We start from the raw sequence: 71,321 nt of genomic DNA on the forward strand, positions 1-71,321 counted from the left end.
CTCCAGGAAAGCGGGACTTCTGGGACAACAGTGATCCTAAAATCTGTCACTATACAACCAGTGTTGAGCTTTTTCATTACTAAATACTTTCTCTAGCCAATAGTTTGTTCCGTTTGTCACTGTAAAGCACAATTAAGTTTACATAAATGGACAGTTCTTAATGGTTTTCCCATGAGGTCTTCATGCTTGCTCTTATATTACATTGTAGCAGATATCCATCTATGCCTCCCTGAATGAATTCTCTTTATCTTTTTTGGTAAACTCCCTTAAGCTAAAAATAATTTCCTATGAACTCTGTGCGACTCCGCTATTTGGATGAAGGATTGCTTTGTGCGTTTTATGTGTATGTGTGTGTATATAGTGAAATGATAGTCGGGACTGAGGGTGGAAGCAGTAGGGAAGTTGATATTGTTATCTTTTAAGTAAAGATTTCGGGAGTGTTTACTGGAGCTAATGGTCTATGTCATCACTACTATGCAATGCTGGCATACCACGTCTGAGCCCAATTTTATCTCCACATTTTGACTTCAGAAGACTGAGATCACAGGCTCAAAACAAGGACAGAGACATATATGATAACAGCAAAACCAGGAGAAAATAGACTAACCTCATTCTCAAGCAAGGTGTCTTATTAAAGAGTCAGTTCAACCAAATAACAATAAAGCATATTCCTTTATTTGGTTTTTAACATCTAGATATTTTTGGTTTCATTTATTTTTCAGGTTTTGAGCCTGAAGTTAGTTAGTCAGTTAGTCCGTAAAATTTCTACCACCACCAAAACACACTAGGATTTTGTTTGCAGTGTTTATAGCATTGGACAACTTAAAAATACTTTCTTGTCCACGTCACGCTGGATAAAACACAGGCTTCACTGTGAACAGTTTTCAGAGGAACTATTTCTTTTTCACTGAATACTGATCAATGCGAGGTCTGGATTATCTGTAAAGAGATGCTGCTATTGATTGCTCTTAGATATACACTACGGATCAAAAGTTTTAGAACATAAAATGTTTTCAAGCGTACCATCTTGGTCTTTTTTCCTGAGGTAGTTCTGGCATATCTAGGACTTATGTTTTGGGTCATTATCTTGCTGTAGGATGAACTCCTGACCAACTACGTACATACCAGAGGGTACTGCATGGCGCTCCAGAATGCTGTGGTAGCCGACCCTGGATCTAGAAAAACAGCCCTAGTCCATCATGCTTCCTCCTCCATATTTGACAGTTAATGTCACACACGGAGGAACCAACACTGCAACTCGACCTGTCAAACCTACAACTTGAAATCTTCTCTTCACAATTGAAACTGAGACTTGCTTACTACGACCACTATAGCTGTTGTCCTGTGAGCCACCAAGACGACAAGTCAACAGCTTGCGTAATAGACGCAAGCTGTTGACTCTCAGAAACTTGTCTTCTGACTCTGTTGTGGCATTGGCTCTGCCAGACCTCTTCCTTTCAGAGTTTCCCACACTTTCTGAGTGCTTTTTGATGGTGAAGGAAACTGTCACTGACACCTTGACTGTCTTTGCAATTTCTCTGTAGGAAAGACCTACATTTTTATTTATTTTTTTAACTCTGGCAGTTCACCACTTACCTTTGTACCATTTCAAGCTATTCATTGCTTGAATTTCAATAAAAAACTGGAAAGATTGGGGTGTTCTAAAACTTTTAACCAGTAGTGTACATTCTTAGATGTACATCTGAAAACCATGACACATAAAACCAATTGTAATGTTATGGCAGCAATGGCACTTTTTAAGTGCTTCAATGCAACAAAAGATAATAAATAACCAAAATATGAAAATGGACATGTGTGACTTGGGTGAATCAATCCTTTAACAGTCTGTTGAAGGCCTGCTTTGAGTACCCGCTTACATTTATTGGCAGCTAATATCTGCTCAACTACACAGTTGCCGTTGACTCAAAGTGTGTCCCAATAAATACTATTACTACAGTAGTAGTAGTAGTAGTAGTATATATTAGTGTCAGTCAGATCTGCTGATGTGTCGGGCTGACAGCAGACGTCATAATGAACCTTTCCTCTCTATCCCATTAACAGAGCTACGGAAGAACTAAACACACAATCCGCTCACCTTTTTCACAACCAGCTCTGCTGAAGCGGTTGCTTTTGTCCAGTTAGCTCAACTTATTCTTTCGTAGCCAACACCTCCCTTTCTCCCTCTCCTTCCGTGTCACTGTTGTGACTGATGTCTTTTCCATCCTGCTGCCCTCTCTCAATTAAAAAGGAAAAACTTCCAATCCTTTTGACCTTTACCTTGACTCTGGCTGTTTCCACTAAACACACATGAAAACACACAGCCCTGACACTGCTGCTCCCTCTCCTATTTTAGTCAAATCCCCCTCTGCATCCTCCCTTTCTTCCAGACTTTTAAAGGTATGCCTGGTTTTCTATTCTGATATCGTGACACAGCCTTACGAAAGCAGGAGATTTGCTTATTTAATGGCTTTTGGTGAACAAAATTGCAACTGTAGCTGAGTAATGCTGATATTAGACTGATAGCTATCTTAAAATAGCATTTAATCTAGACTATGTAGTTTAGGACACCAATTAATCAGTGAATGCCATTAATGGATAAATCAACAAAGAATGAAAACTATTTTTTAATATACTTTTATTACAAATTTTGGCAGCCACTTCTTCAGACAAAGCTTAAGTACAACAGCTTGAACATCAAACATTATTTATTATATTATTTCTATGACTTTTTAACAAAACTCATCTTGGTTGCTCCTTGTGTCTCGTAGATGTTTGAGAGACGTCAGCACCTCCTCTGTTGGCCTCTTCCCCAGCTGTTTTCCCCCTCTGCTCCGCACATTCACGCTTCCACTCTCACTCTCCTTATCTCCTACAACTGGAGAAAAATACAAAGAAACATTTTAAAAATGCTCAACTGTATCAAGTGTAGAAATATTAATTGCAATGATTAATTTAGTGAAGTAAACTTTAAGAACATCAGTGATGGACCGTCCTGGCAGCCGAATGATTACTGTACATGCCACATAATTATAATGTCCCTGGCTCGACTTCAGCCAGCGACCCCTAATGCATGTCATACCCATTTCTCTCCCCTTGTTTCTTGTCTGCCTCCTCACTGCCCACCACCCAATAAAAGGCAAAAATGCCAAGAAAAAAAAAAGAACATCAGCGACAGACTTTGGTATTTTAAGTAGCTACAGTTTTCATCCTATTATTCATCTTTACCAAATATGTAGTTGTACTGAGCCAGCTGAGCAGAACGAATCTTCTTATTTAAGGTTGCTCCCTGATCTTCACTCAAATCAACCATGAAGCCGGCTTCACGGAACTGCTGGACCACCTTATGAGAACAGAGAAGTACGTCAATGAAGACTGTATCTGTCATGTGCTTCTTACATTAACAAATGAATAATGACAGCCAGGAAGAAAAATGGTCTGCTGCTGTACCACAAGGAAATCTTTATCATGGACTGACCTGCTTGGCGTATGACTCGCTGTTGCCCCCCACAGGAATAACCATGACTTGCACTGGCGACAACCACAGAGGCCTCATTGAGGGAAAAGAGAGAGAGACTGAAGGTTCAGGTACAGATACAGTTTCATAACAGCCTAATAAAATGTGTCTGACTCTGTATTATCATTATTTTTATTATTATCATTATTATGATTATTATTGTCTTCTCACCATTTCCCCCCAAAGTTTTCAGCCAGTATAGCAAACATTCTTTCCAGCGATCCCAGCACTGCTCTGTGGATCATTACTGGTCTGTGTAACTGCCCATCTTGCCTGAGAGAAAGGTTAAAATGGTTACTCAATATAGTATGGGGGTTGGGTGATATGACAATATATACAGGCAACATTCATGTGTCAATAATCCTAGAGTTTTTAATCTGTATACCGTGGCATCTTTCCTATAATATATGTGGGTTTATTGGGATATTGTGTGCTAATCTATCAGCAAGACTGTGTTGGGAATTCTGTGTTGTATTGTACATTAATGTGAATAAGCATCTTAATCTATTTAATTAGTTGGATTAATCAAAAACTAGTCTGCAATACCAGGCATTCAAAGATCTCTGCCTACTTAAGTCTGGGGATTTCTAAATGTACATTAGCTGCTTGAACGGTGGTGAAAATGGCTGCTAATAAACATACATCCCCTTTCACCTGACCATTAATTATGCCCCCCCCTGCCCCCCCTGCCCCCCCTTCTACTCCATAGTGAACTGCATGTCAATGCCCCAATATGAAGGGCCGTCCAAAAATACTTTTGATCGGTTCTGCAATACAGGATTTGTTTTACCTCTAATTGTTTCCTCCCAGTTTTAACAATGGGAGATCATCCTCAGTCTCTATGAGAGAAGAGTTTAGAGACTAATCAACATTGAAAATGAATGAACAGGACAACACTGTCCGTAGATAAACGAGGGAAATCTTCACTAAAAAGACTAGCTGTGGAAGATATCCACTTTATTTGACCAACTCATATTATGTTCAGATAAACTTGAAATACATTTTTGCTCAAAACAACGACTGTGGATTTTGTCCCATAGTCATTGTAAACACAGAGTGTGTGGAGCAGATCTTTTCATGGTCAGTGTTAACAGGAGGGATGATTACAGTGAGCAAAGCCTCAGTTGCATTTATGGAAAATGTGCTGTCTCATGACACACCAGTGTAACAATATAAAACTCACATATACAGTGATAAATGATTTCATCCTTTTTGGTCACTCCGACTGCATAATGGAGTGTCAGAGACCATGAGGGAAGTAGGGCAGACTGATAACAGGCATAACAAGGTTAAAGGCAGAAACAGAGAGTGTTGGCCTGAACTCATAAATTCAATAAAGGGCTAATCTTTATTGATTAAATTAGACCCCTATGAAGTTAGATTTGTGCAATTTAAACTTGAGCAATTACAGGAGATCATAGACAGCAAGCATGTGGGTTTATCAAACAAACAAGCACATGCTACTCAAGTGCCAACGTGCAGGTTTAAATCAATACAGATGTAAAAAGGACAGAAAGCCAAATCATCATGACCAACTCACCCAATATACTGGAGATCAAATCTGATTGGCAGCTGGAAGTCCAACTGGATTGTGGCACACTGGTGTTGTCTTCCAATGGCATCTTTTATCTGGATATCGATCTGTGATGAAACATGTAGGTGTGTGTTAATATCAGGATTCATTTCTCTATTCAAGCCAAAATATACACGTCTGTATTTAGAGCTCTGACCTCAGAGACGCTGCTGGAGACAAATTACATTTTTGCGAACAGTAATAAAAACGAGTTGCTGAGAGAGGCTCCACTAGCTAACTGTGGCTAACACACCCTAGCTAGATGGTTACGAGGAATGTCTGTTTCATCAAGCGTGTTTGTGTGTCTAACCCCACCCTGTCTTGACCTACCTCAACTCTCTGTGCCTCCACATGAGCTCGCCTGATGTTGACTTCCTCTTGATGTTTCCCTTCTTGCACAAGTAGTGTAAATATGAAATCGCCTCAAAGAAAACCAATGTCATTCTCAAGTTACACTTCTTTCTATTTTCAACTATAACTATAAATATTCTGTGAACAACACAGAACATGCATTTGTGTTTCTGTGGCCTCAGACAATGACAGTGATGACTGTCATAATTTAGTGCTCAAAATGTCTCTGCGAAGCCAGAAGCAAAACAAAGAAACAATCAAATAGAAATCCTAAAATGAGTTGAACATAAAAGTGAGACTGTGATGCCATGCAGGCACTGCCTTTGAAGAAAAGGTGCAACATTTTGGGAAATACGCTGATTCCCAAGATCAACATTGATTATAGTTGACTAAACGTTGCGGCTCTGATGTTGCATAAACTAATTAGAAGTAGCTTTTAGCATGACGGAGAACTCTGCCAGTGAATACAGTAACTAGGGGACCAACAATGTTTTGGCTAATTGCAGCAGATTCTGCAATAAACAATATTTGTACTTGTGTGTAGAAATCAGTTTCCTTCACTGTATGCTGCCCTTCCCACTGACCTTTGGTCCGTAGAACGCTCCGTCTCCTGGGTTCAGCTCCCACCGCTCACCAAACTGCTGCAGACTTCTCTCCAACTGCTGCTCTCACACACACAAACACAGTAAGTAGGCACAGTAAAAAGGGTAAGTACATTAATGCACATTACGATGTGTGTGTGTGTGTGTGTGTGTGTATAAAGGAGCTGTGGGACCTTGGAACCATAATGTTCAATTACACTCAATTGAATCAGCTTAAATTGCTGCTGTGCCTATTTAAAAAGGCATCCATGGGGAGATTTAGAGATATACATCTAACCAGCAGCTCGACACAGAGCAGCCCTCTACTGGAAAGTACCACCCGCATAAATGATTGCTTAAGTGGATATCATTATACTGTGTCATCTTGTTAAAAGACTTTTTACTGTAGCTGTGATTTATAGGACATACACATTTGAACAGCTGGTCCTGTCAAGGACTATGTATGTTTTTGGCCCTTTACTTTACATTCAGCAAAACAAAATATGACTAAAATGTGTGTGTACCTGTTCAGCCATGTCCCACTGTTCAGGCTCTCCGAGGAACGGTGTGGGACGTGTGGACAAGAGGCAGTGGAAGGAAAACCCAAACACTTGATAAACACTCCTCACAAAGTCCAAACAAGCAACAATCTCTTCTTCCGCCTGGAAAGAAAAATGTAAAAAAAGACTAAGACAAGGCCAACAGGAGGACATAATAATGTAAACAATGAGCTCAGAGACTACATTTAGAGCAAAAGTGTAAAGGTTTAAATTCAAACCAAGGTCTTCAAAATCTTCCACTGTATTTACTGTAAAGCTCTGAGTGCTCCAGAGATTAAATTAGTATTTCAATGCTGAAGTAGCGATTCTTATCATGTGACCATGATCTCTGTGACTCGACAGGATGTCAACAGAGAAGCTGGAGGAGCACAATCAGTATCATGGGAACATTCCAGGGAACTATATAGGGGATCGGGATTACACAGACTGTACAGCCACAGAGATGCACATATGGAGGTGTAATGTTTGAACAGGACAAAGACCTTCATTCATTCAGCCAGCGGCCGCCTGGAATGTCTCAGGAGTTATTTGTACAACCCATCTAATCATCGTGATATGGTTCCACATGTGTCCCATTTGCAGTTTCTATACCTTAATAAATAGGTTCATAGATTTTCAAGGGTCCTTAAATAATATTAAGGTACTCAAACAAACACTGACACATCTTGCAGTAATCATTCCTCCTGTTTATATACTGACCATTAAGAGATTCCTTCATAATGCACAGTCAATACAAATGATAGGCGACAAAATCTACAGTCCAAAAGTGTATTTAAAAGTTTATTTGAAGATAATATGTGGCTTCACTCACAAAGAGGTAGCTGAAGCCTTATATCTTCAAATAAATGATTGCTTAAAGGTGCAGTGTGTAGAATTTCAAATATAATATTCCTCAGTGTAAATTAGTTTATAATCTTCTGAAAATAAGAACCTTTGAGTTTTCATTACTTTAGGAGGTGTTATTCAGAGTTATCCACCGTTGGATACCGATGATCAATAAACCTTACACTGGACCTTGAAAACGACAATTGGATTTTGTACCTTATCACTTACATATTAAGCACTTTTATAAGGATCTTCTAATGGTCAGTATGAACAGGAGGAATTACAGTAATGATTACAACGAGAAAAACCTGTTTCAATTTTATATGAGCACCTGACAAGACCTGGAAAGTTGTAAATGTATCCTATGCTGTGGTCTACAAAAGTGAAATTGCTAAAAAAAATTTAAAAAATTAAAAATCTGTATATTTATGTGTTAAGGGTATACCTGCTCAGGTGTGCAGAAGATGTGAGCATCATCTTGGCAGAATCTGCGAACACGAGTGAGACCTCCTAGAGCTCCAGAGAGCTCATTACGATGCAGCGCCCCGAAGTCGGCCCATCGCAGAGGAAGCTCCCGCCACGAACGCGTACGCTGCTCAAACATGAGGCTGAGCACAGGACAGGAGAGTCAGAGCACTGGAGTACAGGAGTGTGTAAATGTGAGTGTGTGTATGCATGTGGTGTGTGCCCACCAGTGTGCGGGACAGTTCATGGGTTTGAGTGCGTAGGTCTGAGAGCCCTTCGATGTCACAGTGAACATGTTCTCGCTGTAGTGTTCCCAGTGGCCTGAGCGCTCCCATAATGCAGTGCTGTACAGAGTCGGGGTCACGACCTCGGTGAAACCTCGCCTTCGGTATTCATTCTGCAAAAGGTCAGTGAGGAAGGAAGTGTGAGACAATGAGTGCAAGACACGGTCAGACTGTCACAACACTGTAATAATTGAAGGCTAACAAAAGCAATATCCTGACAGCTGATATGAACATGAGCATCCCGAGGGTGCAATTAACACAGTTCATTTATTGCATTTACTGTTATGTTAATGTATGGACATGTGTGTTCAGGCCTTCCACCAGAAAGTTGTTAGGCCCGGTGACCAATGCAGGTTTTTTTAGGGGGGGTGGGGGACTGGAAGGCAAGCAAGACATGGGAACTTGGCTTAGGTCTTCAGGAGATTTAACATTTTTACTGACAAATAGTCCATTTTTCACAAGGGGAATTATAATAAGTATCCCAACATGTCCCAAATACTACTACTACTAGGGATAATAATGTAAGTGTTCTGTAAACCTAGAAAAGTATTACTATTTAGGGAGTTCATCTGCATTATGTGGAAAAAAGTTGTATAGAGCCTTTTATTGGTCCAGATGGAGCTGCAAAAAATCTCAAACTGCCTCAGCTCGGCCAAATACTATGAATTTGAAAATGAAAATAATCTGGGGGTGTGGAGCTAGAAAGAAGTGAGGTCACCAGACCTTCGCAGCCTGCTCCTCATCTCTACTTGAGGTCAGCAGCTTGAGGCTAAAGATGCTGCTACTAGCATGACACATCTGAATCTGTGAAGGAACCATAAGTGGTAGAGTTGCATTGTGGGAAATGTAGTTGCTAGGTTTTGACTATATATATAGTTTTGACATATATATATATATATATATATATATATATATATATATATATATATATATATATATATATATATATATATATATATATATATATATATGGTTCTGCTTCATCCAAACTGTCCATCATGAGTTCAACCACGTTATAGGGGAGCAATGCTAAATTGGTGGAAACTCTTTTAAAGTAAAACCTACAGCTGATCAAAATGGTCTTCTATATAGAATGAAGTACACAGCGTATATGTTCACCTTAATAAAGTCAGTGAGGGTGTTGTAGATGTGGGCTCCTTTAGGAAGGAAGAAGCAGCTGCCTGGACTGACGTCATTGAAGAAGAACAGCTCCTGGTCCTGTGAAAGCACAGATAAATGACATTTATGGCCAGGAATCACTTTTTTCACTATTAATTTTTAACTTAATAGTTAAATCTGAATCAACTCTTCTGATATGAATTTCTGTTTTACCGTCCCAATGCGTCTGTGGTCCCTCCTCTGTGCCTCGTCCTGCTCCTTCTCCCACTCCTCCTTATTCTTCTCCCCTGGAAAGGCCACACCTAACAGACGCATCAAACTTGTGGACTCTGTCTGATTGGCCAGGGTCACGGTCGACAGCTGGGATGTGAGAGGGCAGACGAGGACAGTGTGGAGCAGTGGATGTGAAAAGGGAGAGAAGAAATAATGAGTAAATAGAGGGAAAAGAAAGGGAGAGTGAGGGTCAGCCAGAAGAGGAAGGCTGGACCGATGAGGGTGACAGCATGTGTGATGGATGGCAGTGTGTTTGTCAGAGACCAGAACAGGAAACTGGCCTCTGACAAACACAACATCCTGCTGCTGATATTTCCAGATTTGCTGCCATGGAATCCCAGTCTGCCCAGTGACAGCCCAGTATGGAAAACTCCTCCTGTTCGCTGGTTCAATAAAGATGAGGAAAATTCCATATACCCAGCATGTGTCCCACAAGACGGATGGTGACAAATATTTCCAAAATAAACATATTTTTAACGATTAGATGAGTAAACGGTTCATCCAGCATCTTTGACCATCGTCTGCCACATAAATTCTAAATGTCATTTTTCGTTTGCTGCTTTTACTTTAAAATAGGTTCAAAGTATCAAATTATAATAAAATAATAGAATTATAATAGATAAAACAGTGTTTGGCTTTCAGGGCACTACCCATCGATCCACAAGCTGCAATTTAATAAAGTTGCTAATGCAAAAAATTTAAGAAATAATGACATTCAGGAGCAGTTGTGAAATTAAAATTCAAGGACAAGAAAACAGAAACAGGAGACAAATCCACACAGGGGCATGTAGAGGACAGATGATTACACACACACACACACACACACACACACACACACACACACACACACACACACACACACACACACACACACAAACACACACAAAAACACACACACATACCTGCAGCATCCTAAAGACCTTGAGGAGGCCAGTGTGTGGGAGGAGGGGGCCATTACAGACTGCTATGCTGTCTCCACACCTGCATCACACATAAAAGTCTTTTAGTGAGGGTTTACAAGACACTAGCGAGTAAGTCAACATCAGGTGTGGGTACTTATACGTGCCTGTAAACTGAGACAGTGGGGCCGTCATTCATCTGCTCTTCAAGAAGCTGCAGTCTCAGCTTACTGTTCTGTAACAACACCCACAAAACACACAGATCATTCATATTTATGAGTTAAATATAGACAACAGGACAATAAGAAGCAGCCTACCCTTAACACTGGGACAGCAGACTGTATCATTTGTACTCAAATATGAGCCACTCCCACACAGTGAGAATTATCACTGCCAACGGCACATTAGCAGAAGTCAACATTTATGAACGCTGAGTGAAACAAGCTACTGCAGGTACAGTGTGAGTTAATATGGAAGAATGACAGCAGGTCACTCTTATACTATTAATATTATTATATTATTCTGTTAATTCTTAATCTTAATGTGATTTATGATCTATTTTCTTTGGGCTGAAGACATTCACCAAGCCCACTTGAAGACAGGTTAAGAAATAACAAATCAACACCAGAAGGGCAGAATTAGCAAAGTTAAAACATAAAACGCTTATAAACTCCATGAATTATGAATAAAATGTGAATGACCATCCCAAACAGATGGTTTCTGTTATTTTTTTGTTCGTCTTTCTGTGTGCAGGTGTTAGATTTGTTATATTTTAGTTATTGCCATTATGTAAAGTAACAATATGTTGTTAAAAAGATTTAAGTGGGGAAAAAACACTAATCAACTATTCTACATCTTTTAAACAACCAATTTATATAAGTATATATATAAATAGCTTGAAAACAGACCAAGTCAGACACTCTGAGATGTCTGCAGGAGAAGCACAGGTGTCATTAACGACATTTGATAACGACTGCAGTTCATTTTTGTGAGCCAGTTTCAGAGACTTGGTATTGTGCATGCTGGCTCATGCTGGGATACTATAAAAGACAATGAGCCGTTATTAATATTATTAGATACACCTGTGCTTTACTTGCTATGGCAAGTCAAAAGTGTTTTCTATGGAAAAAAATGTGTCATCTCTTTTTCAACACAGACGGAGTGAGTTTCTAACCTGGAAAAGCTCCTGGATCTCTTCTGTATTGAGCTCTAGCCTGGACAGAGGAAGTTTGAGGGCTGCAGCTGCTTTACATCTCTCCTCCACATCACTCATAGACAGGACGCTTTGGGTGAGCACAGATTCAGGTTAAAAAAAAAAAAAAAAAAAAAAAGAAACATCAACAGCTGAAAAATCTATGACAGAGCCAGGTTGTGGAAACACCACCTTAGATAAACAGAAGCTTAGAAACCAAAACCAAATATCATTGAATCATCACTTTTGTAACACTATATCTTAAGTATTTATATATATTGAGCTTTTATAAGCAATAGATAGATAGATAGATAATCTATTGTCATTGCACTTCAAATATAACTTTGTTTAGCATTCCCAATCCCAGCAGCATATATAACAACATACAAACACTTAATACACTACTATACACACTACAATGAGGTTTTAAGCAAATATTATTATATAACTATTATGTGATTTACAACATTGACATTCATTGTTGGCTTACATCTAGTTATGAATTCCCATAACGGGATTAAATAGAGTTTATATCGCTAATAACTCATTATAATGTGTTGTAAACATATAAACATTTATTTATTGTGTGTATAATATAGATAAATGCAAAAAAGGGGACTTTAAGTTTAATTTTAATCATAATTTTTTTTATACTTAAAGTCCGTGTAAAGTAAGAATAAATATGTGTTCTGAGTTTGACATACCACAGAAAAGTGTGTTGTTAACCACCCTGCCAAATTTGAATGACTAAAAAAAAATAAATCGCCAAATATATGAAATTGGGCTTCAAACCCCTCCCCCTACCAAGTGTCACCTGTCAATCAAAGTCACCACCTCTACCAGAAACATGGACGCTATGTCTGAGAGCTTTCTGCCGCTAACTCAGCTGCGAGCTTTCTGCCGCTAACTCAGCTGCTAGCTCGGCGGCTAACTCAGCTAACTGGCTAACTGTAGTAGTAGTAGTGTGCGCTGAATGTATTTATACCTCTACAGCAGCAGGGGCGGGTTTATGCCATGTCTGATTTTCAGACCCGCCCACTAAATCCTAAACACAGAAATCTTGAAACACAGTTTGTGAAGCTTAGCTCCACAATTCAAATCGAAATGGTTAAAATGCTTTTTACACCTTTTTTAGAAATACATAAATGACCTATTTAATGTGTTTAGAAGAAAATGTCTGAATTCACTTTACACGGTGTGTAATGTGTGAATTGACAATGCACTCAGTAATGACGTGGTGACCTCTGTTCCTTTATCAGTGTGTCTCACCTGTTCTCCAGCAGATGGTCACAGTACAGCCCGAGCTCCGACGCTCCTTCTCTACACACCTCGGCACCAAATACGCCTTCCAGCACCGCGCCCAGGACACACGCTCCTGTCCTCCATGCTGTCTGTGACGAAGACAGAGGTACAGAGAAGTTCAGATGAAGAAATCTAGTAGGTGTAGGTGCTGTCATTCTTCATTTGAAAGGATTCTATGTGGGCTGGAAAGATCTATCGATGAAAGCTGGTCTCTAAATGTCATTTGTTATCTATTAGCAACACTGTTGTTATTTAAATATGATATGATAATTATGTTAGAATATTAAGAGCTACCTTTAAAGATAATGTGTAAAAACAAGGTAAAGGCAACATTAAAGAAATGTAATTACCTGTCTTCCCTCAAGTGTGTCAAACCCAAGAAGTTGTAGTTCACAGTCTGTCTCTAAAGCCTGTCCGAGCTCCCACAGCTCTCCATTAACCTTACTAACCAAAGCTCCTTTCACACTGCAACAACACATGCAGTAACAGTTATAACAATGAAGCTACAACAAAAATGATTTTAGAATACATATTTGTATGTATTGTGTATTTACCGGACACTCTGAGCAACAGAGACAGGTGTGGTGACGCCAGCTGTTCCCTTTACTGTTCGGCCATCAGCCAGTTGGATACGGAGAGACTTCTTCTCTGTAGCTTCAGCTCTTTTCTTCTTGTCTTGTTTCTCCCTGAGAGACTCAAAGACTCGCAGCCGCTCCGATAAAGCAGGCGAAACCTGCAGCCCAAGAGAGTGAGAGTTAGAGTGAGTGAGTCAGTGAGTGAGAGAGAGATAGAGAGAGAGAGAAACAAGGAAGCAGTTTAAAATGCATGTGAAGAACATTTCTTAGTTACAATTACTTTGTGCAGTAGAGCTGGGTTATATATTGTGACACTGTAAATATAAACTGTACATATTCCAATAGATCTACCTATTGTAGGGTTGTAATTTTTGTTTTAACAATGTCATTGTCATCTTCCCAGTTTAAACTCTGAAATGTCACCACTCTGCCATATTAACTTTATCCGTTCTTGTTGAGTGCCTTCACAAATAATAAATATCTCAGCCTGTTTTAACATCTTTTCTACATTCATTTTTTCATCATAAACTGTATCCCCAGTCCTGGATTAAAGTGAAGAGTACCTTCATTGATATAAATAGAGTGAATAAAGAAAATCAGCACCTAAACTCAACTAAAAATCTGACCTTCATGAACATGATAAGCTTCAGTTTTTGTTTGAACTGTTGATTAAACTTATTGGTCAATTTGGAGGCTTCAGTTTGTGATGCTGTTGAAGTATCTTGCGTTATATGAAGCAGCATTTATATTTTGTCCTCCCCATTTATATCAGCAATGGTGGACAAAATATTTGAAACATCTCTCAGTGCAACACAGTACAATTCAACAGCATCACAAACTACATGCTCAAAAAAGACCATAAAGCTGTTTAAAACAGATTAAACAAAAACTGAACATTAGTTTTAACTAGGTGTCCGTAATAAACAGGTGTGTATTGATACACCAATATCAACACTGTAATGATACTACATCATATGATTATCAGCAATGTGATAAAGTTTCAAGGTTATCTTTTCCTCAGCTTAATGTCCAGTTTATAGCAAAATGATACCCAAAAATAATACACTATTTTACCTGAATATATAAACTAATGAATGAGTTAACAGATTAAATTCCTCCATATTAGCCTAAAGATACAATATCACTCACTTAATAATATTACCATAGAATAGTAATGTAATGTAGGGATGCAACTAACAATCATATTTACTACCAATTCATCTTTCATTATTTCTTGATCTTGTTTTGTCTATGAAGTATCAGAAAATGGTGAAAAATGTTGATTACTGTTTCATTAAGCCCAAGAGGCAATGTCAAATGTCTTGTTGTCACTACAGATAATCCACAACCCAAACATATTTAATTTTACTGGCATAGAGGACAAAACACTCAAACAGAAATATTCACATTTAGGTAGCTGGAACCAGAGAATTAGAGATCAATTTTCAAGGTCAATCAACTATTCATTGCATCTCTATAAAGTAGTAAAAGTCAGAATATTACATACAGTATTAATGTGATAACTTTTTAGAGTATCATAAACAAACGTGAGAGAGCGAGTGAGCAGTGAGAGGAAGTGGAGGATATGATTGGGACCATTTCATTCATATCAAATACTGTATTTTCTGTAGTACACTCCTTTAAATGTATAGAGTATTCTTCATCCCATACATTATTAAAGCTGCCTGTCCAAAACTCAAGCAAGAATTATCAGAATTATCAATAACAGTACAAATAGCTAACCTATGAGACAATAACACATCTATGCCCCAGCAGCTGCAGCTCTCAACACGTCCCACACTGCAGGCTAATGTTAGTTAGCTGCAAGTCACAGTAAAAACACTCTCGCACCTTGCTGTACTTCCTGTGCACGCCAAGTGTCGACCGACAGATAACCTGCCGGAGCAACTGTGTCACTGCCATCCCAAACACACCCGTCTACACACACGCGCGTTCATTTCCCAACAAACACCCCTCATTCACCGACACTCTCCCCTGCGAGCGGCCATAATGCCGGAAACACGGATTAAGGACAGCGGCGGTGACGTAGTAGCTGAGTAGAACACTGTGACGCTGCGTGCGCGCTCCTGAGCGGATACACCAGAGCGCGCGTCCACAACGCTGCTACACACACGGATAAATGGGGACACATCTGCAGCTATTTCGACGAGGCTGTGGAATAATAATCCGATTCAACACTTGAAGCCATGCACAGTCTGGCATTTCACTGGATTAAAAATATACTGAAATGTTAACGAACAACTCGTGTTCACTTTGGAAGTTACCGACAGGCGAAGCACAACACAAACCCATCCATAATATAAGATCAGCTAAACTGCGTGGTTTTCAACACTGAGCGCCACCGACCTGCTGCAGTAACTAAATGGAGAAAATCAAACTAAATGCAAATAACTCAACCTCGACGAAAACTATTTTAACTGATCAAATATTTGAAAGATTATTTTGTGGAAACTATTTCAACAAAAACGCAATGAAAAAAAGTTAGAACATTTTGAACTTAAAAACTGAGCGCAGGTCGACTATTAAGACATTAGGAGGCCTTTTTAAGTTAATAAACTAATAATACGAAATAAGGGGCGTGATGTTTTGGTTTTCACCATTTCCAGAGGGATTGGCTTAGACTGGCATGTGCAACACCTAAAAATAAAAACTAAAGATTAAGTACCACTGAATGACCACATGGGGGAGCTGTAACATTTCTGTATAATTACTTCTCAATCAAACAGAGAAGAGTTTCCATCACTGAGTTGGTGACATCACTCCAAACTAGCAACATCAGGACCAATTCACTGTGGTTCACTGCGGTGGGATTATCAGCACTTGCTACTGCACCCTTTGTGGGTTTTAAAACATGGGTCTGCGTCCAGTATGTGCTCACACACCATCGTCACATGTCCATGGTGAATATGGTTAAAAGCACAGACTAAATGTGTGATTTAGTGGTTAGAAGTTTGGTATGTAAACAAGTTAAATGTTTAATAGCAAGATGTCTTTCTAAAATAATCTAAAAAGGAGAGCTGGTATTTTAAGAATAAACCGTTTCGCTAATATCAAATCTGAATTATTTACTGTTAACTAGATTAATAGCACACAGGCCAACATTAAACTTTTCCCTGTGAATGTCCACTGTCCCTGAAAAGGTTGTTTTGCAACAACTTCTTACATCCTTATTATGATCATGTGGTACAATTAGGCTCCTTTTAAGATCATTTCCAATAGTGGCATTCCAGTAAATGTCATGACTGAATTATTGCTAAACTTGGTTATCAACCAGTCATTGTCACAATGTGCTCGTGTGGTCCGTGTAAAGTTTGAATAGCGAGGTGTAAAACTGAAACACTGGTGTTACAAAGTTTTAAGTTATGTCAAGAATGTGGCTCTGCAACAACAGTGTGCATTGTAGTGTTCAGGTGTTGAAAGTAAGAAAAAGAAACAAAAATCAGTCTTCTCAAAGAGGTAATGAGAGAAATGTTATAGAAGAAAATGTTATAGAAAACAGCAAATAGCCTCTGTTGTTAAACTAATACAAAGCACCTGCTGCTTACAGTCAACGGTGCAACCACAAACAAAATTACAGAAATAGTGGATATATGTGTGAAAATTGGATACAAGTATTTCCATGAAAGCACTGAGGCTCAAGTGATTTCTTTAAAAAAAAAAAAAGAAAAGAAAAAGTCTTCCTCATGTTACTGTGATATACTCTATGTAGAAAAAAAAGAATCCACATCTTAAAAGTATGCATATATTCACTGTGACAAATATTTGCTGCAGGATGTGTGCATGTTCATCACACCAGAAAGGATTGGACACTCAAAGACCAGTGATATAGCATCATTGATGAGAACAGCAAGAGCAGTTAAACTTATCAGATACACACAGACCATCAGCTTTGTCACATCTTCAGTCATTTTCAAAACTCAATTCGTCAAACAAAAGTTGTGGTGAGGTCAAGAGAAAACCTATGTTTAACTCGGCAGGTGATGAGTTAGCTGCGTGTAACAATTAATTCTACCTTTCTCTGTCAGACAGTGTGATCCATTGAGTGATTGCCAAGATGACGGACACAGTTTACAGAAGGTAGTAACAGACTTGTATAACATTCAGTAACACATCATAACACTGTAGTGAGAAATGTGATATTGGTTGTTACATTTTTACAATGTAAGTATCTATTCACTAACTTTATGCAGGTAAAGTTTTGCAAAATGCTCATTGTGTCTTTAACTGCTTTTTTTTTTTTTTTTTTTTTTAAGTTAACTTGTAAATGAACACAGAAGACAAACACACACTCCATGATCAGATAAACAGAAGATGCTTTGGGCAGCAACACCTGACATGCACCTCTCGCTACATGGGGACAAGTTATTTGACTAAAACATCTGCAATCCCTGCAGAAGAATGAGGATTAAATGCCAGTGTGCCGTCCTTTTTTGTAACCCCACCAGTGAGATGTGCAGAAGTGTTTTTTTTGGACAAAACCAAGGTAAGCACACAGGGGCTCAAGGGCAAAAGCATGGAATTAGCAAAAGAAACAAAAAAGGAGAGGAAGGGGCAAACAACTAGAGTATTTTTTTTTTTTTTTTTTAAATGAACCATTTTAAAAATAATCCTCATATCTTTTCACTTTCTGATGCCATCGGTGGGTGCTGCTGCAAATGCAAAATACGCCAATCCTGTCTAATAGAAAAATACAGCGCAAAGAAAAAAAAAAAAGAGGAAAAAAAAAAACAAAAAAAACAAAAGGCATAATGAAAATGGCAGCAGCTGTGGAGGTAAATGAAAACAATTTCTCTGAAAACATGACAGGAAAATTTAGCTGAACAGCGCACATAAACTAAACAGCGCAATTCAAGAGAAAAATATTGACCAAATAAAATACCTCCCCCCCCAAGTTGAATTGAAACTCTGGATTTTATTCAAGTCAGTACATGTTGAAGCCTAGCATGAGCGTGGTTCAAACTCTCCCCCACCCTCCCCCTTACCCGCTATCCACTACTGAGGGTCTTCATTACTCAGTCTAAACTTGAAGCGCGCACAGGCAGACATTTATGTTTGAAATAAAAATACATAATTATCTTCACTCTCCTCTTCTGTCTGGTGGTTTTTCAAAACGGAAGACAGAAAAAAGTTGCAAATAGATACTGCAGCGAAATTTCTTCTGGAGCTAAAGCTTATCCAAGGCCTCAATCACAGTAAAGACGTCATTGTCCTCATTTTTTTACAGAAAGAAGAGCTTGAAGAGAAAAAAGCTGTCAGTCAAGTCTTTATATTTACAAGCTTAGAAATATACAGTGGGAGGGACAGATGGGTGAGAGGAAAAAGGTCTAGCAAGAGAGGAATATTATTTACAACAGGTATTCTGGAAAGAAGAACAAGTGTTAACCTCAGCTGCAACACAAATCTCATCACTTCAAAATGAGAATTAGCTTTTTCAGGACACACAGCACACACGCACACACCCACACACACCCATTTTTTCTTTCCTCTGTACCCCAGGAGACCCATACCTTCTCTTTAACTCTCCTGCTCTCTCTCTCTCTCTCTCTCTCTCTCTCCCAAGAATCACACAAGTAGGAAAACTGTAATGGTTTAAAACAGGATGACCAGATGTGAAGTTTCTATTCTTCTGTGTTTTGTTACTCCTAATGAAACTTATCTCCTTTGTATGGAGGGGTGGAAAAATATGGGTAGATTAAGGATTACATGACACTCTGCACTATGTGACTGATGACCTCTTACTGTACTGTACAGTGTAAGATGACTGGCTGGCTTGTAGCATGATTTAATCAGCTATTTACACACAACTGAAGGTAGTTTTAATTCAAGCTAATTAACATAGTAAAAGATATCTAGGCTCATACCAGCAGGGCTAACACACACACTGCACTGGGTTTAGCTAGATGTGTGGCTTGCGCTTCTCATTCAGCATGTCGTAGATGACCACTTCAGTAGCGCGGGGGTAGGAAGGGTCTCTTCTGTGCATGGAAGGGACCACCTGTGAATGGAGGACCGGGCCGCTTGTTGCCACGAAACCCCCCTACGGGGAGATCTTTGTTAAACTGCTGAGAGGGGGTTCGGCCTCGCAGCAGAGGTCTCTGCGGGATGGGGACTGACAGGATGGGGGGGCGAGGGTTTGGCAGGTTCAGGAGGGGTACGGGGTTAGAGGATTGGTTGCGAGACTGAGCTGGCGGACTGGCAGGGGGTTTCTGGAGAGAAGGGGCACCAGGCTGAGCAAGCGTGCGAGCAGGCATGGTGTCAGCTGCGGGGGAGTTAGGGGTGGAAGGGGAGGGGGTGGAGGATGTGGGAGATGGGGATGGAAGAGGTAGATTCAGAGGTTCCTTCACTCTGCCCAGTAAGGGTGGAGGAACGCCGGGGGTGCCTGGGCGGTGGAGGGGGGGAGCATGGCGGGGGACGAAAGGCTCTTTAACTGTGCCGGGACGGGGGAGTTTAGGAGGCTCGCCTAATAACGACGACATGAGGGGAGGAGGGGTCACTTTGTTTCCTCTGGGCCCCATTCCCCCTCGCTCTGAGCCTTCAGGTCTGATTGGGGGAGGGAGAGATAGGGGGCGATCAACAGGGACCAATACGCCCCCAACCATGACTGCTGAGGGCACAGGGGAGTGTGTAGGTGGAGGGGAAGGGCGCTGCGATACGGGAGGCGGAGGAGGTCGAGGGATCGGCGGAGGGGCACCGAAGAAAGGGGATGTAGGAGGAGGATGCTGGTGGAGGTGTGATGGAGGAGGAGTCTGCATGTTGTCTGTGTGGTAAGGCATTTGGAACGGTAACTGGGGAGGGGGATGTGAGTGAGGATGGGACGGAGGAGGGTGAAGATGTGGAGGAAGAAGAAGATGAGGGAGAGGAGGAGGCATAGAGGGGTTCATGTCCTCTGGGTTAAGAGGAGGGGGGACAGAATGCGGTGAGGGAGGCTGAGGTTCCATGTACTCCTCCTCTTCATACCACATCGCACCGCCTGGCCGACCGCCAGCCCCTCCCCCTCGCCGAGAGCCTCGGCCGATCACGCGGATGCTCTCTACCGTCTTGATGCGCTCTCCTGCCAGTGGCCGGTTTGAGTAACCCAGAGTTTGGATGGGAGCCCCTTCAGTGCAGGGCGACACTAGTGTCTCAATACGATGATACTGGCCGTCCTTCCCATCCCTACCTGGAGACTGACGACTTTTCCCCTTGTCGTCTCTTTTGCCGCTCATACCTCCATCATCTGAGCCGGTGCTGGCCTTACGAGAGCTTGCAGAGAGTCTCCTTTCTCCCATCATTCTGGTGTTTCCCATCATCTTCATTCCATCTTTCTTACCCTTCATCAGCTCATTACTGACGGAGGAGGCAACAGCAGCCTGCTTCCTCACACTCATTGCTTCATCATCTTTTAACTTTGTACCACTCCTTTTCCCAGCTCCATACCGGGAGAAGGAGGAGCTCGAAAAGTCACCGTCGTTGTTGCTTCCTGACGGGGTGATCACAGCATCCCAGGGCTCACTGCGGTATGCTGTAGGTGAGAGGTTATGACCTCCGGATGAGCCTAGAGATTCTGGCACGCTGCCAGGTGTGTCCATGATCTCATCCTGGGTGGGGGTGCCAGCAGCCTCGTCTCTCACCGGGGTCCCATCTACACCGTCCGGACTGACATCACCTAGAGCCAGACTAAAACCTGGATTACCCTGCAAGAAACTGTTGATTTTGGATTCTAGGCTGGGGGGAGAAGAAAGAGCTGAGGGACGAGGAGGCGGAGGTGGAGGAGGGGACAGCTGTCTGTCTTTCTCCCAGTCTCTGGTTCTCTCAGGTGTGTCTCGTTTGAGGCTGTTCCCTAGTGTGGGTTTTGTTTTTGGGGTGGTCGGGGTGAGCGGAGTTTTAACTGTTGATGACTCTGGGGAGGTGCGGGTGGGAGGAGCGGAGGAAGTGTTTGTCACGCTTTGCAGGAGAGAGGACAACCCTGCAACGAGATAGAAATAGATGGGGGCAGAGAAGAAGAGACGACAACATACGAGACAATTAAATTAGATGATTAGTAAAACTTTTTAAATGTGGAATACAAGCGAAGTGTATGTGTGTCTTACCGGATGTGTTTGTTTTAGACAAAGCATTGAGGATGCCTTCGGGTGTGATGTCAACACGTGACAGGATGCTGGCCAGTGCAGGACTTGGAGGGGTCGCTTTGGAAGCTACCGATTGGGCAGACGGGGTGGTGGGTGTCCCCGGAGATGGCCGAGGTGACGGACTAGCTGCTGGGACGGAGGCGAGAATAAAGGGATGAAATCAAAGCGACAAATAAAAGCTGTAGCACAATTTTCAGAAATGACTAAAATGCAAAAAAGCTGCATTTTTCTGTACTGTAGACAACAACTTCAATACTCCAAATGAGAAACTTATCTTTTCATATTTTTGACTTTGTCCAAATAACCTGTCAACCATTTTAAGAGCAATACATCAATACATGAAAAAAAATAATATTAAATGTAATAATAATAATATAATAATAATATAAAATGGTAAAAATTCATGATATAAAACAAAGAAGAAGAGAAAGAAGAGAAAAAAAGGCTCACGTTTAACAATAAAGCAACTGTGGCATTTAAAGTATGTCCAGGATATAAATATAGGTGGAATTAATTACTTTAATTTAATAAGTCATTTCAAGCTAAAAGGAGTCAAATAATTAAAAGAGATGCCTTCCATGTATGATTTATGTTGAGTCATGCCAGCAGTAATAGTTGTCATTTTCACAAAATTAAGACCCAAACGCACTGAAAGCGATAAATGACGCTCACTCTCCTTGCTCGACCACCACCACGCTGTGTGTCTCTCTTTCTCTCTCTCTCTGTGTGTCTATCTGGGTCTTGCTCATACTCTCAGCTCTCTGGTGCAATCTCTCTTTTTCGGCTGCAGAAAATCAGCTTTGGTTGCTTTGTCCTTATCTGATGCTCCAAAAATCCGAAACTAGGTCAGAGCAGCATCAAGACAATTTGACACACCTCATTACACGTCTGGTGCACGTTCAGCCATTTAAAACAAATGTGTGTGCTTCGAAACACGCTGTCTCTTAGACTCTTTCTGTGAGTTTGGGCCTTTCCAAACTCTACTGCTATATTGATGAGAAAACAACCGTTGTTCATTCTGGCTCCTACAAAGTGAAAATACCATCTGTGATCATTTATTCATTCAGTCAGAACGTGGACAGGTTTTGTCTCGCTAGGACTGGTTTCTCATCAGTATTTCACCATGTTCCCTTCATTTCCAAACGCACCTGTATTCTTCATGGCAGATGTGAGTGAACTGAGAATGGAGCTGATCTTTCCCAGGTCCACCTTCGCCAGATTAACTCCCAGAGGGTTGGTTGATGTATTTGGGGCAGTGGTAGAGGTGGGAGTCACTGGGGTGGCTGTGGCAGCAGAATTAGACTTAGAAGCTTTTGTAGGTGTGGTCGGAGGCTTTGACACAGCATCCAACTTTGTAGTCTTGGCAACAGCAGGGGACGCCTTGTCTTTCTTGTCATCTGATCGTGAAGACAATTCAAAAGCGGTCATACATTTTTCATATATGATTGACAACAATGAAACTGGAATAGACATTTTCTACACAGTGAAACCTTCAAATCCAACTAGACAACTTTTGTAACCACTAACCGCCTGCTGAGACCGTGTCTTCTTCATCGGACACGTCCATGTCTTCCATGTCTCTGTTGTCAGAGGGCATTTCTCCTTCATCCATGGCCTTGCCATCCAGCTCTGGATCCACCTGGGCTCTGCTGGCCCCCAGTCCGAGGAAGGGTGAGTCAGAGCCGGTGGGGGAGGGGGCATCTTCAGAGGGTGAAGGGACAGGAGAATCTTCAGGTCCAGGTAGAGTGGACTTGAGGGAATCCAATTTCCTTTTAAGACTGGCCACACGGTTGGCAAAAGCATTGTACGCCTGATTAGCAGAGAGAGAAAAATAAGTAAATATGAGACTGTTATCTGTTGTCATTGTTACAACCAAATATGAGAACAATAAATGCCTGTCTCTATTTTACAGACAAAAAAATAACATGAGTCCATAATTAGGAAATATCTGCTAAACCCCTTTCCAAACCTTTGCACAAAAATTAAATCTACTAGTCTTACATTACCAAAGCACTGTCCACAAATAAGAAATCATTTGATCCAACACTTACATTAGCCACGATCTTAACCTCCTTGTACTGCATCTCATAGAAAATGTCTGCGTTTCCCAAAGCTTCCACCAGAGGAGGCCCTGTTTTCAACTCCTTCTCCAGGAAGCTGACAAACTCCTGCAGCTTCAGACTGCCATCCTCAAAGTCCTTAGCAAACTTGTTCCCTCCAGCCTTGTCTGGAACAAGAGAGAGCAATGAACACAGAGAGCAGCAAGTAAATACAAAGTCCATGTCAGAGAGAAAATACAGATTCACAAATGTGAAAAACTGCACGACAAGTCACCTCAATAGAAACAAGGTCAACTACATTTTTCAACTAAAGTAATTGTGTAAGATACAATATGATGCAAATATAATAAGAAATGCAACTAACAATTACCTCCATTATAAAAAATCCTGTCAATTCTTTTCATGATTGTTTGGTCATGTAAGAAAAGTTTAAAAAATGACACGGCGAAGTCATCAAATAGCTTGTTTTGTCCCATCAACCTTCTAAAATCTAAAGAAGCAGCATCTTTTTATATTATAATTGTAATTAAATATGTAGAACCAGGGAATGATGATTGGTATTTAATGCTGAAAACATAGTGACATGATTTTTACTCAATAATCAGTCAATCATTTTTCTATCAGTTGGCTATTATATTAATTGACTAATTGTTTTAGCCCTTAAGCTGACCACAAACACATGTAACAGGTGTGTCAAAATACTCTATCTCCATTAATGCGGTTTTCTAGCCAGGGGAAAAATATTGAATTGACAGCTATGTTTTAAGTTTACATAGGATAATACATGTGTGTGATGACATCTGACCTTTGAGCCTCTTGAGGGCCTCTGTGCTGCAGACATCCACTCTGAGAGTTGCCAGCTGCTTCTCCCTGAACTCCTCCTCTGCAACTGCTCGCTTGTATCTCGACAACTTTTCGATGAGGGAGTTGGGCTGGAAACGAAGAGAGAAAAGAGATGCGTGGGTTTTGATGTTTTACAATGATGATACATTTTAAAACTAAATTAATATAAAAGCATGAAAGCACATTAAATAAGACGTACCGTGAACTCAGCTACAATCTTGGACTTGAGGGCAGCTCTGGTGTTGGTCGGAGCTGAAGATTTCAATAAAATAGCAACTTTAAAAAAAAACAAAAAAAACAACAACTCACGACTGCATCTGAAAATGATCTAATGTATATGATTAACTCCAGAATATTACTTTCAGATTCACATGAAAAGCAACAAACTGACCTTTAGCAGGAGGAGTCTCTTTTTCTTTTTCTTTTTCCTTCTCCTTTTCTTTTTCCTTCTCCTTTTCTTTCTCCTTCTCCTTCTCTCTCTCCTTCTCCCTCTCCCTCTCCTTCTCTTTCTCCTTCTCCTTCTCCCTCTCCTTCTGCTTCTCTCGCTCCTTTTCCTTTTTGTTCAGGTTGGTTTTAAACTGGGTGATGACCTCTTCAGGATACACACTGCGCTCCTCCCAAATGGTAAAGATCCTCTCCACTGACTTACGGACCTTCCCGTCTCTGACGAAGCAAAATGACAATAACGTCTAAATATCTTGATAGCAGCAGAAAACAGAACATTTTATATTTGAATAACGTCATTTTAGCCGTGTAGATTAAATACATAGAGAAGCAATGTCAGGCCAACGCTACATGTTTATACTCACTTGATGAGCTGAGCAGCATTGGGCAGGACCTCTGCAAAGGATGAACGAAAGACGATGGCATTCTTTCTTTTGCAGTTCTGTATCACATCGTTGGCAAGGTAGAAAAGATTCAAGCAATGATTGTTGTCAGCTGGGAGGAAAAAAAACAAGCAGAGGAAAGGATAAGATTATAGGTACAGAAATATAAAAAATGGTTTTGGACTCAAAAACTCAAACAATTAAAGTTAAGTTGTTTAAGATCATACAAACAACACACGTCTGTCTAGAACTGAAATCTATCAATACACACAAAAACAACTGTTAAGGAAAAATGAATGAAACTTTTATTAACAAGCAGTACATTTCTCTTTCCATAGTCGCTCAACTTTAACATTAGTCATAGGTACATTAGTAATACAACACTGGAAAGAGCACAATGATTTGTGCTGCAGTGCTTCCTAAAATAGATTATTCAGTATCGTGATTTCAGCGGGCAGCGTTTGATTACCAGAGAGCAGAACGCTTCTTCTTACAATGACTCTCAGAAAGAAATCACTGCCCTGTTATAAACATCTAAATCCCTCAATTAAGACACACTTTGTTACATTTCAGCAGATGTTGTCCGTCAGCTGGTCTACAAAAACAAACAGATTTATACTTTAGTAACAGCAGCAAATTATTTTTTTTCAAATTTTCAAAACACAAGGAGTTGCATGTTAACTTCCTGTTTAATCTGATACATGACTCCACAAGATAATGGTGATCTGTGGTGATGTGCTATTATATGCAACAGTCGAAGCAGATATATAAAAACTATAGACCTACAACTAAGAGAGTTCAGGCAAATACCAGTTTATCACAGATTAAGAATATCTGTGCATCTATAGACTATATATAAATAAGCACTCCACTCTTTACAACACATTATATATTATTACTGAGTTCTTTTACCTTCAAATATCAGTATAGGTATCAAGCCCAGAGAGTAAGTATTCCATCTTATGAAGTAAACAAGCATTAAACTCAACATTTAGTTAAACCTGAAGCCGAACCTGAAGTGGCATCCAGTCGTACCTGGGATGACTTTTTTCACTTCTACTAAATTATTTACGAAACAGTTTGACAATCATGTTTGAAATAAAATAAGTATGAACTACACTGTACATACAAGCCTTTGAGTAGCCAGGGACAATGACAACAGATATCAATCCCCTATTCAAAGTCCACACACACACACACACACACACACACACACACACACACACACACACACACACACACACACACACACACACACACACACACACACACACACACACACACACACACACACACACACACACACACACACACACACACACACACACACGACACCTTGACTGCAAATCAAGATTTCTAATAAGAAATGTATCTGAACAGAAACTAGGTGTGAAATATAATCCCATCCTACCATCCAGCACGGCCTCTTCAAAGCAAAGAGCCTCTCAATGACATTAGACACATGTAAATAATTCAAAATGTTTGTAACCTGAATGACTCTATTGACTACAGATATGCTGAGAAAATGACATTTATATATTTTTAAATATTTAAAGAATCAAAGCTTCACATCTCATTTGCTGAAATCAAGTTCTTAGTTGTGATATCAGTGTATGATCCTTTCTCTAATATTAAATAACTTCTTTTATTGAAAAATACAACTTTGATTTTTTTGAAAATGTTACAAAGCAATGCCAGGTGGGAGAAAACTAGGTATGGCTTTATTTTATGTAGATGAAATAAATAAAGATTGTGAGATTATTTTTGATGCATGTTTACACTACTGATGTATTCAATACATTTAATATGGTTCTACTTTGGTTTAGATATCAATAACTAAAATAATTTATTGCCTATTTTTTTTTTTAAAAAAAAGGGATTTCTCTGGATATAATTCATAATATAACACTAAATCAATACATGATTCAGTTGAGTTTAATTTCACATGCGTATCCTATATTAGCAGAAAAATGAATGAACAGACCTCAAACAGAGCACTATTTCCACATGACTTACTTTATAAACTTATGATCAGAAACCACAAAGTACAGTAAATGGATCTTGTGAATTTTTCTACATGTGAAATAAATGTATGTTTATCCCGTCCTAAAACACAAGCACTCAAAAAACTATAAAGCATCCTACCAGGCTGCATTTTTATCATCCTAATTGAAAGTCACAGAGTTTATTATTCAATATCACGGCTGTACATTATTTAAGCGCTGATGATCTCACCCAAGCGACTTAAATACATAAACAAAAATTCTGCTACACCTATCTCAGAATGATGTCATCAAATAACAAACCTAACTTTGAATCTAAATAAAAGATCACATAACATAATGTATTAAAATGAAGGCAAAAATCAATTGTCTTCTTTGAAAACTAGATGATATGGGTCATTTTAGGATGTTCAGGACCTTTTTAGACATTTCCATTATTATTTAAGACCAGACTAACTACGTTGTAGCGTACAGCCACACGCATGGATGACTTGTCTCCTGGTGAGTTGGCACAGCTCACCATCAGACAACAGTGGCTTAACCGGCACACAGCAGTTTTATAGTCCATGGTGTTTTGTCAGCACAAGCTTTATCATGTGTTGATCTGTGGGCACTGGGCAGTGATGCGGGGATCAAAAAAAATGCCTACATGATGATTTGAGACACTGATGATTCAAGTAGGGAATCCCAAATGGGTCATTAGAACTACCATAATTTAACAATGAAGCCTAAAGGAGACCTGACTGATCTGCAGTGCAAAAAGATTTCTAAGTTACAAAAAGTTAAAAAAAAAAAAAATCAACCACAAATGATTCATTAACTATATTTTCTACTATTGCCTTTGCGGCTAAATCTGCAAAACACCATCCTGGAAACTCTGCATTTACAAAAACTATATTTGCCTCCAGAGATGATAATAATCATAATGTGGATTATTTATTTGTTTAATTTAGGATAAGACCGATAAACTAATTAACATTTCAATGCTGTAAAACTGACTATGTGATAATCTTTGCATTCATTTCACTATTTAGTATTTATGTTCATTTCCTCATAACGTGTTCTAATAGCAATAGTTATGAACTGTTTAACATAAATATTAACATTATGTGACATTAAAAAAAATTCAAGCAAATACAATCCAATAAATCACATTTGAAGTTATATTTCCCTATATCCATACCCCAATTTATTACAATTACTTATCAAACACGGGCTATTCTATCCTCATTTCTAAGCTGGTATATAAACTGTTTCAGTCAGTCTCGGCCATCACTCCAAACACAAATAAACTAGGGCACAACTGATACTGGTTTTTGCAGCCGATGCCAATATTAAGGGTAAATAAATAAAAACATAAATATATCAGCCAATAATCTAAATAGATTTATACATAAAACACACATGCAATGATCCCTCAAATGTGATTATCAAACACTTAACATAATGGAAGCATGATATTTTATAGTTTAACATTCATTGTATAAAATTACAGTAAACTTCACTAATTTAATAATTATAACTATAAAAGAAAACACAGAGCAAAAAAATGTGTGTATAAATGAATATATATAGTAATGCAATTTTCTATTTCCTATTATTTAACATTGTGTATATTTTTGATTGTTACTAAGCAATAAACCTGTTTCTGGCTCCACTTTTCCAACACCTGCTGCAGTAATGAGTAAATACAAACATATTTCCATGTAAGTGAGTTCTGGACTAAGCAGTTAAAACCAAAATGATCCTCCAGAGAATAATTAAAAACTAAATCCAGGAGGGATGAACAGTCATAGACCAAAAAATTTAATATTCCAACTTTTAGTTTTGTGATGCTTCCAATTTCTCACTCTACCAAAAACAACACTGAAACTCTAAATTACAAACTTCATCAAACACCATCAACAGTCATTTTATTTAATCCTCCTTCCACCAACAGAAATGTCCAGAGCATAAAATATGTGGATACTCCTTTTCTCCCAAACTCAGCTGATATCTCGATGAAATATGTAAATCTATAATTTAACCATTCTTCAGTCCCGGCTTAGTTTCCACAAGTTGGTGTTTACTTGGAGACCATGCTCATTTCTGTAAACCTCCACTATAGGACACTAAAAGAATCCTTTAGTTGTATATAATAGGAGCATATTGAGGAGGTGGGTTCTTGCAGTGGACCGAGGCCAAAGCAACAGACGAGATGAACTCACTCAAATGTCACAAAACAACCACGTGAAGATAAAGTTTCTCCACTAAACTGATAATATTGCACTGTGAACCAGCTCAGGTGACATCAGTGAGGACAGTTCACTGACTTCTCCACCTACATTACCTTGAATCTAACTAACATATTGGTCAACTACGGCCTTTCATGTTAATAATTAATTAGTTAGATAGCTGAGCACATGTGTATACAGCTGGGAGGTTTTCAAAAAATAACAAACCTACACAAGGCCACTTTTTTAAGATCAAATTAATCGAAAAATAATCGAAACCGACATTTAGAAACTTTAACTTTCGACTTAATCTTAATCATATCAATTAATCGTGGTGTTCACTGTTGCCATGACAGCAAAGGTTCCATATCTTTAAGGAATTTGAAAACTTGTCTCCAGTGATCATTTTAACTCAAACCATGATCTTTACATAGTTCTGATCAAGTAAACTACACATTAACTACAGCGTCACACCTTAAAACATCATTATATTCACTCCCTACAGATACTCATGTGCCAAAATATCACTAAATGTCACTAAATATCATGTGAGGGCAGCAGTGGAAAATACAAAACAAAAGAAACTGTGAAAATACATAATTGTTCATCAAGGGTGGAGATAATCCTTCATTAATCGTAATTGAGGTTAAAAGTTCAATTAATGGTGATTTGGATGTTTGCCATAATGGCCCAGCCCAATCATGATCATACACCACTACAACACAGTGACTCAAATCCAGCAAGTTTGTCAACCTTGCTCCGACCTCTGATTATGTGTCTACTCCAAAGAGTGGAAATGAACCTTTAACCATTATTTACAGAATTCCGCGGCATGCAAGACTCACATAGACAAGAGCTATATAGAGAAGATCTGTTGACCCTGGCTGGGACCCGGTGTTAATGTGCCATTCTGTAACATCTAAAATGTCTTGGTACAAATTCAAGTTTTCAGAGCTTCTCGTCATAAAATAAAGTGCTTTTTTTTGTTGATTTTTAAAAGACAAGAACATTTTTTATCCACTGCAAATGTGATTTATAGTTATCAGCAGTAAAGCGGCAACAATCAGTTAATTGATTAATTAGTTGTCAAATGTTAAAGGTTCGAATCCCGATCGGAGGTTCTTTGCTGCATATCACCGCCCCCCCCCCTCTCTCTCTCTCATGTTTCCTGTTGGTCTACTGATAAATAAAGGCCTCTATGCCAACAAAATCTTAAAAAAAAAAGAAAAGAAACTGATCACCAAATGTTTTGATGATCAACTCATTATTTCGTGTCATTTTTTAAAGACAAAAACAACTCTGACTTTTCTGATTCTAGTTTCTCACATGTGAATATGTTCTGGTTTCTTTAGACTTGTGTCGTTGTATGACAGTAAACTGAATATCTTTGGGTTGTGGACTGACATTTGAGGTCGTCATCTTGGGCTAAGGCAAAAGGATGATCAGCATTTTCAACCATTTTCTTCTCTTTGCACAAAACATCCAATTGTAACAATAAAATCACATTTACTTTAAAGTTTATCTTCATCCATTTTGATATTGTGTTGATATTTATACTCTCTGGTCATGAGTTGAAGTTGACTGAAAAGGCAAAAAGCTAAATATTTTGAGAGTGCTACTGTAACGTGCATCAATAATTTACATTTTGGCATTAAAATGCAGCTCAGTATCTCTTAAATTAAGAAAAACTAATAATCATGATGAAATGGGGGGGGGGGGGGGGGGGGGGGGATATCCTAGACCTAGACTATGGATACCAGACTCACTTTAAGACCCATGTGGGACACCTATCAAGTAAACTGAAGGTGTAAATTGGATTTTTGTATAGAAACATGTCATTTTTATCTTCTGCTACTGACAGACCATTAAACAAACCTGTTTGCATTTGGCTGTGCTGATATTGTATATACACAGTAAGCATGCTTTTCCCTCCACCTGTATTACACTGCGCTACATCACAGGTGATCAATTCCTCATTCACCATTACATCTTACAGAAAGGTGTGGTGGTCGTCCTTTGCCATCAGAGGGGAGCAGTTTTGTATGGTGTTTATTGATAAGGCCCAAGTGCAAAAAACTGCCTCATCACTTCTGCTCTCTGCTAACATTTACTTACAGTGTCTGGTCACAGGACGTTTTAACATGAGATGAACCTGCTGTTCACACTCAACATGGAAAAAAGTGGATTTAGATACTATGCAGCGTAGAATTAAATGAGCTGCAAAAGTATTAAGTTACATTCTCTAATTTCACTTTAACATTTTAAAAAGGTTGTAGTTAATGCATTTATAATCCCATTTATGAGCTTTTCTTAATGTGACGTGTGTGTGTGGTGTGTGTGTGTGTGTGTGTGTGTGTGTGTGTGTGTATTTGTGCATCTGTCCATGCTTAAAACTATATATGGATGTTTATCCCTGTGCAAAGGCCTCTCTTGAAACTCGAATACAATAAAATAAAATAAAATAAAATAAAATAAATGGTTTCAGTTAGGGGCAACTTTCCATGTACCTCGTTCAACTACGTGCTCTGCAGAAATATTAACCACTGCATCACAAACACAACCATGCATGTTAGGCGACGAGATGTCATCCAGAGCAGCACACAAAAAGCAAGCAACTAAAAGCAGATATTAAGCTGTAACTAACTCTGACTAACCACGATGTAAAGCACCTTTATCTAAATAGTTAATTTATTGAGATTTGAGGCGTAGTGCACGGCAATTACTGGTTAAAAAAAGATTCAATCAGTCCATCCAGAGTAATGTGAGGTTGAGGGAGGCCCGACTGTAAACACTCACTAGCACCACTAAGACGGTGGCGGCTCATTTTAAGTACCGATAACAACGCCAGCGTTACTTTTCCAAATTATTTAACCGATTAAAAATTGAAATTCACCTCACGAATAAGTCAACATTGTTTAAAGATGCACTGAATTGCCTTGCACTTCACCAGGAAGCTGATCGCGATCAACTGCATTTGAATTAGCCTAAAAAGTGAGCTAGCTTGCGCGTTAGCTCCTGCAAGTTAGAAAAGCTACTCACATTTCTTCAGCCACTTCATCCAGTAGCGAACGATAAGGCCGTGGTGCTTTTTGTTTTCAATGCACCAGCCAGAAAGTCCCTGTATCGACTCCATAGTGTTGGATATTCCTTGAAACCTCCGGTCCAAAGACGCCTCCAGAGCAGAGCCGGAGCTGCGGGCTCCAGAGCCGGCCGCCATCTTTCCCTGTTGTCTTTTCACAGGCTGGTGATGAAGATGAAGATGAAGATGAAGAAGCTTCACGTCATGAGGACGACTCCGGTGGGGAAACACGCCCCCCATGAATGAGGTTGAAGTTGTTGTTGAAGTTCAGACCTGTATTAAAACATGTTAAGATATTCTGCTTGGAAGTTGGAACAATAATGTGTTAACTTAAGTGATATACCTAAAATGTCATCTACTGCTTCTTCCTCATTAAAAAAACATGCAGGGAGAACATGAATATGCAATTATTGTTCATTTCTGAAGGTATATAGCTACAAGATATCTCCTGCTTCACTGTAAAGTTTATTTTTCTCAGTATTTGTGCACTTGAGGCTTCAAATGTCCACATTACAAACATTTAGGCTAATCCCATGATCATGGCCATTAATCCCTACATCCTTAAACTAAATTACAACATATTCTTTTTGTTTGTTTGTAAATCTCTATTTCATACATGATCAGCAACACAGGGGAAAAACCTTGTATGTGCAAACCTGCTTGGCAATAAGCCTGTTTCTGATTCTGATATAAACCAAATTAGTAATTTCTTTCCAAAAAGAGATGAGAAACTCAGCTTTTCCAACACCTGCCACAGTGATACAAAAACATTTCCATGTAAATGAGTCATGAGCTAAGCAGTGAAAACAAAATTATTCTTAACAGAAGTATAAAAAACAAACTCCTGGTGGGAGGAACAAAGTCATCATCCAAAAAACTAAATATTCCCACAAGTCATGAACCAAAACGTTTGGTTTGTGAATACTGCAAAGTTCACACTCTACCAAAAACAACACAAAAACTCAAATTACAAATGATTTCTTCATCAAACACTGTCAACCCTATAACCCTAACCTTTTATTTGTATCATGCATTTCATGTATTAACACAATAATTCCTTTAAACATGTTTCTAATTCTCTGTAGTTTCCATAAACTGGTGTTAATTTGGAGACCATGCTCATTTCTGTAAACCAACATTTTAATTCTCAGTGTTTGTGCACTGGACGCTCCACATCACATTTGTCTAAATTGAATATTGGACCAGGATTGGCTTGAAACTATTTGTGATGCCATAAGTTATGCTCGTAGGTCGGCCCTTTAAAATCTGATTTCTAATGAGCACAAAAAAACTGTCCACTTTCTTCACATGAACATGAAACCATTCTCCAGAGTAAAGCCAGGTGTCAAGAATAAAAACATATTTGGTCCACTTGAGAGAAGGAGGATACAAATGTGTTAAATTTTGTTCTTTTTATTTAAGGCTGTGACTTAAACGTTACAGAGAAATGAAGCTACAAGTGAGTCAAACATTTGTTGTTCATCCAAAAACAAAAAATAATGGATTTGGGAGCTCTCCATATGAACACAGTAACTTGTCAGGTATCTTCTCAGGTTGACTGAGTGCAACCATTCAGTGATGGGATGGGCTTTTATTAACTGCTTGGGTGTTATATTCATGTACATGGGGGATTTTATTACAAAACTCGAGTCACATCATAATGTGACACTATTTTTCATCATTACATAAAGCCTTGGTTAATTGATTTACATCACTCAGTGCAATCTGTGAGGTTGTTTTCAATAATAGATCAAATATCTGACAGAATACCCTCCCACCAGAAAGATGAACACTGATGCAGGCATACACACACACACTCACACCACAGCCCTACACACAACACATACACACCCTCATCTGTCACATTCTCATACACACTCATACACACAGATTTATTGTTCCTCCTTTTCTATGTTCCAGTCTCTTTATTAAGTCTGTCCGTCCCCCTCTGAAGCGAGCCAGTCAGCAGTGAGGACCAATCCGCTATGAAGCTGTGGGTCTGGGGGCATGTAGGAAGGGGGGGGGGACTGATTGAAAGTGGGTGCTCTACGGGCAGGTTTCAGTCGTCTGTGCAATCCAACACACTCTGACTGAGAGCGAGATCCCAGTAGTGTTCTGTGCCATGTTTCTTGAAGTGTTCCCTGGCCATGCTCTCGGTGGGGCACTGCTTGAACTTCATCTCCCCAAAGCTACGTTCCTTAGCTGTGCCCTGGTGAACCGAGAGGAATTATTAGACTTCAATGAGATCACAGACAAAACCAAAAAATTCAACTACATGTTAATATATTGAAATAACAACATGAGCATGCAGATACTCACCTCCCAAATCAACCAACACTTGTTGTTCCTCTTTGTATCATCATCACCATCTGGATCTAATTGAAAATCAATTATAAAGGAGTTTAGTATGCATGAAATAAGCACCAAGATAAATTAGCACAAAAAAACAAGTGTCAAGTCACTCTTACCATCTCTTTTAGAGTTATGTTCCTCCCATTTGACTCTGTGCATCATCAGCCTCTTGAACTTTTTCTGTGATTTGGGGCCTAAAATGAGAGAAAGAAATTCAGATACAAAATACGTTTTAACACACTTTGATTATCAAACCATAATTGTATTAAAGGCTAAGAGAGAAGCCAAAACAAAAAGACCAGTGTGTAAGATTTAATGGCATCTAGCAGAACGGACCGGCAAAAATGGACATTTATTTTTAATGAGTGAAAAGTCACCTGAAAATCTGAATTGTTGTGTTTTTTTTTCACTTTAGAACAATGTTTCTACAGTAGCCTAGAAAGGACAAACCCAACTGTGGTTCTTTCACATTTGCAGCCACTGTAAGTTCTACATGCTTTGAAAGGGAAGGGGAGGGGAAGGGTATTCATTTGGTTGCAATCTGCAACCTCACTGCTAGATGCCACTAAATCTTCCATACTAACACAATCTCCTTATAAAAATACCAAGGCTTGTAAAGGTGCAACTACTAAGTATTAATTAGATGACCATATAATTATTCACAAGAGGCAGTGGAGGAGTTTAATGCCCCAGACCAGCAGGTTAAAACTGGGCTTGAAGAGAGAAAAAGAAGCCATTAATATTTAAAAGGACACTTTGATTTTTGTCCAGAAGGAATGGGCCCTAAAATGTGCTCTATATGTTGTAAATTGTGCACAGTTGCCTTCTTTCTTCAGCAAATGCACATCGTCAAGTCTTCACATCAGTTAGGTCATCATCAACTGTGATGATGGTCTAAAACTAATTTCTAATTTATACAGTTTATGTATAAATTAGTAAATTTTCTGCACCTTTATTTGGTGTAATAGGTGAGAAAGGTGTATAAACGCATCGACATAATCTAATAAAATCACGTTGAACAATGTTTGGTAAAACATTTTGGAGAATGGGATTGAGCTCATTGGGACAACACTGCTGAAAATGATTCTTTCTAGTGTGGTAAATATGTTTTTATCTTTTTTTTTTTGTCATTCAATCTTCAGACCGCAGACATTTTTCTTCTCACAGCAAATGCTTATCACAACTCAAATCATTAAAAAGGGTATCAACTATATTCTATTGCAGGAACTAACAAGCTACAATTGGCAGCAGAAGCTACAGGAAGTGTGAGACTCATTTAACGATACACATGTCAGTTTTATCCTTACCTCCCTCCACCACAACAAGGTTGACGTCTTTGTGAAGAACTACCGTGCCAGTCAGGTACAGCTGGTTGGCATTCGCCTCCACTTTAAACTTCTTAGCAGGATTTTGCAGGTTACGGATCCTGTATGGGGAGAGTATGGGGCTTAAATTAGACGCAATTCCAAGTTGCTATACAAACATACAACACATACATTTGACCTGCAGTATGTGCCTGCTCCCTACAAATACACACCTATATACAGCTATAGAAACACCATTAGTGAGGTCTTCTTTTAACTTCTTGACTTTCTTTTCTTTCCTCTGCTCTGCTGTGAGCTTGCGAGCTGCATTGGCTTCCTCGTGAGCCCTGCAGGGAGGGGACACAATTAGAAGGACTATTAAGAAAGCTTTATTTCTCCATGGATTATTATTCAGTATGTTGAATGGGAAAATTCAGAATGGTGCAATCAGTGTAGAAGTTAAATATGTTACTTACTTCTGTCTCTTGGCCATCTGTGCTCTGACGTGAGCCTCTACTTTTGTAGGGTCCTGAACTGCCTCCGTCCCCAATACTCTCATCAGGTTGGAGATGCGTACTGAGAAAATTCAAGCAAACTTTAGCTACATCCTGTTTAATCTTGCAATACAGTAATTTGGAAAAACAGTTAATTGTGTGTGTGTGTGACTACCTTTGGGTTCTGGTGGAGGCATCAGTCCAAGACGGACCTTTTCTTGCACTTCTTTTTGGCCTTCCCTGCGTGTCTGTCTTCTCAGTTTCTTCTGTTCTTTCTTTGTCAGGTATACACCCAGCGTTACTGGCTTATCTGTGTCAACTGAGGGTAAAAAACACAAAACATAGTGACCATTCCATGAAATGGCAGTAATAAATGAAATTGAAAATGAAAAAAGAGTTGCATAAAAATGAGGCATCTCTATCTGCCAAGACTGGGAGACAATTAAAAGCTCTGGCACAGCTAATAATCAGATTGTTTCTTCCTTATTGGGTATTATGACTTACAACATATCCTTCCTTGATTCATCACGCCCCTATCACTCATTGGTGTTTTCAGCTGCTTTGACTGCCCTATAGCACACAACCCTGCTTACGTGCGCTGCAATGCATATTTGGTCTGAATACAGTCTTAGAAGCTTTGCTGACTAACAGGCACCAATCCTCACTCAGATCTTCCAACACATCCTTGTAGCTGTGTGAAGTCCCCTCCTGCTTCAAATGCTCCATCATCATCCTGGTCACCAAGAAACCCTCCATCACAGCTCTGAATGCCAACAGACGTCTGTTGATGTCGCTCTGAGATCTGTAGTCATGAATGAATGAATGAATGAATAACTGGTGTTGGCACACCGACTTCATTGCTCAGTGAGAGACACCCAATCTGCGACTCCGACATGCAGAGTGAGTGTGTCGGGGCCCTCGGAGACGACTGAAGCAGAGCTTCTCTTGTCACCATAAAAACGATACGTCCACCGATAGCCCGAAACGACGTCCTACCGGTAATCCAGTCTTCTCTTCAAGCGTTCAATTAGCACCACCTGCGACACGTGCTGGCATCAAAAGACACTGTCGGTTGTACAAATGAAACGAAACGGTCTCATAAGAGTGTATTTTCATTATTAAGGGAGAAATGTTCTCTGAGTGTTTAATTGTGTAGCCACCACTGCAGACTGCTGGCGTTGTTAATTCATAGCATACTCAGTTGTGTGAATGTGTCATGCACCGAAAATAAGAGTTACAAGCCCAGAACGCCTCATCATGCAATACTATGTGAGCTTGTATAGCCTATTATTTATTATTTATTATTTCCGGTGCGCAAATCACAGTTTTCATTGGTGCATTAGCGTCTGGGATACTTAGTTACACTAATGAATAAAAGAAGATGCAATATGTTGTTGTGCTTCACAATAGTATTAAGATTCAGATTCAGACCCCCATCCCCCGGCTGGCTACTGATTTTTTATGGCTGGCTAGTCTGTGCCTTAGTGGAAAGCCCTGCCCCTCAGCACTGCCCACAATATCCAATAGCACTGTGTCAGCCGTGGAGACCTTAGTGTTTCTTGATGTTATTTTTTAAGATATGAAGTAGAAGACCAACATCAACTACATCTTCAAAAAGGCCCTGCAGAGGAAGTACTTTCTGCAGTAACTGGGGTAGTACTGTCTACCACAGGAGCTGTTGAGCCAGTCCTACACAGCAGCCATACAATCTGTCATGTACACATTGATCAGTTTGGTTCAGAGCAGGATAGAAACAGACTGCAGCCAACAGGACAGCAGAAAAAATCATTGGTCCTTCTCTGCCCACCTTCCAGGATCTGTACTCTTCAACAACCAGAAAACAGGCAGGGAAAATCAATGCAGATTCTTCACAGCCTGGACAAAACCTTTATTAACGCCTCCCCACCAGCAGGCATTACTGAGCCCTGTATACCAAAAATAACCCGAAACAGGAGCACTTTCTTTCCTTGTGCCATCACCTTCATAAATAGCAGACCAGTATGACCTGCTATGCCATAGCTACTCTTGTTTCTTCAGAAGGTTTTACACTCTACTTCACATCTACAAATCCTGTATTGTACAAAATACATTATGGACATTGTTGTTTGCAATACCACACACACACTTGCACTGAATGTATATTGTTTGTCTTTTATACAGTCTGTATATTTCTTGTGTAATGTCTGTAAATAATACGCACATTGTCTGTAATGCTTGAAAAACACCAACAGGCGGAACCAAAGTCCTACTGTGTGTTAGCATACTTTGCCAATAAATCTGATTCTTAGGGCTGCAACTAACGACTATTTTGATAGTCGACTAGTCATCGATTATTGAAACGATTAATCAACTAATCGGATCAGTGGTACTAGCTGGTAAGGCGCCCGGATGAATTCCCCTTCAGCGCCCTCCATATATATATAGATCAATAGATAGAAATAACCATAAATACCAAAATGATATACAATCATGAATACAAAAAATGAAGTATAAGGAATAGAAACAATTCTTGCATATGCATTAAGTATATATATATACACACACAAGTAAGTTATTTTAATTATTACAAATTATAACATATTGCTAATAAAAGTAAACTGCACAAATCCTATATCACATCAATATTACCATCCTCTAGCAGTGTCAACTAAGAGTCCAGACTAAACCAGTTCACAAGACTGATTTGACATTATTCTTAATGATTTTACTCACAACCCAGAAAAAACACAACAGTATGAACTGTGCTTTATTTGGTGTGACTGATTTTAACTTTTGCATCATTAGGCTACCGTACAAAATTAGGTGCGCTAGACTCCTCAGTGGAGACCTGAGGTCAACCTACTGCTACTCCTCTCTTACTTCTGACTGAGATCTGAGCAGGTAGAAGCTGTTAGTTCATAAACTAGAAGTAAGGCATGCACTATAACAAGGTAAACTGATCCACACGCTGACATTATATCATTGACGTAAATGAGCGATAGAAAAAATCTTTTTTTTGTGTGTGTGCTGCTGGCTGACCATATTGCCACTGAATCGGATGACTTACTACAGCACTACTGTTATATTTGAGACAAAGGTGACAAAATCTGGAGAGCTTGTGGTGTGCGGTGTGCAGACCACAAGTGTCTCCCGCAGGTAGAGCAGCCTCCAGTTAGCTCCGGGTAATCACTGTACAACACACTGAGAGGACGCAGCGTTGTTAAGGTGAGAGAGACTGAGCATTGAGTTATTTTCTTCACCTCAGAGTTGGGTTAAGTTGTGTAATGCTGCGGTGTGTATTGTGTTTGTTACTGCTGGAGTTCACTGTTCCGCAAACAGGAAAAACACTCCCGATGGCGTAACCGACAATTGTCGACAATTAAATTTGTCTGTGACTAATCAATTAATCGTTGCAGCCCTATTCTGATTAATAAAGCATGCACAGCTGGGATCAAACACAACACCATGAACTGAGACTACCTGTGCACTATATTTAAAAAGGCCATATTTCATTTCTGTAGGCTGTTTCCCTGTGTAATGGTAGCTTTCTGTAAGTCTACCTCTATTCTCCAGTGAAAATACTTTTTGGAGAGAAATGTAAATGTTATTTTTAAAACACACCTACTTCTGAAGTAATTTTAACAATTCACATATTATGTATTTTACCTTATATACACTTACCTGGAGGGCTAATCTGAGCAGGATGTTCTACCAGGTTGGTCACGCCAAAGAGCACCAACTCTTCAAATATTGTGTCTGGGTTTCTTCATGGGATAAGGAAAAAAAACATGTTAGATAACAACAGTAAGTTTACTGTACCAAAGTACAATCAGAAAACAAAAAAATCCAACATGTTTTTATATAGCGGTTGTGACATGAAGACTGTTATGTATTATACATCTTAACGTAGCAGTGAGAACCAGACAAAGGACAGTTCTAATATTGAACACAACACACTACTCAAGTGTTTAAGGTCCTTGGTTAAGTGTAGTTTCTCACATTTCTACATTGGTGGGCAGGATGTAGGAATCCCACCACTCAATGCTGGGCACCTCCCCTTCTCCAATCTCCTTCTTGGGGGCAATCAGGGCCAGCTTCGTGGATGCCTGGATTCCTGTCTTCTTAGCTGCCTGGGCAATCTCACACTGTAACCTATCCAACTGGGCCTGATTAAGGTAAAAATGTTACATTTAAATTAAATGCAGGAGGGATAGAAACCAAGTTATGAAGCATCCAACAACCACATTGAAATTATATCCAACCTTAGTTCTAATTCTTTGAGCAATCTTCTCAAATCGCCCTTGTTCATGGAATTTGAAGCTCTTGCGAGTACGCTGAGCTGCTGCTAAAGACAGCCGCTGGTCAAAGTAAGAAGTGGACTCCAAGTCCTCCCCTGGCTTCTCCTTTAGTTGCTGCCGGAACTGCTCTCTCTTTACTGCTCGAATGTTAGCTGTACAGAGAGAGGAAAATAAAATGGTTAACACAAAAACAAGGAAATAAGAGTGTGTGTGAGTACTGTGCATGTATTAGACCTCCGATTACATACCTTTTAGTGTGGGCATGCGGTGTGTGAGTTCCACTTCTTTGCCACTAGCATCCACAGTTCTTCCCTTCTCATCCAGAATAAGAGGCGTAGGCTTATTCACCTCCTTGATTTCCACTTTCCTACAGTGGCACAAACATAAAAAGCTGTATAGTTTCACACTGTCACATGAACAAACAGCATTTTGTCTGTGTACATTTAAAAAAAACATCACTCACGGTGGAGCAATTCCCATGGCGTGCAGGTTAGCTAGTGCCACTAGGTTGTGAGGCCCAGTGTTCCCCAGGGCTCCGAGGATCCCCGGTTTCATGGATAATTGAGACTGGATGCGAGCCTGTAGTTCAGCAGCCTTCCGAGCCTTCTCGATAGCATCATTCATGAAGCTGGCAGCCTGGGAGGGGGCGATAGATGAGCCACCACCAGCAGCTGCAGAAGCGGGAGTGCCAAGAAGCCGTGACACTGGAGGGGCTTCCATCTGAGACTGTGACCGCTAAAGTCAGGAAGAAATAAAAGAGGTGTCATTTGAGTGGATTGTCTGAAATCATTCGGTATTCAGTATGAACAATCCCCAAGTTTAAAAAGAAATGATTATTACTGGTGCAGGAGGGGCTGGGGAAGAAAAGCTCAGCTGTTTCTTCCTCTCTTCAATCTGTCTTGTGGCTGCTTCCATCATCTGTTTGATCTAATAATACAGAAAACTGGTTAGTAAATACATAGTTAACGTATCAAAATAATCCAGTTGGTTGCAGTCTTAACTCTTATTGATGAAGTACATGCACAGTATACGGGTACTGCACTCATGAGTAGGTATTTATCTAGTACCTGCATTTTGGTGAGCATGCCAGGGCTCTCTGGAGGTCCAGGTATGACCTCAGGCTCCTCCACCTCCTCAAATCGAGGGACCCTTTTCCGCTTTGGAGCTGTCCCATCTCCTGGATCCAGAACTTCTTGCACTGCAACTGTTTCAGCCTCATCACCAAACACATCCTGAGACCAACCAGCAAAACAGAAAACACTAATTAATATCACACGCCATAATTATGACAAACATGTATATTTAGACTTAGTATAATATAATTAAATGATTATATAATATGATTCTCATTTGTCTATCTCCTCAAAGATTGTAAACTTGTTCTGTAGAGTAATCTGGGTAATTAAATGCATGCATTAAAGACATTGTATTCTTGGCTTTACCTGATACACTTTAGTATGTGAGTGTGTCTATATTTAGTCACTGCAATCCATGGTCAATTAATGAATAAGCTTTAAATTGATAACAAATAATACAAGTCAAGTTGTGCAAGTGTTTGTTTACCTTAAGTTCTCTCTTGCGGTTCTTCTCTCCAGCTCCTTTGTTGCCACGGGCACTGCGGCTCTCCTCCAGCGCTTCAAAAAGGCGCTCCACAAAACCTCCAGCTGACTCATCAAGGAAGGGTCGCAGCTGGTCTGAAGGGAAACGAGTGTCAGTTAATTCAATACTCCATTGATCAACGGCATAATAAAAATAATCCTTTAACCTCATTACAGGGTTTAGTTCAGTTTATTTGGATCCCCATTAGCTGTTACCCAGGCAACAGCTACTCTTCCTGGGGTCCATGTTAAAACAAATACAACCAATTAAACTTACAATATAACATAAATGCATACCTAAATAGAGTCTCATACCCTAAATAGGATGCTTATACATGAACAGAAATAACATGATCACTGTCAGTAAGATTTACATGTTTTACACTAACTTGACAAAGACAAAAAACATGCACCTATTACTTCTATTACTTGCAGCATAAATAAAATATGAAGAGCCCTTTGAGTTTGTGCAGATATTTCCCCCAGTCACATCTAACCTGATAACTAAAATCACATAGTCACTGCAATCTTTATCTTTGGCTGTACAGTCAAGAGAAGATGTATCATTTCTGTGTCAGTGTTTCTGCTGATAAAATAAAATGTGGAAAAGTAAGTCTTACACATTTGAAGGTGGCAACGCAAGCTACCGACCTTCTGATATGAACAACTGTTTCTCCTGAATGAATCTATGCTAGTCTAAATCTTACATTTACATTTTATTATTCTGCAATCGCTTTTATACAAACCAACTCACAAGCAAGACAAGACAATCAATCAAGTCTTACATCAAATCTTGATACATGGATACAACACACGATGGTTCAACTGTGCAAAACAATGTTACCTATGGTCTTTCTTTTGTCGAGTCCCTTTCCAACACAGTGCAAAGCTGCGGTAACCACAGTGGGCTCCGAGAAACCCAGCACCTTCTTCACAGTGCGCTCCACCCATGGCCTCAACTCCTCCACCTCCCGCTTAGGAAGAGACATCCTCCGATCTGCAGGACAAGCACTCAATTTATTACATGGTCATCAAGATATTAGTATACTTTACTTTTTATGTGATTTTTGTGTCCTTGTTTGTCTATTGATAATGCAAGTTCGTTAACCTGGTCTTGCTTGACTTGACCTTTCCCCTTAGAGAACCACACATGAAAATAAGCCTTTAGCTTGATTGTGTTGAGTGACCACAGTCTGGTATGTACTTTAATTGTTGTTAAATAAATCTGTCTAATAAACCACATAATCACTATCACAACGTTTCCTCTGTGTACATTTATTATCACCAGTGCAAGACATAATGTTTAATCCATATAAAGACTGTAGTTAATCCTTATTGGTAACTAAAACTAAAGTTTAGTCCAGCTACTTTAGACGTAGTGCTTTAAATAGTGATTTAAAACATTTTTAACACTAAAGCCTTAACATTTAACATAATTTAGGCCCAAAACCCGACAGATATAGGACAAAACTAGCATTATTGCCCAAAGCACCACAGCTGTATTAGAGTTAGAACAGACTGATATCGCCAACATGTGCACAACAACCCTGTCAGTCATTCAAGCCCTGTTAGCTTCAGCTGCACAAAAACAAACCAGCTACTTACTCTCTCACACATAGTCAGTCCAAAACCTGCCGGTGTTTGTCAAATGATAGATTGTATGTTAGACTGATAAACACATTAACATTAACACGCTAACAGGAGTCAACGTACAAGGTAAAAAAAAAAGCAATCACATCCGCCAAAACTCCCGGGTTGGATGCTAACCATCGTTAGCTCACATCTAAAGCGAGGCAGCAAAAACAGCGAATAAATGCTCCTTTAATGGTACAAACCTGCAGATTATCTTTTTATCGGATGTCAGATCGTTCACGTTGCAGAAGTCCTACCGAAATAATCCAAGTTAGAGAAGCATTAAACACTCAAACCTCTTAGTTTTGTGTTACCTCTATGAAACTTTTCTCATCTAGTCGCGCCGTTCACACGACGTTTCTCCAGCGTGACCCGGAAGAGGAAGTAAACTCTGTGCTTCTTCTCTGCAGTCAGACTGTAACGTTTCTGCTCGTTGCACTCCCTGGCTGCAAAGACAGGAACTGCACCGGTGGAAGGAGGTATGATGTAAAAACACCTTAAAACATTTCTTTTAACCAGACTTTTCCTAATGTGACCCACAGTATACAAAAAATGGAAATAAAATGTTTTTGTTTGTGGCTAATACACACTTTTCTATATGCAAATGTACAAGTTTAACCTGTGTTTATTAAACACATTTTTAAAAAATCAGCATTCAAACATGTTAGTGTGTGTATCATATTCTGTGATAGATTAATTGAACATTTATTAATGACTGGTGTAGAGTCAGAATATGAACAGTATGTAAGGGTTAAGTGAATACAATACGTTTTGAAATATAGAATAACATGTTTTTCAAATGTCCTCTCTATTGCTGTAGTTATTTTATGTTACTATGTGTATTCATAGAATGTGATCTTAGTAAATGTTAATATCTTAGTAAAACATGTTTTGTTTTGGGGGTTTTCTTAATCTATATTGATTTCCATTGAACCACTTTTATACCGTTGATTCATGGTGTCTACAAATGTATACACTCACTTCATTATGATAGAGTGGACAAAATATTAGGAACACCATTCAATATAATGCACCCTACACCACCATCACCCACTATGACCTCAATAATAAACATAAAGTAGAATTATCACCCTCCTGACGAGTGAATTTAAGATATCTTTTTATTACATTTCAAATGACTCACTACTTTATGTGTACTGTATGTTAAACCAGCTTCCACCAGCAGTCAGAACTGTCCAGCAGATATGTTCGATGTCTAATAACTTCCTCCAACTCAGTGTAAAAAAAAAAAATAGTCTTAGTTGAACCCATCAGATTTTAATTATATGTGTGTTAACCTGTCCTCCTCTGTTAGGCCTAGAACCAGAAATGTAGGAATTAGCTATGATTCCAATGTAACTTTTGATTATGATGTCAATAGGGTAGTTCAGACCTTTTTATCAAATCCAAATTGTTTAAAAAAATATATCTGATCATTTCTATCATTCTCTGATTTATTCATGTTTCCATTTTCTTACGAATTGAATACTATATTCACTCTTCACATGCCTGAACAGTAAAGTGCTCTCATGCCTTCAGGTTGTACAGAATGCTGCTAGCAGATAGATAACTGGATAAAAACTAAAGAGATCAAATCACCCACTTTATAACCTTTTTGCAATCGGCTTCCAGCTCATTTCAGAACTGACGTTAAGGTTATACTCATTACTTTTAAAGCACAACATGGACTGTCTCCAGCATACATTTTAGAGCTTTTGTCCCCCCATTTACCAGCATGCAACCTCAGATGTTACAACAAAACTCTGCTTAGACTTAAAACTTAAGGAGACTTTGCTTTTGCTGCCAGGGCCCCAAAACTGCAGAACAGACTTCCTATTGAAATTCATCTTGTGACCCCACTGATTTCCTTTAAATCACTTTTAAAAGTAATTTTTTATAAACTTGTTTAGTTTAATTTATTTGTACAGAGGTTAAGATCAAATGTTAAACAGTGAACAAAGTTATATTAATTGTGCAGGAGAGGAAAGAATCCCAGAAGGCTAATCACACATACAGAACTATCCAAAATCAAAACTTTACTTCCATGCTCAAGTGTAAAAACAATAACACATAATAGTCCTTGAAAGATAAGTGGTCATTTCAATTGTACAAATAAAGTTAAATATACATTTGAAGTAAGATTGAAATTGCACGTTTTATATGCGTTTGATTGAAATAGAAGGAGAGAGAGGACAATGTGTGTCCGAGGCAACATTAGTCCATATCAAATCTCAAGAAAAGACATTTAATGCATCATATTTCCATTTTTCAGGGTCATTGCTGGACCTCCTAGTCTACAGCTTTGATTAATGAATGAATTTGATCATAGACAGCCAAAGCTGTTCATGTTGTATTATCAATGTGGCATTGTCATGCCTCTATGGCACAGCATAATGAGTTGTTATTATTTACATCTAATTATTGATCATGTCAAATCACACTAATCTTTTGTGTGTGTTAAAAGTTGTCAGCAAACAGTCATTGTTTGGACTGTATAACAAATTGATTGATTACTTTTTCTTTCCAGTTGCTTCCCCCTAAAATAATAACTCAGGTCTTGCTCTATATGTTAAAACTACAACTTATCCCTTATATCAATTTGTCAGTACTCAATCTAGAGTGAAACATTGCTTAACTATTGCCTAACTAACCACTGAAACTAGTCATGAACTCATTGCCCTGGTAAATACTTATCAGGTGATCTCAGTTTCCTTCCACTATAGTCCCGCCCCCTCATTCTTTTCTGTTTGCTTGATGTGGGTCAACTGAGTGCAGTTGTAGTAGTGTGAGCATGAATGCAGTAGTGAGCCTGAGGCTACACCAGTCTGCCAGATCTCCTCCTCTCTTTACAATGGTTTCACTCACAGCACTAACTTTGCGCACGACCATACAGGGTTGGGATATGTGGCAGGATATTAGGGTACCCTGGATGGTATGGTCATAGGTCAATTAAAACTTAGTTTAATGAGAGTTTGGTATCTAAAATGATGTGCATAGCTAACACAAAACCTCTCATTTACACCACAAAATAATAGGAGGAAATTTGAGACTTCCATATTATGTTTGTTTTGTTGATTTTTTGAAAGCTGAAATGTGAGCTTTGTCCACCACCACAAGGGTCTTTGTGTGTATAGAAACAGTACTACTGAATAAAGTTCACTCACTGACCTTTCTGGTGTGAGTGCAGAACCAAAACACCACAAGAAAATAGAACAAACATTACACACACACACGCACACACACACACACACACACACACACACGCACACACACACACACAAACACACACTAACACATAGAAAATAGAGCAAACATTACACACACGCACACACACACACACACACACACACGCACACACACACACTAACACATAGAAAATAGAACAAACATTACACACACACACACACACACACACTCTCTAACACACTAACACACTAACACATAGAAAATAGAACAAACATTACACATACACTAACATACACACACACACACACACACACACACACACACACACACACACTAACACACACATACATGATCTATTTTCATTATATAAGAAAGAGACTACAACCTTAGTAACAAGAAAATAGTCCATTAATTATTAGTCTATTGGCCTAAAATTAGTCTTGAGCTATTTTGATAATTAATTAATGATTTTAATGATTATTTAGGCATAAAACAGACAAGATTGCTGGTTCCAACCTCCAACATGTGTAATATTCTTCTTTTATTGTTTGTCTTCTATGATAGTAAACTGAATGTGTTTGTGATTTGGACAGTTGCCCAGAAACATTTTAGGTCTTCACCATGTGCTCTGGGAACTTATAAAAGGCATTTATTGCTATCTGCTGACATTCTGTAGAGCAAACAATTAAACATTTAATCAAGAAAATAATGAATAGATTAATAAATAATAAAAATAATTGCTTGTCGCAGCCTTTGTTATGCCTTCAGATTTTTATGTTTTACCAATAGTCCAAAACACAAACATAAATACCATTTAAAAATAGCAAATTCTCACATTTACAAGGGTTGAATCTGAGAGTGAAGTTTTTGCTGGATTAATTAAATTAAAACAATAATCAAAATTAGTGTACATTAATTTAAAGTTGATGGATTAATCTCAGCACTGTATGTAAAAGTAATTTCAAGATCGACTCATAAAACTGGTCTGTCACTCAGGAGACACACACTCACTCTACCATGCTCACCCAGCGACCACCATCACCACCTGTGATCAACCTGAATTCCTCGTTGGCATCTCCCATGTGCTATCTGTCCCCCGCAACCCCAGCTAACCCCCACGCCCCCCATGCCCCCCACCCCTCCCTCACTCACGAGCCAACTCTGTTATGTAATGGCATCTCAGCACATAATATGACAATACCACAGATACTTCGATACAGCTACACACAGAAAAACAAAACACACACACACTCACATGGTCACACACACACATGCTCTTCCTCACACTGGAAAACACGATGCCTTAAACAACTGTAATACAGGATCATGGGGTCGTGCAGAGCGAGAGCAGTATGAATTATTCGATTATATTACTGGAATGCCAAGTATTTAGTCTGCAGCTAATCCTTGTCCAGTATTGGCAATGGACTCATTGTTGGGACTTTCACAAATGTTTCCTTTCATCTCCCACAATGTTCTTAACATAAATCATAACATGACATCAGTTGTGTATTAATGTGCATTATTGGTATGCTATAAATATTACATAAGTGTATAATTTATTACTTTAGTTAAGATATTCCCTATGTTCTTTCACATATCTTTTTGATTCATCAAACGTGTAGTTATGGTATATTTCATCATGCTGACCCAGTTTTATTTCATTGTATCTGACAGGGGCAGTAAATCATCTTGCAAGATACTATCTCAGGGGACTCTGCTGTCTTTACTTCACACATGGGCTGCTCGGACCTCAGCGTGCATGTTCTAAATCCCAAGTCGTCTGGTAAGAGTGTAAGCTTTTATCTCTTTTTTTCTCATTCATAATCCCTGTTAGTTTGCAAACTCTGCGTTTTTTTACACACCCTTCCTTTTCCTTTCCTCACAATGTGGTGTTTCCCTTTCTCTCTGTGTTTGAACAATAATTAGTGCAAGGTTGGATCAGCCAGAGGGATGATTTGTGAAAGTCTCAAGAGATTTGTACATGTTGTGTTTCTTCTTTGTGCACATAACCCTATAACCTTCAGGCCCATCTCTGACCCTAACCCTAACCTTAGCCTCAACCTAACTCTAATTCTTAAAGCATTCCTTGATTTATTAGTCCAACCTAGCCTTTACATTGAATAATTAAGAAGGTGTGTAAGATGGCGTCATCATGAGCGAGGCTCCCAAGAACACATCCAGGCCAAAGAAACTGATGAGGATGTTATTTGCCTGTAGCTGGGCTGTGCCCCAAATATCACACACAATGTCATGAGATACACGTGCGTCCTTGAAAATGTAGTCCTGCTATCCCTGTCTTTACTGTGTCCCCTATTGGTGACATCATGGTGATGGGGTCCACAGATGGTGGGCATAGCAGCTTCTTCAACCTCACATACACACACACATACATACACACACTCACCAAGGTCCGTCATCTCTGTAAGCTCCAGCAAGGCAGAAATGACTGCGAAGTAGCTCTGATTTCCATTGCAGGGCTGGCCCCTGTGCAATTTTAATGAGCATCAAGGCTGTTTTGGGACTAGTCGGCACTAAAACCCCCCGAGGACTTTGGGTGAGTAAGAGCATGTGTGAGTGTGCTCCTACCATGCCTTTATGTTTGTGTGTCCATGAAAGCGCGTGTGTGCAGTTGTAAAGTCACAAGAGTGGCTTCACCTCACGTGAGTTTTACTGGAGTGCAGCAGATGAATTATGGGGGAGGGGATTTTAGAATAAATGAATAAGCACCTCATTGTGTCATCCCCTGCATAACGCTGTCTCACATGTGGAAGAAACGGACAGACACTCTTGAATCATTAACTTGTTCAAACCAATAAAGGGATGTGGGACCACAATTTAAACCTACACAACAAGGGATAAGAGGGGTAGTAAGTTCATTATGTGCAATCCTATTGATGCACGGACACACATGCTCAATTAATCCAACACAAGCTTGTTGGATTCTCAGAGAAGTGAAAACAACTCAACACTTAAATGTTTTTCCTCAACCATCTGCTGGATATTTGTTGTAATAAAAAATATTACAGAATGCTGAATTGGTTGTATTGTAGTGTGGGGGTCAAACTTTTAAAACCAGAGGTAAAATGAAAAACATAAAAATGAATGGGAGGAGAACTGATAATAAAAAACACATGGGAAAAACAATTGTCCTCAATGCTCCCTAAAACTGAAGTGAAGTGAGGTCAGGTCTCCACAGTGTGCCCTCCACACATCCTCTTCCCGTCCTTTTCCTCTGGCCCCTTATTTTCTATCTTCCAGAGGATAAAGGGGGGAGTAGCGGCAGGAGTAGGGGGGGGTTGGAGGGCAAGGGCTTCTCTGCTAAAACTGCATGGATACAAGGGGGGGCCAAAAGGGAGGGAGGCAGCAGGGAGGAGGGAGGGCGGTCTCTGTTGTTGAAATGTAGCACAGTCAGTGTGTCAGAGACAGGCCCATCACAAAATCAGCCAGTCAGTGTGTCAGAGTGTGCGGTGGGGGAGTGGCACACGCATGTGTATCTCTGTTTATGACTCTGGTTAAGTTTGCGTGTGTGACTGTGTGACTGTGTGTGTGTGTGAGTGTGTGTGCGTGCGGCATGGCTGATTTCATCCTGTCTGAGCAGGGAGAAATCAAACCACACCCTCTTAAAATTTGCCACTCTCGTGCCCATGTGCAGGCAGTATCCATGGATGTGATGCTGGAGTGGAGAGAAAATGGTTTCAGCATTGAATTTGAGCTGAATTATAATTAAATATATTACATCTGCAACTAGAAAATGTTAGAATTAATGATTAGTCTGATAAATTCCTTAATCCTTTACTTTATAAAATGTCACAATTAGACATTTGAGCCCTGGATAACATGTACAAAAATCTTCTTTTGTCTGACCATAATTCCCAAATCCAAAGATTTTCAGATTATGATGAAAACAGGGAAAAACAAATCCTCACAACAGAGAAGCTGGAACCAGAAATTGCTAGTTAAAAAAATGATTTTTTGTTTTTATTGTAGCTCTGTTATATTTTATCACCAATACTGTTTAAACTTTTTTTTTTATTTTTTATCTTTGCTGAGTTTTCGCAAATGATTCATATTCTGGTGTAACAATAACATTCATAATATTATTTACTAGAGTGTGTTTTGGAGTTTTTAGTAATCAGCAAATTTTAGTTTTTTTCCCTAACCATATTGCAAAGATAAAAGACAATGTATTGTATTTTATTACATCACTGGTAGCACAGTTCTTTTTTGTAGTTTTCTTAAAGCAGTGAGTGATCAGTGTCAGATTTTCACCTTGATTCACCCTGATTTTTTTTTCTCCAAATCATCCTGATATCCCTTGTTTGACTCATGTTTTGATGTAAAGGTATTTACTCACTATGGTCTCCTGAAATAAACAATCAACCCACACACACATGTATTAAGATTTACATATGAACTCAAGGTAGGCAACTCCATGAAATCGCTAAAGATTTATTATGATGTTTAAATATGAAAAATATTGAACAATGTTACTATTCTAACCATTGTACCCTAACCCTAACCCTAACCCTAACCCCATTGTACTGTATACTAGCTACTTACTTACTGTGTACTTTTACTTCAGAGGAAAACATTGCACCAATATATTTACCTGACAGATAAATGTTACTGGTTATGTTGGAAATTCAGCTTTTATTCACAAAATATAATGGATTATTATTGATTAAACTCTATAGCATTATGTAAGAATTAAAAGCTCAATGTGAGTACATTTAAGTATGTTGTGCTGGTAATACCTCTCTTTCACTCTTCCCCTTTGAGTGAAAAATAAACAGTATTTTTACCATGTGGTGTTAATAGTTTTACTTAAAAAAAAGAGGTTTAGAGCACTTCTTATAACACTGCCAATGCCAACAGTCCCAGTTGGAGAAAGGGTGAAAATAAAGCAAAGACAGAGTTCGCCTGGAGCCCCGAAATCACTAAATCCGCCCCTGACTACGTGAGTGTTTGCACTCTGTAGTAGCAGCTGGTTGGAGGATCAGCCAGCCCCCCTGCTATTGCCAGTCAGATTACTGAGGCTGTAGTCTGCCACCCCTCCTTCCCTTCATCATCCACCCACACACACGCACGCACACTCCAAAATGTACAGTCTCTAAATCTGCACCCCATCGAGTCACACATCTGTTTCGTGAGTGCTGCGCTCCGAAACACAGCGTTGCATCACATTATAGCTTTAAAAAAAAAATATCAATATAAAATAAAATCACATGGAAGACAAAACACAAGCAGACAGTTCAGCTTTCAAAAATGTGTTATTTATTAAAAAATGTTTTCCTTTTTGTATTATTGAAAAAGTAGCCAGAAGAGTAATATCATGTAAAGATGAGTGTGAGAAAGACTTTAGAGTTTAGTTAAGAAAGAAAACATATTAAACAGGAATGAGGGAGATGAAGGAGAGAGGGGCAAGGGCAGACGAATGCAGCAGAATGGGGGAGGGGATGCGAAGAGGGGGGGGGGAACTCATGGATGAATTATAAGAGCTCTTATAACACATATGAAGGGGGGAACTACAGTCAGTTTACAATGGAAGAAGAAAGAGGCAGCTAAAATAAACAAGACATTATTCTCTCTGACCAGTCAGCAGTGGTTGCTGCAGTAAAAAACATACATGGAAAAAAAAAAGAACATCAACAATGAAAAATAAGTGCAATTGGTTTCTCTGTCATACCACAACCGTGTATAAAACAGGAGTGAAGCGGAAGGCACCCCCAGCCTCTGATAAAGAGTCAGCGTCTGGCACATCATACTCCCCCCGTTTGAAGATGGGACGGGGTACGACGGCCTGACTCTGGTGTCTGTGACCGAGGGTTTGTTCACTCCTTGCACCAAAAAGAAAAACATAGGCAGTAACCTGGAGGCTGCCGGTGGCTCTGTGTTCACATGTGGTGCTTCTTTTTAATTTTCTTTTTGGGAGGAGTCTGGTACACGTATACTTAACAAAAGATCCTGTATCTCCCCTCTCTGTTTTTGTAAATGATGTATGAGCCATTCATACCAATTTAAAAATATTTTAGTTTAAATATTTACAATAAAAGGATATAGCAAAATAGTTAAATCCAATCACATTGCTAACACCTCTCCTACATTTACAAGAATATTATGAGCAGATTTCCAAATTAAAGAGAGAGAGAGAGCCTCCTGTTTAACATCTACATTAGGACTGGAACCAGAAGAACAATAGCAGCAGTAGAGGGTGGTGCGAATAAAGATTTCCTCCCTTCAGTTTATATTTTCTGAATTTTTCTTTTTCAAGTTTTTCAAGAGCACCAGCAACAAGTGCAGTTCATTCTGTCCCTCTGTTGATCAGAACCAAGAGAAACCCCTCCAGAGAAGGCTACACTATAACCACTAAGAGTAGCCACTGCTGTTGGTGTGTGTAAAAGTTGCAGATGTGATTGACTGTAGAGTTGGATGCTGGTTGTTAAGCAGTAAATTGATGATACTGTTGTTGTTGTTGTTGTTGTTGTTGTTGTTGTTGCTGTTGTTGCTGTTGTTGCTGTGTGTAACTTCAGGAGCAAGATGAAAATGACTACATGTAGGCTTTCATGGTTGAATGTGTACTGGTTTTGTGAAATGCAAACAATCACAATGCAGTATGAATGCACTGAAAGCACCAAATTGCTTTTCTTAACACATCCTATTTGGTTAAAAGGCACAGTAGTCCAATAGTCCAAAACATATGATTTCACTTCCTTCAGTTTGTTTTTTCTTCTTCATGACAGCAATTAAAAACCACTAACAAACTGTCAATAGCATCTTCCCAATCGGCTCAAAAAAAAAAAAAAAAAAAAATTGTAGGCCAAACTATGCAAGCGCACAGCAGGCAATACCCAGCTGCCCAATAAATAAATACAAACAATAAATAAATGCAGTGTCAGATCAACACATGAATAAATTAACTGTGGGACTTGAGTCACGTGTCTTTTGAGTGGTCCTTGTTTTTCCTCAGGCTGGTCTTTCAAAGTTTTTCTTGGATTTTTTTTTTCATGATTCATTTTCAGTGGACCGGACAAAGATGTCTGATCCACAACAACACGAGAAAAGTTATGTGACCTCTGATTGCTGTGATGTCCCTCCTCTCGATGCTTTTGCCATAGATCTGCAAGCCAAGTTCCCAAACAGTTCTTGGATTACATTCGTGAGTTGATGACATCATTTTTTCCACAGTCTCCAATGACTCTAACACACCACACGTACAGTATAATGCTGCGTTCTGTACACATCACTAGCTACAAAATGTTCAATTACTTTTGTAACTTTTCCTCTTCAAACCAGATGCTTCAATTCTATCTACAAGTGAGCGTAAGCTCAAAAGGTGTCTCCTGCTGTAAGACTAGAATCAAATTCAGCTCATCCTGCAATGTGGACTGAATCCTAACTAGAGTTACTGTGTCATCGCTTTCATTCTGAATATTGACGTGAGTTTGTCTGTTCAACCCTCATGTTAGATGTTTATTGAAACATCTCTTAATACAATGATTGCTTTCATGCTGTGGAGAAACTATCACTTTCTCCTATTACTCTTACAAATCACTCTTAATATTACTCAATAACCTGTAAATAGTTTGAACTTCAGGTGTCTTTTCCTATCTGCCTTCAGCCACAACCTCCTCTGTACATGTTTAGGTTATTACAGAATTGTGATTATTAACATCTATGCATTGGTTCATACAAATACATTATGTCCTGTTTGAAATAACTGTTATAATTGAGTGTATTTGATGAGTGGTTGCGTGTGATCTATCATTTGTCTTCCACCTCCAAGCACCTATATTTATTCCCTCCCTTCTTCTCTTTAATGCATTTATAATCATCAGCCTCTTCCCTTCTTGCTCTCACTGCAGCTTTTAGCTTGGTGGTGTAACAAAGCGAGGCTGTCGGCTTTTGCTTTTTCAGGTCTCTAGAGGAGTGGGGCACACCCTGGGCAAAGGCTTAAGTGTGACATGAGGAGACTGGCTTTGACCCTGGCAGGTCTCGATGGTCTCACTCTCACTCTGTTGTCCGGCAACAGGCTGAATTTGGCACCGGATTGGCTTCTTTTGATTTCTGTGGTGCTTGTAGGATGTGGTAGAAGAGATGGAGCTGTCTTGTGTTGCTGGGCTGCCCTTCCTGCTAGGTGGGAGGACAGCAACAGCGGCAAGCTGGTTTTCGCTTGTACCTGCCGCTGTTGTGCTCTCATGTGAGGAGCAGGCCTTTCGTGGGGACAGGATGGGGGCGACATGCACCCATGTCAGGCTGGGCTCAGAGCTTTGACCTGCTTTGTATGGTTTTGATAGCTCGCCAGGTTCCTCGCTATCACTGTCCTTTCCCTTTGTGTCCTCTTTTTGCTGACTGTCACCGGCTACATCTGGCAAATTTTCTTTTGCATCAGATGTCAGTGATGGAGGAGGAGGGAGAGGAGGAGGGTGGTCCCTTTCATCATCAACTTGGTTCACCCTCTGCTCTTCTGCACTGATGCGAGGGCACTTGAGAAGCACTGGGGAAGGTGTAGCAGAGTCCGTACCTGTCCAACTGAGTCTGCGCTTCTGGAAAATTAACAGGAGAATAAATTGCCAGTGAATAAAAGAACTCACTTTGTGGGGCTGGTGATGCTGATGGAGGGGGGCGGTTGTTTGTGTGTGCACAAGTAAGCACTTACGCACACAGGAATATGTGTATTCTCACCTTGACAGGAATGTGTAACTGATCTCTGTGCTTGTGCGGTGGGGTGGAGCTGGTGGTTTCTTGGAGGGAGCGAGCAGGGGACGCAGTGACGCTGGAGGCTGCAGAGACGGATTGATTTGTGATATGAGGAAACCAAAGCTTCAGCATCATCTCCACCTGGAGGAGAGTGTTCAGGTACTTCTCCCTACAAAATATACGAAAGGCAAATAGGGAAACACAATGAAGTGAGGAGCACATGGATTATAGTGTCTGATAATGTGAGAGCAAGATGAGAATAACAGAGGGGCAGCGTGGATGACATCTTACCCGCTGTTAGGTCTCTGTAAAATACCCACGATCCTCTGGATTCGATCCATGGCAACGCTCTGCTGGAAACTACTCAAACCTGCCAATCAAAAACGTAATCCTCCAGTCAGCATTTATAGTCATGGTAGATGCACGCACATGTAGACATACACTCTCTCTCAAACACACATGCACACACACAACTTTCACTTGTGATATCGGCAAACTCTCGTGAGCTGATGAGTCAGCCGCAAGACTGTCGCTGCACACACACACACACACTGCACTTTGGGCTTCATCAATAGGCTGCGTCAATATAGACTGGAGCACAAAGGAACTCTCTGTTTCAAAGGATTGAGGCCACTCAGATCATATGAACCAGTGTTCAGCATCTACAACTTCAGCTAACAGTCTTCACACATGCTCGTGTGGAGACAGTAAGGATGCTTACCCCGGTCGAATCGGCCCTTCTTCAGTCCATTCAGCAGCTCCAGCAAGGGCCGTACAAAACCCTGTAGCTCAGCACACTGACAGAGGAAGAAGGAGAGAAGATAGATCAGTACACAGTTTGAGTTAGGCCTTGCTGTCTGAATCAGCGGCTGGGTTTTCCTTTGCTCACTGATCTTAAGAATTGCTCTGTCATCTGTTTTCTCATCACTCTTTTTCTGGACTGACTGTCCAAAACTCCCCTTACCTTTTGAGCAAACAGCAGGTCTCCCTGGGACTTTGGGATCTGGCCTGCGGGATCTGTCTCATCCAGGCCGATGTGAGCCGCCTTGCTGCTGCTCCCCGACCTGTACTCTTCTTCCTCTTTGTCGGTGAAGCCATCGCATGCCCACTGGGACCCGGGACTCTCCGATCCCCCGTCCCCATTGGCCGCGACCCCGCCCGCTCTGATGATGCTGACGGAGGAGGAGCTGTCTGTCAGGAAGACGTCTGTGTCATCTTCAGCCTGCTCTGAGTCGCTGAACAAGAGGCTGTCACTGGAGCTCAGAGAGTCGAAGGAGGGCTGGGAGGAAGTGCTACCCTGGGACTGCATCACTGTGAGGGGGAATAGTAGAAATTCAGCATTAGAAGAGAGCTAGATATAACTTGACACTCAAATCAATTTAAAAGCCATAAAAACAAAAGCTCAGCTGAACACTCAAAATCTGATCTAAGTTGTTACTCGAGTGAGAGACAGGCCAAATAGAGACACATTGATCATTGCTTTCCCATTTGCCAATTTTTCCTATCCATCTCCCAAAAATAATAACCCCAATTACTCAAAATGGTGGGTATATACCAGTGCCCTAGTTTAACATGGTGCAGAGTGGGACTGGGGGTAGGCAGTAGGCACACAATGGTAGTGCATGTCTGGCTCCCATTGAGGAGATTGGAGACTGGCGAGGAGTAAAATGTGAGGGGGATGGGAGCTTGTAGAGTAGTGGAATCAGAATAGGCCGTCTCTCTCGCTCTCTTTCACTGCCTCTGGTGGTCTCTGTAGCCCCTCCTCTCTGTCTCTGCCCCCCCCTCCCTACACACACATACACACATACACACACACACACCTCTCTATTTCCTCTCCGGCTGCATTTCTGTATGCCTCTCATCTCTCTCTGCTCTCCCTTCAGCTCATCATGTTCGTTCTGCACACAAGCCCAGTGCTCCTCTTCCCTTCCTCTCCCACAGACCAGCCCTCCTCCTCCTCTTCCTCTCTTACTCACATTTTACATTTTGTATCTCAGGCCATGTGCCTTTCTTTCATCTCTTTCGCTTTCTCTCTCTCTCTCCCTCTCTCTCTCCTCTGTGTAATCTCTGAGTGCCTGCTGCTCTCTGATCCCACCACCACAGACGGGGAAATAAGAAGGGTCACTCAACTTGTATCAACATCAACAAAGATTTTTTTTAAATTACAAATACAAATTACAAAAATAGTTAACACAGACAATAGTAGAGTGGTGCAAATTTTTTTGCAGATTGCCCACACATACGCAAAAAAAGCAAGAATTGAGTCTTCAGTTTCAGGAATAAATAAAGATTTCAACAAACCGGATCAGCTTTTACAACAAGCAAAATGCCTCGCCATTCGTGTCTGGCTTCCTTTCAGCCTTGTTATTTCCTCTTAAAAACCTAAATGTTACCAATCTGAAAGGCATCTGAGTTAACTCAAATTGTGGAAAAAGACTATAATCCTATTTGGTCCTTATGCCTATTTTTTTCCCCCATGGGTTTTTTGATTTGTTTTTTTGGTTCATAGCTCTTGGTGGACAGGGATGGGGATGGGGATGGAGAGGGGGCGGCAGTGGTGCATATGTTGGCACAGTCTGCACAGGTAGGACCATGAGGCTGCGTCTCAGGTGTTGGCTGCCCTATGTGCGCTACCACGACGCCCACAGCAACACATTACAAGCAGTAATACACGCTAAATGTATAATACTATACATTCACAGCAAAGCACTTCAAATATCAGATATTAATCTTAATGCCATGACAACAAATGTAAGCGGAAACATGGTTAATCAGTGAGTTGGTCCGGCGATATGAAAGCACATCATTACATGTGAATTATCAGCTCACATGAGACCCACATAAGATATAAATTAGCTTTTGTTTATCACAAATTGGCCCGGAGGCTCATACAGGATATAGTGGGACAGGAAATTCCTTCAGGCTAGCTTGCCAACTTCGGGAAACGTTTAGCTCACAAGACGAACAAAAAAAAAAATAAACCGTTAGAGCTTAGAGGAAATACTCACCGTCAGAGCTGAAATAACACACCAGAAGCTGCCACAAAAGTATCGTTCACGGGTCTGTCTGAGACTTTGAATACAATGTGTCCGTTAGTACGCACTCCTCGGCTGGAGCAGCACCGGGGCGCCCAGCCTCAGCCTCAGCTCTCCCTTACACTCTCTCACACACACACGCGCACACACTCTCGCTCACACTCACCGCCCGGTTGTTCATCGGTTTGTATCTTTGCTGGCTCTTTCTCTCGCCAGTTTACGAGCGTCAACATGTGCGCGGATCCACGTGCCCACGTTTTGCGCGCATCCTATTGGCTGTTGTCCCGGTGGAGGCGCACACCATTGGTTGACCCTTTCAGCCAGTGATTGCTTTACTCTCCGCTGATTGGACGGCGGCCCCGGCACTCACGGTCCTGCCCACTCATGTGTCGCCCGTGTGTATGGTGTCGGGTCGGGCAGGGCTGCTCTACTACTGCGAGCGGGTGTAAACACAGGCACAAGCACTACGGCGGCGGCCCGTGAGATGCACACATACGCTATATACAATATGTGCAGTGCATCTGATTTATACCATATGTGTGTGTTTGTGTGTGTGTGTGTGTGTGTGTGTGTTGGGGGGTGGGGGGGTGGACCCCACCCCCTCAATCCACACACACATCCAAAACATAAAATCTCACGCGCACACCGTGAACGCCCCGAAAAACACGAAACCTTATGCAACCCCAGTTCCCGGTCACACTGATGAACTTGATTAAATAAATGTACGCACAACTGAAACCAGCACAGGCATGGATTACTTCAGTGGTCATTTTGTTAACACTGACCTGTCAACAGAGGCTTTCCTCATATTTAATCAGAGGAGAGAAGTCTTTTATTTTGAGGGAAATAAATCAGATCTATCCAGGCACAAATCACTCCTCGTCCGTCTTGTTCAAACTGCTTGATATCACAGACTTGACAGTTGTGTCCAGAGGAAAAAGACCCTCATTATATGTCCATGCCGGCACGCAAAGACCTAACATGAAGCTGATAACTGGACAACCACGCCTTACCACACATTATCAAGTCATTATCACCGTGGTACATTATAGTGATAGAGACCACTCTTATGTGAATTTGACTAGAGTATAAAGTCAGTCTCCAGGCAACATCAATAACCCCTTACTTGATTCAATGACACCAAATACTCCTCCGTGGCATCCACCCTCTCTCAGCCTCTCTATCGAGGCTCTTCAAGGGCAACGTTAGTCATTAAAAGACCTTTGCCTTATATCTGATGATTGAATTGTGCATAACCTATAAAATTTGACTATCATGCAAACATTTCCAGGAACAGGCCAACCCTTTTATTCCAACATATTTTTTTCCTCTCTGCTGGTTATATCTTGTCTAATATGGCTGTCCCTCTAAAGATTTCCTTTTTATATAGTTATTGATTTGTCTCTCTAATAGTGTTAATAAAAATGTTTAAATGTGATATATTTTTCTCAGTTGTCTTGTAAGTTCAATATAAAAACAGGTTCTATAAGCCAAACATTTGTGTCAGAAACAATCAACTTGTAATCATTGTTTAAGCTGCAAACTAGTAAACATGGTTAAAGACATTAGTTGAAAGGTGACAAAATGTAAAAAAACAAAAAGTATTATTTATTTCATTTTAAAAGTGATATATTTATCTAATTTTATGTCGTGACACTGTATTGTTAAATAAAGATCACCAATACATCAAAATGTAGGGTGAGTGACATGGATTAGAAGATAATGTCAAGTCTTTTCTCCTAGTCCATGATTTATGACCATGTAGCAGCTTCCCCCTCCTCTCCTTTAGGTTACTACAGAATGAACCCACTGACCCTCACTTGCAACATGCAGTATACTATATCAACATATAGGCTATAGATCACACGCACAAACACATCATCTGTCCCATAGTCATCATATGTATTGGTATTTACTTTAATCTTAAGACTTTAATTGCAAGTTGTCATTATGCTGGTTTTACTGGTATTTTTAGATGTGAAATACCAGGTTTAAGCATGAGGAGTGGTTGATGCCTCTAAGCACCTTGCATGCTATGTGCAGGGATGAGGGGGAAGCCCATCCCCCTCTATACATACAACATACACATGAACCCATCGACCCTTCTCCTCAACACATAAACAGAGGACACGCTATGCCCTCGTTGATTGACAATACTTGTCTTTGAACATCGTAACTATGTAAAGTCACCTAGCAACCTCAACGCCACCAGGTGAGCAAACCACCCACTCTTATTGTCAAAACACAATAATGGTTAACCTTTGGTAATAGTAAACCAAGGCAAAGGGTTATGTTTGTGAAGGCTGTATGTAACAGGGACCAGGTCGATAGAAAAAGCTTCCCACCCCCCACAGCATTCCTTTGCAGCACATGAACCCAATGAACCTACTCTGAGTTCATGGGTGCTGAAGACCACCCCCATCATTTCCATCTCTCCATCTCCCTTCCCCCTACATCCCATCCCCCACCTGTTTTCTGCGTCTTTTTTCCTCTCCACCCCTCCTCTCATTATAGTCACTTGTATTGACATGCTTGAGAATTCAACGGGAGTGACCATGTTAAGCCAAAGCCTATGGATGGTGCCTTTGTCGTTGAAGTGGGTCAAAGTGCAGTGCTTCGAAACTGTCCCTAATGTGAGAAATGAAATCTTCTTCAGAGCTGAAGTGGAATGATGCACAACAGGGATACTATCAGTTCTTTTACCTTTGATGTTACATTAACGTTTAAATTAATTGTCTATAGCCTACAGTACTGGAGCTCGTGTCCTCATGTGACATGTAGGCCGATAGTTCATGTCAGGGCAAGGCTCCGAAAACCTAATTTTATTCAGTCATATCAACTATCCTATAACTAATGTTCCTTTGATGACTTTCACACGAAAACATGTTGTAAAGTCTTGCACATTGCGGCAGCACCAAGGCACTCAGGTAGAGAAAGCATGCAAACGTTCCGGTAAGGCCAAATGTGCGAGCAGGTGTGGTGAGAGCGAGACACCACAACAGAAATCTGATCTGCCTGCTTGAAGACAGAAGCCCAAAGAGAGAGCTAAACTGTAAACTGTCTACCCACTTTCATTGCAGAGGCATCTCATGTTTCACCTGGAAACCAGGACAGCTGGGGAACAATAACACACTGTTGCCTTCGTGTCTGCACTGCACTGGTCTATCTGTCTTCTCCTTCACCCTGCTAACTAAGTAACAGAATTCCCCCTCTTTCTGTCATGTTATTGAAAATGTTGACAAAGCAATCAAATAAATCCGCTTTCTACTGTTGATGTGCCTCACAGCATGGAGTTGTTTCGCTTTATTTCAGAAAGCATACATGTACCAATAAGCTGAACCATTTGTATAACTTGTACTACTGTTACTCTACAGGTAAAATAGTTCAAATCAAGCTGATGACTCTGTGAACTGGCTAACTAAAGTATTTATTCTCAATTTAAATTGGATTAGAAACAGCCTAGTGCTAAGCAATCACTTAGTTTGTCAAAATGTTCAACCTATTCCAGCCTTAGTCTTTGATACTGATTGATTCTACAGTGGCATTGGTGGAAAAAGCACTTTCATAACCGTCTCTTGTCAAAATGTCAAGACTTAAATAGAGTTCGGCTTCATGCGGTAGCGTACCACTGCTGCAGCCTCTCAGGACAACTTCACGTCAATATATAGGCTAATTGAACAATAAATCTACACAAACAAGTGCAAACATTGAGATTTATTTTTTTTAAAACAGTCAAACTCCGTCTTCCGCCAAGTCTGCGGTGTCTCTCCCTGCTCACATTTACAAAGCGGAGACATGTGTTTCACTGTATAAACAGAAGCGATCTTCACATGTCGGAGAGATGCTCCGCTGCTAGATTTGTGAATGAAAACGAATGACACGCCCCCTGTGAAGCCCTAGCCAATGGCGTGAGCACTTTCTATAACCACGCCCCAGGAATGGAACGTCCAGCGACCAATGAGGAGCCAGCTGAGGTTATCGCTGTTGCATAATTTGGCTGAAGCGCTTCACGTTTCAGCGGTCCTCCTGTACACAGTGTGAAAAGATGGAGCGGGGCGACAGACACAAGAGGTGGAGAACAAGTAAAGCACAGGCATTAGCGCCGGAGATGTGTATTCATGTTGAAAATATTTGGAACCAACGGAACAAATGACTTCTCAACAACATATAAGGCTGTTATTAGTTTAGAGAAGGAAAGAGTTTAGCACAAGGCGAGGTTAAATTGGCTTGTATGCTACATCGATTAGTTTCCAGTAAGGTTGCTGACAAAAAGACATCCAGATACACACAGGCTGTAATACATATAATTATAAGAAAACACACACATCTTTTCTTTTTTCGTTTTTATATTTTTTGATTAATCCTGACCGTCCAGACAGTTTGTAACTATAGTTTAGTTCAAATTTTAAAATGATCTATCTATCTATCTATCTATCTATCTATCTATCTATCTATATCTGTCTATCTATCCATCTATGTATCTGTCTATCTATCTATCGTCTCTCTGTCTCTCTGTCATTTAAAGCCTAATAGCCTATAAATAATGCCTCTTCTGGATTTGCCGTTGCGGTGAGTGATGTAATCGTTGCGGTTTTATTTTTATGTTTTAAGTTTATCCTTGACTCCAGAAATGTGATGTAATCTACATCAGAAGACTGACTCGACTTCTAAATTTACTTCTAAATTGTTTGTGATGTACACGTGATTGTCTTGAGATTAGCATAGGGGGGACGGGGCTGGGGGTGGTCCAATGTATAGGCTATGTCTAATCAGGGCAATATAAACTTTAACTGGTGACGTCATTAGATGACAGTTTGGAGTTGACTATGAAAGAGTGACTAGACTCACGTGCATTCAAATTAGTTTTATTTCGATGTAGCTGTAAATCACCACCTCACATCCCCACTGTCTGGTTCGCCGCCTACAAAAGCACTTCCTGGACTGTGATGAGTGTTTAAATGTTATAAACAGGAACGACACAATGTTACATTTGTTTTAAGGTGGATTTTCCGTTTAAGGAGTAAACCCAAACTCTGTCACGTGGAGAGGGCTCCCTCTAGTGTTAAAAACCGAAAATGTCGTTCAGTTCACTTCTTTGTACAGTGTGTTTAGTTTATGTAAAGTTTAATTGAGGCTTACTGTAACTGTGAAACATAAAACACACTTTAAACACGATTTGCCAGTGTTTGTTTAAGCTAAGAAAAAGACAGACTGTATATAAAATATTTTTCCTGCACAGAAAGTTTACATAACTCCGACAGAAACAAATGTTCTCAGATAAATGTTGAATGCTGACAGTTACACATTGAAATCCTCAGTTATCTGGAAAGTGGAGTGGCCATTGTTGGAAATGCATAAAATTCAAGATGACAATAACAATAGACCACATGAACCCCCCCCCCCCCCCCCCCCCACACACACACACACACACACACAAAAAACACAAAAAAATGAATAAAATACCACTCACAGTAAATATTAGGTTCTGTTTGCACTGTTAAAGGCTTCAAATCCATCAGTGTGGTCTAGTCTAGCCAGAACAGTGGTTGAGACATAAAGTGAGAAAATAACACAAGAACTAGACAATACCCAACAACACCCTAAAATAAAAACAAACACACAAACAAAAACAAATCAGTTAGTGTAAAAATCATCATACTAATAACAAAAAATATCCTACTACTATAATTGGAGAGCAAGATGTTGCGTCTGTCTGTCCACTTTTCTCCAACCACTCCATCCTGTCCAAGGTTCAGGGAGCCAACCGTTGCATATGGCATTTTTTGCGCATTTCATTTTCATGTCAACTTCAATTTCTATTTCAATGTTAAATAAATAGTCTGCAGTTATACTTTATATTTCTTATTGTTGATCTTCATTTTTTACGAGGGACTGCATTCATGTTGGTTACCACTAAACAGTCAAGCTGCAAAGTCAACAATCACTATATTTATATAGAGTATCAACAATCAACACATTTCCTTTTCAACTGTCTATTACATTAGGGTGGGACGTGAGGTCTCCACTGAGGTTAAGGTGAAGTTTAGGTTTATAAACAACGTCTTCAGCAGAGAGCCAGCAACACAGATCACCTTTTCTGACGGTCACAGATTTTGCTGTAACACCGGTTAAAATAAGGGGAAATATATTTTTTCAGGCAATACTTGCATAAAATATTACATTTTCCTGAGGTAATGAGTATTCACCTTTTCCTCTATCATTACCCATCCATACCAAAATATAGAAAATATTACTTAGATTTTTGTTTTTAACATGTAACTAGACCATGTAACTAGATCATACTTCACAATGTGATTACACATATTGCATGTAAAGCCTAACCTTTTCAGGCATTGTGTCCACTATATTACAATTTAGTCTGTGTGTCATAGCCTATAAACAACATTTCAGAAATCCCATTATCAATATATATTGACTTTATTAACCAGTGGTGTGTCATCATGCATTATCTCATTTAAAAAAAACTGTCTTGACTTTTCAGCAGTGTGCTGTGAGGACAATTGCCACAGAATGAAAGAGCAGAGGTCATTGGAGCTGCCTGAGGCTACAGGTACTCATACCTTCTGATTAACCCTTTCATGCCTATACATGCATATATTTCAATTAATGTACTAAAGATAAACACTGCTGCTTCACTTTCTTACCTACCTGCAATCATTACCATGCTAATAAAATACTTACCTATCTTACTAATTCATCCCACAGCAACAACATTAACAGTTCTCATTTACATACACCATCTCATTCACACATGTGTCCTTGGTCATGTGGATCTAATTTCAAACAACTATCTGACGCAACTACACTCATGGATTATAATTTACTCAACAGCATAAAAAACACATTTGAAATATTTACTTTTCAGCTAAGTGCTGTGAAAATGATCGCCAGTGAAAGAGACCGAAGAAGTCATTGGAGCCACCTCAGGTTACAGATACTCATACATTCTGCTTTACATACACAATCTTATTCACAAATGGCCTAACTAAGCTTGGTTGTGTGGATCTCATTTCAAACTACTAACTCATGAATGATCATTTAGTCCACTGCATAAAAGCCACATTTGAAATATTTACTTTTCAGCTGAGCGACGTGAGGACAGTCGACAGCAAATGAGACTGAAGAGATCATTGGAGACGCCTGCAGCTACAGGTACTCATACTTTCCAATTAACCTAAGACATTTGCCCGTAACCAACATTCTGACTTTTAAGGTCAACAACGAATGGCAGCTCAGCAGTGGAAAACAACAGACAAAACCAGAAAGAGAAATCAAAACTTCAGAAGAGCATGGACAGCTCCACACCAAGTCACACATGCACTTCCATTTGATACACATCACATGGATTTAGTCTGCATTTCCTGCACTGCTGTTATATATCCTTGGGAGACATATCATTGCATGTATTATATAAATTCTATATAAAGATGTACATATCTTCTGTCAACAATCCCCAAACCTTTGTATGGCAAGTTCTCCTTTTGCTTTCTTTTTTACTCTTTACCGTATATGTAGTCACATACATTTCTATGCTTCACTTTATCTCTGTGCCTCATGAGTGTGTGTGTGTGTGTGAGGAGGGGGGGCGGGGGTGTTGCCAGGGCTCAAGTGTGTTTGGGACCTTCATATACAAATATACATTGTTCTCACAGCTTTAATCTATGAGCATGTGTCTTTTGGCAAGTAAACATGCTGCAGCCCCCAATGGGTGCATTGTTCTAGTTATAATAATGCCAGCCAATTACCAGGGTCGTTTGTTCGGAGAACGTGTGTGTGTGTGTGTGTGTGTGTGCTCGTGTGTGTTCGACTACTGCAGGCCACAATTTCCTCTCCCCCTCCCGTTTGTCTCCCTCAGACGGGCATTTAAAGAGTTCAAATCTGAAAATACAGGAATTGTGGCGATGAGAAAGGGGAACACAAGGGGAGTAAATAATAAAAGTAGAGAGAAAGAAAAACAAAACAAAAAAAAAATTGAAAAATCAAACTAAACACTGATCAGTGGGATCAGAGGGGCTGTTGGGGTCAGGTGGATAGAGCCTGATGGTCACAGTGGGGCTGCACCCTGGCCTTAGGATGGGTGCTTGTCTTTTTGCAGATCATATCCCTTTAAGAGCCGGCTCCCAAAGCCACCCATGTGAGCTTTCCAGCTCTGTCAGGACACAGCGGTAAGCGTTTTGTCTCTCAGCTGGATGTCCTGGCCCTTGCCCCCTCCCTGGTGAACCCCTGCCCACCACCCCCTGAGGCTACTGTAGCATGCAATCTTCTTTAATCTGACCTTTGCTGTTCAGATATGAGAAGCACCTGATTCAGCTGCAAGTTGCTGGAACATGCACAGAGAGTCTCATACAGTATGTTGTAAAATGCACCTCATAGCAGCATTTACAGTATAATACACCTAATTTAACGTAATTATTCAGTATTTGATTCCAGCAGGTTAATGTAAGATTATACTGTTATGCACTATGTATTACATATTGTACTTAATTGGCCTATGTTTCTCATATAACATCATTTTCATGTAAAAGAATACAGGATATTATACTATCATAAACAAAATAAAGCAAGCATGATCCTTGCATGAAAGTTTGCACAATCATGTAGACAACTTACAGAGTATGTTGCAAACATCTTAACATTTTTATAAATTGTAAATCATACAACATATATATATTAAATAATTGCTTTTTTATGGGCCCTGAACATAAAGATAGGGTTTGTAAATGGAGAAACCAGCCTAGATATGTTACAGTTATATCCTCAGCTCAGTCTGAAGCACACAATTAGTGATGAGATCATTACTAAATATAATGGAAAATAAAGTAAATAAAAAATAAAATTCTGCTACATAAAATGTTGCATATTTTGATGAATTGGAGATGTTTCTCTACCCTTTGGTTCTCTCTTGTGAAATAATACACAGTTTCAACTCTTCTTGCCCCTGAAAATAATTAAAATCAGACAATCTGCAAAGGTAAAATCACTCTTCAACTGAACTGCTCACAAATAATTGAAATGAAACCTGTGACAAAGGGTCCAAAGATGATATTACATTGTCTTTAGGTGTAAATGGAAAAGAAAGGTTGGTTTGAAAGCGCTGTGCAAACTTGTATGATTCTTCTTTATCTCTTCACTCTTGTCTGTTTTTCCAAGTTCATTGTCAAACTGAAGCAGTCTCCGCTCACCCAGCAGACAAATTATGAGGCATTTTAAGCCTGTTTAGCAAATCAGACCCTTAGTATAGACACATTTTAATTTCTCCCTCTATTATCTGAACATCTATGCTTCCTCTTTTCATGTCTTTCACATTTTTATTCACTTTCTCTGTATTTTGCGCTCAGTTGTTTCTGTGCACTAACCTCATTCCCCCTCTCTCACCCTCTGTTGTATCACCCTCCTTTTCCAGCAACTAACACTGAATTAATTCTCACTCAGTGGTTCCTTTTTGCAGTCTTGACTAATTTCTCTCTCTCTCTCTCTCTCTCTCTCTCTCTCTCTCTCTCTCTCTCTCTCTCTCTCTCTCTCTCTCTCTCTCTCTCTCTCTCTCTCTCTCTCTCTCTCTCTCTCTCTCTCTCTCTCTCTCTCTCTCTCTCTCTCTCTCTCCTCTCTCTCTCTCTCTCTCTCTCTCTCTCTCTCTCTCCTCTTTTCTTTCATACTTTCTTTTTCTCCATCTGCCTTGAACGTGGAGCCTGCATGTTAACATCCACACTTTGGGTGTTAAACAGAGCTGTGGCAGGTGGGATCACTGGACCCAGTCAGTCTCCCCCCGTCCCTCTCTCTCTCTCTCTCCATTGCTCTCTCTCGCTCTCATACTTGCTCCTCATCTCTCCGTCCGCTTTTATTCATTTCTGTGTATGGACAAGGAGGACTAACATGGACTCTTTGGATCTTTTTATCTTTTTAATGCTGCTGTGTTTCCAATGGACATCTGTCCCTGCTGCTGGTAAGGTCTTAATTAACATAACAATCAAACAATTCTTTTTGCCTTGATTAGTGTTGCAGATTTTGTAAGGTGCATTAGTGGAACAGTAGTACAATCCAGAAATAACAATCGGATTTGAGTAGTATTTGAGGAATGCAGTCTTAGTGTAGTTGAACATAACTAATTATTTGTTCAGAATCTGCAGTGGTTTCAGATTAGAAAGTTAAATGAGATACAGCAGACACTTTTTTGTTGAAAATGTAATTCAGAATCACTGTGAAGACTTAAATGGAATTTTCTATACTACTGTTTTTCAGAGGAAATTACCTGGACCTACACCGGTAAGTTCAAGTTCAAGTTTATTTGTAGAGCAGACAAAAGCAATTCAAAGACCCGAAGCTTGAGTGTAGAAAAAGGCATTCTACATACAGGCGGCAACTGGAAGCCTGTCAGATATACAATATAATCTGGGGCCAATCTATTGTGAGTGATCAATTTGATTTTTTTGGTCCTTGTCAAGAAATCTTTCAAAAAAAGTGCTAATCTAGTCTGCAGATGACAAATGTGCGCACAAGTTTTCCTGAAAATAAGTGTAACTGTCTGAATCTTTTTTTTATGCTTTTACCCATTTTCAATGCACATGTTAAACCTGTATCTCTAAATCAGGACTGTCATAAAAGCTTTTCTAACTTGGACCACTCTTTCTCCCTCTGTTTCCCTCTGTTTCTCTCTCTGTCTGTATTAGTTACAGTTCAACAAGCTGGCATGAGCGCAGCAGTCACACAGAGATGATGAAGGGGTGGATGGAGATAGAGAGGAGGAGTGCAAGAAAAAGACTGACAGAAGGGGCTAGCGGAGAGAGGCAGGTGCATAGGGATGAGGCGAGCAAGAGAGGAGAGACGCTGTTGGTCAGAGAATGAGAGAGAGAGAGAGAGAGAGTGAGAGAGAGAGAGAGAGAGAGAGAGAGGGAGAGGGAGATGGGACGGGATGAAGCAAAAGCATACCAAATCATGCCCTGTATTGTTGCAGCGCACAATAACCTATGTGTTTATTGTGTGGTGGACCCACACTGGCTGCCTATGCTGTGGACAATGACATTGTGGTAATGAATGGGGCACACACTCTCTTGCCACTCTCTGCATGTATTCAGGAGAGCAATGCACAGTACATACATACAGAATACATTGCAAGCTGTGGAGGCTGTGCCAGGGGCAAACTGGTATCTATAGAAAGTCCATTTAGGCATTATATCATAGATACAGAGGCAGTAGCACATGGTACTGAAAAAGTAGTTGCCAATATGTTAAGTGAGGTTAACATATTGCAAGTTTTGCAAAGATAGGTCAAGTCTTAGCAAATCCATACATTTATTGAGTGTGGGAAGCATAGCATTGTATGATGTGTCTGTTGCAGAGCTGTTAGTTGAAGTGAAAATTCAGTTTTAGAAACGCACTACATTTTATCACATGGAAGAACAGAGTTGCCCGGTTTCCTGTGAGGTGAGGTTAGGTGTGAAGTTAATCTCACATCACCCATCATTCTCCTTGTCATGTTTTCAGTGAGTCGGTCTGCATATATGTGTGTGTGTGTGTGTGCATCTGTGGCTTTGTTCCTGGCTGAACTTAGAAGAAGGGATAGCATGCTAGGAGAGGTAGAGTGGCGCATGGGGTCAGAATTTTCGGCCTCCGGTTGCCAAGGAGACCTCCATGGTGACCAATGGCAGGACCGCGGGACTCACTTTTGAAGTTGAGTCGTGGTGCAGGGCTCTGCTGTAGCAAGGGGTAGGGGGCAGAGAACAGATTAGAATTGCAAGGTGGGGGTTGTGGGCACTGAGAGAGGCGAGGTGGTATGTGTACATCATTAATGTAAAGCCCCCTCCTCACTTTGTGTGTATGAGGAGAGGTGACGGAGCGGTTGAGTGAGCCTACTGTATTCACTGTATGTGTGTGAAAGAAGCTGTTTACTGTGTGAGTTTATCACACCCAAATTAGGACCCAGGGTTTACAAATATGGAAGAAAACACTATGCATTGTGGGGTCAATTCTCTCTTAAATATTTCTACCTCTCTTCAGATAAAAATATTCTTGATCAAAAATTTCACGCAAACACATGGTTGGATAATTTTGTTTTTTTCTG

The 71,321-nt window shown here is 40.0% G+C and overlaps 5 protein-coding genes across 6 annotated transcripts in view; 1 reads left to right on the plus strand and 4 right to left on the minus strand.

Annotated features, from left to right (window-relative positions):
• Positions 1-2,624: 2,624 nt before the first annotated feature.
• tars2 (threonyl-tRNA synthetase 2, mitochondrial) lies at positions 2,625-15,720 on the minus strand. The gene is made up of 18 exons (XM_053326554.1): positions 15,365-15,720; positions 13,493-13,671; positions 13,289-13,403; positions 12,906-13,027; positions 11,619-11,727; positions 10,612-10,679; positions 10,448-10,526; positions 9,486-9,632; positions 9,273-9,371; positions 8,097-8,266; positions 7,850-8,012; positions 6,544-6,681; positions 6,023-6,100; positions 5,055-5,155; positions 3,686-3,787; positions 3,476-3,548; positions 3,226-3,340; positions 2,625-2,875 (listed from the first exon to the last, which is right to left on the minus strand). Exons 1-18 carry the CDS (start codon positions 15,434-15,436, stop codon positions 2,730-2,732), a joined length of 2,076 nt encoding a protein of 691 aa, XP_053182529.1. The 5' UTR covers positions 15,437-15,720; the 3' UTR covers positions 2,625-2,729.
• A 3,374-nt stretch (positions 15,721-19,094) lies between these two features.
• Positions 19,095-32,814, minus strand: rprd2b (regulation of nuclear pre-mRNA domain containing 2b). Of its 2 annotated transcripts, none has more exons than XM_053326553.1 (10): positions 32,628-32,814; positions 25,355-25,484; positions 24,937-25,208; positions 24,745-24,797; positions 24,508-24,634; positions 23,694-23,869; positions 23,170-23,452; positions 22,791-23,039; positions 21,604-21,768; positions 19,095-21,479 (listed from the first exon to the last, which is right to left on the minus strand). In XM_053326553.1, exons 1-10 carry the CDS (start codon positions 32,803-32,805, stop codon positions 19,480-19,482), a joined length of 3,633 nt encoding a protein of 1,210 aa, XP_053182528.1. In that variant the 5' UTR covers positions 32,806-32,814; the 3' UTR covers positions 19,095-19,479. The 2 variants fall into 2 exon arrangements, with proteins under 2 accessions (XP_053182528.1, XP_053182527.1); XM_053326552.1 differs by having other exon boundaries at positions 24,745-24,821.
• Positions 32,815-34,070: 1,256 nt separating this feature from the next.
• prpf3 (PRP3 pre-mRNA processing factor 3 homolog (yeast)) lies at positions 34,071-44,678 on the minus strand. The gene is made up of 17 exons (XM_053326651.1): positions 44,528-44,678; positions 43,537-43,689; positions 42,658-42,788; positions 42,162-42,326; positions 41,935-42,021; positions 41,558-41,829; positions 41,343-41,461; positions 41,059-41,246; positions 40,796-40,962; positions 40,478-40,560; positions 36,993-37,136; positions 36,800-36,899; positions 36,557-36,670; positions 36,327-36,445; positions 35,136-35,213; positions 34,987-35,042; positions 34,071-34,876 (listed from the first exon to the last, which is right to left on the minus strand). The coding sequence occupies exons 2-17, from the start codon at positions 43,679-43,681 to the stop codon at positions 34,727-34,729; spliced, it is 2,118 nt and encodes a 705-aa protein (XP_053182626.1). The 5' UTR covers positions 43,682-43,689; positions 44,528-44,678; the 3' UTR covers positions 34,071-34,726.
• Positions 44,679-55,413: 10,735 nt separating this feature from the next.
• On the minus strand, positions 55,414-59,352 carry LOC128366541 (uncharacterized). The gene is made up of 6 exons (XM_053327275.1): positions 59,219-59,352; positions 57,175-57,521; positions 56,932-57,007; positions 56,502-56,580; positions 56,196-56,379; positions 55,414-56,056 (listed from the first exon to the last, which is right to left on the minus strand). Exons 2-6 carry the CDS (start codon positions 57,517-57,519, stop codon positions 55,424-55,426), a joined length of 1,317 nt encoding a protein of 438 aa, XP_053183250.1. The 5' UTR covers positions 57,520-57,521; positions 59,219-59,352; the 3' UTR covers positions 55,414-55,423.
• Positions 59,353-69,130: 9,778 nt separating this feature from the next.
• The window catches only part of ca14 (carbonic anhydrase XIV), a 14,337-nt gene continuing 12,146 nt past the window's right edge, over positions 69,131-71,321 (plus strand). The window contains exons 1-2 of the mRNA XM_053326974.1: positions 69,131-69,206; positions 69,503-69,526. Of these exons, the coding sequence (XP_053182949.1) occupies positions 69,137-69,206; positions 69,503-69,526 (94 nt within the window). The 5' untranslated portion in view covers positions 69,131-69,136. The remainder of the gene's footprint in view (positions 69,207-69,502; positions 69,527-71,321) is intronic.

Source organism: Scomber japonicus, chromosome 10 (assembly GCF_027409825.1).
Source record: "Scomber japonicus isolate fScoJap1 chromosome 10, fScoJap1.pri, whole genome shotgun sequence".
Taxonomy (NCBI): Eukaryota; Metazoa; Chordata; class Actinopteri; order Scombriformes; family Scombridae; genus Scomber; species Scomber japonicus.

What these genes read in the sequence shown, in the direction of transcription:
- LOC128366541 (XM_053327275.1), bottom strand. Translation starts at nt 57,519, where the DNA reads ATGCAGTCCCAGGGTAGCACTTCCTCCCAGCCCTCCTTCGACTCTCTG. An exon ending in ACCTGCTGTTTGCTCAAAAG is followed by an intron (nt 57,008 to 57,174) that starts GTAAGGGGAGTT and finishes TTCCTCTGTCAG; the next exon opens with TGTGCTGAGCTACAGGGTTT. An exon ending in GAAGGGCCGATTCGACCGGG is followed by an intron (nt 56,581 to 56,931) that starts GTAAGCATCCTT and finishes TTTGATTGGCAG; the next exon opens with GTTTGAGTAGTTTCCAGCAG.
- prpf3 (XM_053326651.1), bottom strand. Translation starts at nt 43,681, where the DNA reads ATGTCTCTTCCTAAGCGGGAGGTGGAGGAGTTGAGGCCATGGGTGGAG. An exon ending in CAGATGGCCAAGAGACAGAA is followed by an intron (nt 36,671 to 36,799) that starts GTAAGTAACATA and finishes CCCTCCCTGCAG; the next exon opens with GGCTCACGAGGAAGCCAATG. An exon ending in AGTGTTGGTTGATTTGGGAG is followed by an intron (nt 34,877 to 34,986) that starts GTGAGTATCTGC and finishes TCGGTTCACCAG; the next exon opens with GGCACAGCTAAGGAACGTAG.
- tars2 (XM_053326554.1), bottom strand. Translation starts at nt 15,436, where the DNA reads ATGGCAGTGACACAGTTGCTCCGGCAGGTTATCTGTCGGTCGACACTT. An exon ending in TGCACAGGAAGTACAGCAAG is followed by an intron (nt 13,672 to 15,364) that starts GTGCGAGAGTGT and finishes CTTGGGCTGCAG; the next exon opens with GTTTCGCCTGCTTTATCGGA. An exon ending in ACACACTTGAGGGAAGACAG is followed by an intron (nt 13,028 to 13,288) that starts GTAATTACATTT and finishes TCTTCGTCACAG; the next exon opens with ACAGCATGGAGGACAGGAGC.
- rprd2b (XM_053326552.1), bottom strand. Translation starts at nt 32,805, where the DNA reads ATGGCGGCCGGCTCTGGAGCCCGCAGCTCCGGCTCTGCTCTGGAGGCG. An exon ending in AGGTTAAGATCGTGGCTAAT is followed by an intron (nt 23,453 to 23,693) that starts GTAAGTGTTGGA and finishes TCTGCTAATCAG; the next exon opens with GCGTACAATGCTTTTGCCAA. An exon ending in ATCTGCCATGAAGAATACAG is followed by an intron (nt 21,769 to 22,790) that starts GTGCGTTTGGAA and finishes CCGTCCCAGCAG; the next exon opens with CTAGTCCGTCACCTCGGCCA.